Source organism: Hakea prostrata, unplaced genomic scaffold, assembly GCF_041222555.1.
Source record: "Hakea prostrata isolate BN-2017 unplaced genomic scaffold, UWA_Hpros_2 contig_38, whole genome shotgun sequence".
NCBI classification, from domain to species: Eukaryota; Viridiplantae; Streptophyta; class Magnoliopsida; order Proteales; family Proteaceae; genus Hakea; species Hakea prostrata.
In genome coordinates, this window is record NW_028291157.1 from 268571 (window position 1) to 339361 (window position 70791).

A 70791-nucleotide genomic window follows, 5' to 3' on the forward strand; every position below is an offset into this window, starting at 1 on the left:
TGTGTGTATTGATTTTAATCTGTGGCATGCTAGACTAGGACATATTGGCTTAGATAGGATGAACAGGTTGGCAAGAGAAGGTCTCTTTAGGCCAAGGTTCACTATCTGATTTGCCAACCTGTGAGTCATGTCTAGCAGGAAAAGCAACTAGAAAACCATTTAAAAAGGCTTTGAGAGCCTCTCTTCCTTTAGAACTTATCCATTCAGATGTGTGTGGACCCATGAATGTGCATACTAGAAAAGGACAGTCTTATTTCATCACATTCATAGATGACTATACAAGGTATGGTCACATTTATCTAATTTCTCATAAGTCGGAAGCTCTGGAATGTTTTAAGAAATTCATGAGCTTGGTTGAGAATCAGTTAGATAAAAGGATTAAAACTCTTAGAATGGATAGAGGAAGAGAGTATCTCTCCGATATGTTCAAAGGGTTATGTGATGAAAAGGGGATATCTAGACAACTTACTATTCCAGGGACTCCACAAACAAAATGGGGTTCTTTGAGAGGAGGAATAGAACCTTGCTAGACATGGTGAGATCCATGATGGCGCAGGCAAATCTACCCATCTCTTATTGGGGAGATGCTTTGCTGACTGCGGCCTATATCCTCAACAGAGTTCCAACCAAATCGGTTCCTTCCACACCATATGAGTTGTGGACCGGAAGGAAGCCAGATTTCAGTTACTTGCGCGCATGGGGATGTGCAGCGTATGTTCACTCTACTTCTCACCAATATGGAAAGCTTGGACCCAGAGGAAGAAAGTGTATCTTTGTGAGATATTCTGAACCCTCAAAGGGCCATGTCTTCATTGGACTAGATGAGAGTGAGAGGAGAACGGAACTTGAGTCTAGGGATGCAACATTCTTGGAGAATGATTTTCCATCTCTTTCAGGAGTTAACAAAGAATCATCGGAATTCTTTGAGATACAAGATAGTGGTCTTGTCACTCCAGGGATTCAGATTCTGGATAATGAACCTGGGGTTCATCCAAAAGATCCTAGTAGGAGTGGGAGTGCAGATGTGATAGCTACCTTAGACGGTGAGCAATCTGACATGCACTTGCACCGTAGTGGGCGCGGGCTAGTTCCTCGTCGACGTTTCGACATAGAGGATGAAGCCTACATGGTAACTCCTGAAGAGATCTACTGTGAGATGATTTCAATTGATGAGCATGAACCAAAGACCGTGCAGGAAGCTCTTGCGGGGTCAAGCTCAAAGGAATGGTTAAAACAATAAAGGAAGAGTTGGAGTCGATGAAAGTTAATCATGTCTGGGACTTGGTTGACTTGCCGCCAGGCCGAAAGGCAATTGGGAACAAGTGGGTTCTCAAGATCAAAAGAAAGGCGGATGGATCTATTGAGAGATTCAAGGCTCGTTTAGTGGCTAAGGGCTACACCCAACGAGAGGGCGTTGATTATGAGGAAACTTTTTCCCCTATGGTTAGGTTTGCCTTAATTCGCCTCATACTAGCCATTGTTGCTCAGTTGGACTTGGAGCTTTATCAGATGGATGTAAAAACTGCTTTTCTCAATGGAGAACTTGAGGAAGAGATCTATATGGATCAACCTCAAGGCTTTGAAGCACATGGACTTGAGCGTAAAGTGTGCAAGCTTAAGAAGTCCATATATGGCTTAAAGCAAGCATCTAGACAGTGGAATGTGCGCTTCCACCAAGCTATGATGGAAAATGGTTTTTCCATGCTTGAGGAAGACCACCGTGTTTACACCAAGAGATCGATAATAATTATGTCATTCGACACCGTACGTAGATGACATACTTATGGCTAGCAATAGCAAGGAGCTATTGGAAACCATTAAGAAATGGTTGTCCTCCGTATTTGATATGAAGGACATGGGTGAAGCAAGCTATGTGCTTGGTGTCAAGATTGTCAGAAATAGGCAAAAGAGATTACCGGGTTTATCTCAAGAGACCTATATTGACAATGTCTTGACGAGATACAGAGATGCACAACTGCAAACCAATTGATACTCCAGTGGAGAAGGGTTTGCATTTGAGCCTTGATATGGGTCCTAAGACTCCGGAGGAGAAAACCAAGATGGAAAGAGTTCCATATTCCGGTGCGGTGGGTAGCCTTATGTACGCTATGATGTGTACTAGGCCGGATATTTGTTATGCGGTGGGTTTGGTTAGTCGGTACCAATCAAACCCGGGCATAGAGCACTAGAAAGCGATCAAGAGGATATTGAGATATCTCGGAGGAACGAGTAACTACATGTTGTGTTACCAAGGATCGGATTTGCGGTTAGTTGGCTATAGTGATGCCGATCGGGCTGGAGACATCGATGAGAGCAAATCAACCTCTTGATATGCTTTCTTGCTGAATGGCGGGGCCATTTTGTGGTGTAGCAAGAAGCAGGCTTGTATATCCCTCTCGACCATGGAAGCAGAGTATGTGACATGCTCAGCTGCGGTTCAAGAGGCTGTTTGGTTGAGGAGATTCCTTTGACATACTGGGATTGTGATGACATCCAAAGAGGTTGCCCTTGTCTACTGTGATAGTACGGAAGCTCTTAGCTATGTCAAGGACCCCAAGTATCATGGGAAGACCAAACATATACAGTTGAGATATCACTTTGTTAGAGACATTACATCAAGGAAGAAAGTTGTACTTAAGCACATATCTACTAGTTTGATGGTAGCTGACCCTCTTACCAAACCTATAGCCAAGGATGTTTTTATTTCTCATGTAAAATCCTTGGGCTTGCGTAGATTGTGACTTATTTTTGTACTGAGACTTTCTTATTAATGAGTAATATGAGTTCATTCCAGCATTTTTTTTTATTCACTTTCTGTGTGATTGTGTTTTGCTAGCATAAAACAAGATATGTCAATAGGCAAGAGAATGGCTCACTCACACGAGCATTCGCCTCTGGCGCCTTGGAGGCGAGCAGAGATGAGACAGATTGTGAATGACTTTGTGTAGGTCAATTCATAATCATGATGTCGCCTTGATTTGGAATCAAGATGAGTTTCTCTATTGTAAAGAGAATCGACATGAATGTTCCCACTATTCATGTTGCCTATAGGAGCAGTGAACGAGTACTTTATGTGGCGCTAGGGTGGCGACAATAAAGAAACTCGGGTTAGGCGCAAGAGGTTGCGACTAGACTAAGACCTGTATGGTGTTGAGATGGACATACGTTCTATTGTATATAGAATGCTCCACCATAGCACATATATCATACTATGTGTGCTTAGAGATCATTGGAAATGAGAGGATGGATCCCTGCTCATCTCATTGTGTGAGTCCTAGACCTTATGGTCCATTAGTGTTCTTAGTGACTTTCGACGACATCATGAAACGAAGGGTTGATGTGGCTACTTTGGGGTGTTACCTATGGTCATGATAGATTCGACCTAAAGGGGCACTACCGGGAAAGGAGTCAATCCTAAGTGTAATGATGGTTTGGGGCGAAAGGAAAGGTTTGATTCAACTGCACCCTAAAAAGTGTTTGCTGGCGCCAACCGTATGTGTTACGGTAGTGAACATTTTAAGGACAAGAAGGTGATCTCTCGGAGGGATCGAGATACCTTTAGTCCGGTGAGTTTGAATAAACCTAGGACACCGTGTTATACTAATGCTTATTTGATTTGTTTCTATGAGTGATGTGCCATTTCGGCCTTCTGGGAAGGTTTCTAGTTTGGGGCTCACGCGTGCAGGTATATCACCGGTCGCACAACCCATTTTGCTAGTATGACTTGTGGATATTAGTGTCTGGGACACAGGTGGTCTATGTATCTGGGACACATAGTGAAGAGATCAATATATATGTATATCTGGGATATACATGTGTGTCTGGGACACAAGAGGTCTATGTATCTGGGATACATAACAAATAGATTGAATATGTATATCTAGGATATACATGTGTGTCTGGGATACAAGAGGTCTATGTATCTGGGATACATAGCAGAGAGATTGAATGTGTATATCTGGGATATACAAGTGTGTCTGGGACACATTGAAAGATTAACACTTGCCCTTGTGCAAGTGGGAGCTGTTGGAATTTATTAATATGATTAATAAATTAAATGCCCAAGGGCAATATTGGAAACTCACTATTAGGGCGGTTACAAAATAGGGTTATATATTTTGGTAACCACCGCATTAGTGAGTAAGTGTGTGATTCATTCGCACGAGATTTATCTCTGAGAAACGGCGGCTCCATCTCTCTCTCCCTCTCTCTTAGAATCGCAGGCTTGGAAATTTTTCCTTTCCTAGTTTTTTGATCTTCATTCCATTAATCCACGGCATTTGGGTTGTGGATATTATTCCCTTTCCCAGTGATTGTGGAATCTCCCCGGTAAAGCTTTGGTGGTGGAACGAGAACGTGGATCTAGACTTCCGCTGCGAATATTTCAAGTAAGGGAAAGCGAATCCAGGTAAGGAATCTTTCCCCCATCAATTAATTGAATTGAATTACTTTTGAAGTATTACCAACAGTAATTGTATGAGACCTTCCCCCACAATCATAAAGATAGGTAGAAAATTCAGGGAAAGTATCATCAAGATTTTGGTGGAGTCAAATTCAAGAATCATCGCCATATGGCTTCAAGAACATAGAGTGAATTGGGGGATTAACTCTAGGGCTAAAAGAATCAGAGAAGAGGTCATTACAGCAGTGTAATACGCTTCTCGTAATCAGAATATCAGAAGTAGAGAAGAAAGAATGAATTAAAGAAGAAGTGAATTGAATATTAACCTTTTAGAAGAGAAACCGATGAAGAAATCTGAACAGATGCTTGAGGGTCTTCCTTGGCTTCGAAGGAGAGGATCTAGGGCTCTTCCCACGTTCTCCAAAGGCTTAAAACAGATTGAGAGTGAAAAACATGGAGTTCCCCCTTTTTAAATAGCACACAGAGTCCAAGAATTGCTAGGATTTCACCAAACTGACCAAATTGACCCTGCTGATTGATTGGTTGCCAAAGAGGAAGATCTAAGGTCCTTTCCACGTTCCATAGAGAGTTAGAAACCTAGTGGGAATGTTTACCATGAAATTAAAAGAAATAAAGCTTTTAAAAACCTTAAAAACATAAAATTACCAAAATGCCACTGCCTAGACAGCTTGTTCAAAAATAGGGATTTAATTGGCCTAACTTCAATATTTTTGGATGGGCTTCTTTCAACGCATCATACTACTTACCTAGTATGGAGGGATGTCTTCAAACCAGGTCCAACTAAGCTTTAGGTCCATCAACCAAGTTCTTCTTCACTAGTGAGTAGTTCAATACCAAATCAATTAAGGTTTCCATAAGGAAACACCATCATCAATATCCATGGGTTTTGGGTCAAACATCATATCTTCTATTGAGATGGCCCACGAAGACATCATCCCTCATTTTGGGACATTGGATCAACCCTAAGAGAAAGGTCTGACATGGCTTCCTAAGATTTTCAAAGATATTAAAACTGAAATCACGGTCAAATTTCAAAGTCAACATTAAACAAAACTGAAATCACGGTCCAACTTTAAAGTCAACATTTAAACTAACCCTTCTTTACCCAAAACAGATAGGGTGCCCTGGCTAGGTTTGGGCTGGATTTCACACCTAAGCTCTTAAAGTCATAATAATCGCCCATACTCGATGCGGCAGTGCCCATATTCGATGTGGCAGTGCCCAAAATACACCTCGTAAAAGAACCAGACTGTGGTGTGACAAATCGGTGTCGATCGATCCTCAGCCCATGGCTGTAGCAGTGCTCTGCCCCTGCCTCTGCCTTCCCTAGCACCGATCTATCGTCCTCTAGGTGGCATAGTGTCTATATTTGTAGAGAAGATGAAAGAAGTTGAATGTGATAGTAATTACCCAAAAAAAAAATCAGCAAGAAGGGCATTTTCGTAATACCCGAGTTAGACACCCTATTTGTTTTGAATGAAAAAGAACTTGTTTGATGTTTGACCAAGAAGTTGGACCTTGAGTATGGTGTTGATATGTTTAGAAGCTCCTAGGAAGTCAAGTCGGACCTCTCCCTTAGTGTAGATCTAAAGGCCCGAAGTGAAGGAAGAAGGCTTCTGGGCCATCTCAGTTGAAGACATGGTGTTCGACTCCGAACCCATGGAGTTAGACAGTGATGCCCCATACTTGAAGACCTTAATTGATTTAGAAAAGAGACTATGCCTCAATGAAGAGAAGATTGGTTGATGACCTTAGAGCTTGGTTAGACATGGTTTGAAGGCATTTTCCCATGCTAGATAAGTTATAGTTTATGTGTTCAAAGTTTTGTTTGATTCCGATAAGAGAAAGGCCCTCATTTCCCTGACTTAGGCTTTGCTGACTGCTTGGGTCGACTGGGCCAGTCTACCCAGCCAATCAACCCAAGAGCAAACTGAATTCGAGCAGAATCTTCTAAATAGGGTTATATTGCTATATATACCATAGGACTTCATGTTTTTAGTATCCCTAGCCTCCAAAACACCTAGAGAACGAAGGGAACTCATCTCCAAGCCTCCATTGGTGTAGAAGAAGATCTACATTCAACTCTCAATCTTTCTCTCTCTTGTTCTTCAATCAAAGGTTAGTATTCAATCTATTATGTTATTGATTCATTCTTACTATGATCATCCTCTTCTCTGAACTGAGATTATGAGGGAGATATTGCATCTCTGCAATCATATCTTCTACAATCTCTTCTCATTCTATATGCTATGATTTCATATTCATTCTCAACATGATTTTCATGATTTCTTCTTAAACTATGATCATATTCTTATTTTGATTTCTTCTAGCATATTAGATGCATCTCTATGAACATTCTTACTCTTGATTTATTGTGTTCATATACTAAAATGAGATCTCATCATCTCTAGTTCATCTCTTTCATTCATAGCATGTTTTCAATGAAAACCATGTTGTTTTCCAAATTAGAAAGTCTTGTTTTCCAAAATAGAAATTATGATTCAAATTAGTAAGTAATGGTTTTAATCATTGTTTGATGCCTTAAATATGCTTTTTAGTCTTAGACTACTGTGTTAGATATTCTCTCCAAGTTTCGTAGCATTCCGGATTGTATAGAATAGGTTTCGGATCAAAATACTATTTTCGGATTCGGATTACTCTTGGGCAGATTGCCTGGGTCGACTAAACCAATCAACCCAACCAATCAACCCGCAGTGACAGCAACTCCGTTTTTGATCCGTTTTGACTCCAATCTTTTGGAATCGCTTCTTTATGACCTATACATATTTTGTCAAGCTTGTTTAGGTGATTTTGGATTTGTTCTCTGATCTCTTATTTGAAGACTATAAGCTCGGATTACAAGGTGAGTATTCCAACTCACAATATGCCTATTTACATGTCTTTATGTATTATGATATGAATGCATGATTTAACTATTGTTGTTTGGTTTTCTTTACATCATGGTACTTTTGCAACTACAGTAGCTTGTCCACATTGTTAATTTCATATTAGAATTGATTATTGATTATGAGAATGTGACATGGACTATGATATGGATATGGATGTGATGTGGATGCTTAGGTCGTAGTTGTGGAATGGGGAATGCCCTATTGGCGTTTCTATCTTTGGACATCAGTGGAAGTGGTATGGGACGCTTTCCTATGGTGCCCCTTGACTCTTTCCTGAACTACTGGTTGACATATCTAGGATTGGTCTAACAGTGTTTGGCTAGGAATACCCCTGTTACATCAGACCCGATTCGGAAGGGTATTGAGACTGAACGACCCGTGGTAGCAATGGGGATTCATGGGAGCTCAAGACTGGTAACCAACCCGTGAGGGGACATGAATCACATTGTGGGGGCCATTTATTGGTAGGGTTGCATATGGATAGACTTGGGCTCACGGGTGCTCAAGACCGGTAACCAACCCATGAGAGGACGTGAGAGCTTCCCGTTTACTATATGTGGATGACCAATAGGGTTGATGAGTCCGTAGTCTAGGACTATGCTGACTCTAGTGGAAAGGATACCGGAAAGGATCGCCTGGGGCGAGGAATGGACGTATTTGGACCTGAGTTGATATAACTAAGTAGATGACTTGCATTTGGCTAGGCTTTACCTTGACATGCGCCAATACTTAGACTAAACGGTTATGTGAGAGAGCGGTGACTTAAACCCCAGCCAAGGTTGTCCGTAAGGTGTACCGACCCATTACCAACCGATGATGTGTGATTGAGACCTTCCCAAAGAAGTATGGTGGTATGACTTAAAGCATGTCTGCCAATAGAGACCAGCATACATACATAAAGTTAGAAGCATACTTGCATATATTGTTTCATATCATTGCATATATGTTTGCCTGTGAATGCATGTGAAGATGCTTATTGTGTTTGGATTACTTGCTAAGTTCTTTTGATCTTACCCTTCGGGGGACTTGTTTTTAGATGACATTGCAGGACCGAAAGAGAACTCGTGTCCCAGTACAGAGGACCATTCCGTACATGGTACCGGATGTCCTTGGACAAGATAATGAACAGTGAGGCAGCCAACACTCGGATTTGGACTGCATTGATGGCTCCCATTGACGGCAGCTGCCATCGTCTTATTCGCCAATGGGATCGTGTGCTAGATGTTGATCTGAAGCTTCAAGAGCATGACCCTAAAGTGAAGAAGATGAAGATTGAAGAAGAAGAAGAGCCGACTGAAGATGTGGATTAGATTCTCTTGTTTCTTCTAGACTTTTATTTTACTTGTATTAGCTTAGAGCTTGCTTTAGATTTCGATCTACCTTCCGCATATGTTGTGGGGTATATTTCTGCTATACTCTATAGTTGTCTTTTGATTTAGTATCTTGTTATTCCGTACTCTGATATTCTTTAGTGATCCTTCTAAGATTCTTTCTTGACTTTTATTATTATTTTATTGGAATACAATGATTTGTTCTTGCTTTTGATTATGTTATTGTGTTAAATGGATATGATCGTTCCTAAACTTGATCTTTTGGGCTGTGGATCACTCCCCGGGTAATCCAGATAGGGTATAGGCTGGGTGGTTATCTAGCAGGATGTGACACTTGAAGTCATAGTAATCGCCCATACTCGATGCGGCAGTGCCCAAAATACACCTTGTATAAGAACTCCGTCTGTGGTGTGACAAATCGGTGTTGATCGATCCTTAGCCCATGGCTGTAGCAATGGTCTGCCCTTGCCTCTGCCTCCCCTAGCACCGATCTGTCATCCTCTAGGTGGCATAGTGTTTATATCTGTAGAGAAGATGAAAGAAGTTGAATGTCATAGTAATTACCCCAAAAAAAAAAAATTCAGCAAGAAGGGCATTTTCGTAATTTTTTGAAATTTTTTTATTTTGGCGGAATTTCAATTTGAACATACTAGCATGTGAAGAATACTTATAATAGCATGCTAATGAATTTTATTTGAAGGAAATCCATCGAAATCTCGGTCTAAAGTAAAAAATTTAGCAACTAGAAAAGAGGGATTTTTGCATTTAGGTCAAAAATTGGGTTTTTGGAAATGTTGGAATTGATTGAAACAGCAACTGATTTGGTATTAAAATTCCTAGCGGTTTGAGAGTAATCGAATTTTTACTAAATTGGGGTTTTTCGGTTGCGTTAGCGATAGCAAAAATTTGTTTGTGTTTGTACTTGATGTTTAAGGTTTGGTTTTGTAAGAAAACTATGGGAATGTGTTGCGAAGCATGCATAAACATATTTCTAACCTAGAACAACAAGTATATCATGGTTTTTCAAGAAATCTAAGTGAAGAACACAACTTGAGAAGAAGGTGAATAGTGTTTACCTTGATGTGATGATCAATGTGTGTTGTGTTGTTGTTGTTGTTGTTGAAGCCCTAGAAAACTTGGAATCACTTTAAAAACCCTTGCAAGATCGTTCTCCAGAGCCCTCTCTCAAAGGAAATGAGTTTGAAATGAGTTTTGAAGTTGGAAATGAAGTATAAAAGTTGATTTTTGCGTGCAGCATCAGCTTGGTCAAATGGTCAGCTCAAGGTGAAGGCTGAAGGTGAAGGCTTAAATGCTGGTTTTTGTTGGAAATTTTGGATTTTTGGCCAATGTATGATTGATTTCTTACTATATTGATGATTCTAAGCATGATTTAAGCATTCTAATCATATGGTCAAGTGGTTGTTGACGATCTTCAAATTTCGGTGTTGTTATCTTTCGGTTTTGCAGAATGATTGTCTTAAGGAATCGCCTTGTTGGTTCCGAAAGCACTGGGAATGAAGAGGTACCCGCTAGTGGTTCTGACCAGCAAACTCAAGAGAATAGTCATACCACTAATGACATTCCCGATGCCCCGAACATCAAAAGTTTCCGACATATTGCTAGCGTCATGAGCAATATGATGGAGCAGCAGGCTAACCAATTCAACCAGATGATGATGGGTTTCATGACTCTTCACAATGAGACTCGTACTAGAGTGAATGGGAACCCTAATGCCGCAGTCCCGAATGCGGATAGGTTGGTTAGAACTCCCCATACCCGACTGATGGAGAGTTTCTTGAAGTTGCGGTGCCTACCTTCACCTGGTGTCTCGAAGGATACTCTGTTTTCAAATAAGTGGCTGCGGGAATTAGAGAAGGCCTTCCGAAATTTGTAGTGTTCTAATGCCAAGAAGGTTTTGTTTTCCGAACAAAAGCTCCAGCACAAAGCTGATGCATGGTGGACCTCCACCCAGCCTATTCTTGAAGATCTGCATGCCAGTGTTGTCTCTTAGGAATTGTTCAAGGAAGCCTTTTGTAAGAACTATTTCCCTGAGGCGGTGAAAGATGCCAAGGAAGCCGAGTTCATGGCTCTTGTGCATAGTTCTATGTCTGTGTTGGATTATCAACAAAAGTTTGAAGAACTCTTTTTTCTTTGCCCCTAATTCCATCAAGCTCAATAATGCTAAGGCAAAGAAGTTCTTTAAAGGTTTGCGGCCTATGATCAAAGCATATCTCATTGTTCTCCCTCTTGAGAGCTATGCTCAGGTTGTTTAGAACTCGAAGAAGCTGGAAGAAACTAAGAAAGAGAGTGCCTGTGTTCAAAGGCCTTGGCAGCCAAGAATCCTGGTTTTGTTGACCGTACTGAGCGGCAATTTGTTAGACCTGCACCATATCTGTGAAACCCAGCCCTAACCTAACCCTGACCTTGACCCCGTAACCCGGTTGTTTTTAGGTCCGAAGACCCGGAGTAAAGAAAGAAGCCAACTATGGGCCATCTCAGTAGAAGACATGGTGTTTGACTCTGAACCCATGGATGCTGTTGATGGAGTTCTATACTTGGATGTCTGTGTAGATTTGGAAAGGAAGCTGCAGTTGTCTGAAGATGAGATTAGTTGAAGGACTTGGAGTATTATCTGACTTGGTTTGAAGGTATTTCTTCACACTTGACATGTTACTTGATGTGTATGCAAAAGCCCATAAGGTTTAAAGCCCATTTGATCCTCCAAATCCCTGATTATTCCTCATCAGCCCTTGGTCGAGTCGACCGGTCGAGTGGGCCACTCGACCAAGCACTCGACCAAAGGAAGGTGAAATCCGAGAAATTGTAATTTTAGGGTTTTTTACTCTTATTTAAACCCTACTTCGTATTTCTTTGTTACGGCTGCCTCCTAAACACTTTGTGAACGTGAGAACACCTCTCCGAAACTCTCTCAGGTGATTTTGAAGATTCCTCTGCAGATCTGAAGCCTCTCTTCTCTGTTCTTACAATTCAAGGTTAGTATCTCTTCTGAATTATTAATTTTCTTTTCTTGATCTTGTTCTTGATTGAGATCAAGAAGTTGATGCTGCATCCTCAACCCTAGCCGAAGATTTTCTTGAAACCCTAACCCTTGCTTGAGTTCTGGAAACTCTTGGTAACCTCCCATGCGAGGGAAACCTCATGGGTAATATATCTAGTAACCTAAACTATAATTTCTATGATTTTCTTATTGCTTTTGGCCAATTATTTATTTTTCTTTCATTCTGTGATCCCAACCTTTTTATGGGAACCATAAGGTTGAAACCCTAATTTCTTGGGTTAAATTAAGAACCCAAATTTTAACCATGACTTGATGTTTTTATCTTCCTATATGATTCTAATACATCCTAGGAAGTTCCCCTTCGAATTTCGGATCATTCCGACTTCTAACGAGGAAGTTATGGCCAAAGCAGTCAGTATAATTCCGTACTGACTTGCTTGGTCGACTGGGCCAGTCTACCAAGCACTCGACCAAAGGAGTCAGTAGCTTCGTTTTACGCCCGATTTGATTCGTTTGCTCTCTGATCTTTTAGGCATCTTCCCTAATGTTGTATCTATGATTGTTAGGAGTCTATTTGCTAAGTTTGGAGTTGCTCTCTTTGATCTTTGGATCATCTTCTTCGATAATCAAGGTAAGGACAGTTGATTCCTTAACTACATAGATTGCTTGTTCTTTGGTTTCTACTTTATGAAACTATGGTATTACCTACTGTTATTGTATTTTAATTCTGATCTCCTACTGTGAGAACAGTAGCACTTGTTTATGTTATCCTTTTCATTATTCATATTATATGAGTTACTTATTACTGCTTAATCTGATTTTGCTTTTACATTCTCTTGTATATGATGAACTGTTGGTTGTGTATGTCATGACTGATATGAGAATGTGTTTGCTTAAGTTTGGTTTGGGATTGGGGAGTGTCCTTTTGACGCTTCTGTCCTTGGACATTGGAGGAAATAGTATGGGATGTTCTCCGAAGATGCCCATTGACGCTTTCCTAAATCAATGGATGTCATACCTAGGATTGTCTAGCAGTGTTTGGCTAGGATTTACCCCTGTTATATCAGACCCGAATCGGAAGGGTATTGAGACCGAATGACCCGTGGTAGCGAATGTGATTCACGGGCGCTCAAGACCGGTAACCAACCCGTGAGAAGACGGGAATCATATTGTGGGGACCATTTATTGGAGGGTTGCGTATGGCTAGACTTGGGCTCATGGGCGCTCAAGACCGGTAACCAACCCGTGAGAAGACGTGAGAGGACATGAGAGCTTCACGTTTACCATATGTGGATAACCAATAGGGTTGATGAGTCCGTAGTCCGAGTTGGTCGGTGCCATAGGATACACTGACTCTAGTGTGAAGGATACGGAACCGAGTTGGTTGGTGCCATAGGGAAAGTATCCGGATCTGACATGATATAACTAACTAGATGACTTGCATTGGGCTAGGCTTTTCGCTGACATGCGCCGGTACTTATGCCAAATTCTTGTGAGAGAGTGTGTTGACTAAATCCCATACCATGGTTTGATGAGGACTTTACCCAATTACCCGGCAGACCCAAGATGCTAGGATGGCTGAGGGGGAGTGGCTGACCTACCCAAAGATGTATGGTGCTATGACTTAAAGCATGTCTACCATAGAGACCAGCATACATAGAGTTTAGATGCATTCATACTTTATCTGTTCCATATTGCATTGCATTATGTTATGTTTTGCCACATGTTATCTATGATGTTATGGATTAACTTGCCTTACTGAGTTTCTTCAAAACTCATTCCTTTTTGTACATTTTCTTGTTAGATTATCCTAGTCCGGAGAGTATTATGAGCGGGAGTACAATGACGCACAAGTCGATGAAGCGTATTACACGCAAGGTGCTGGCGACGATCAAGCTTACTCTAATGATCCCTCGGCGGATCAAGCTGGGTACTACCTTTGAAGGCAGCGTAGAGTTAGAAGCAAATCCGTTGGATTGATGAAGTCCACACTTATGAAGACGTCATCTATAAACTTGAAGACTCATATTCTTAGTTTATTTATTAGTACATTGGTTTCAGTTGTATTTCATTTTAAACTTTCATTCTACGTTCCGCTATGTTTGTGAAGTGAGTTTCCGCCTCACTTTACTTATCTTGATATCTTCAGATATCTGGTATCTTTTCTGCACTCTGATTATATCATTTATTCTTTCTTGAGTTAAATATTTTGTTTATAATGTTTAAACCTTGATTATTTCTTGTTTATGATTATGTTATTGTTTATGTGGGAGGATGAATTCCTCGATACTTGATCTTCGGGGCTGTGGATCACACTCCCGGGTATGCCAGTTAGGGTACCGGCTTGGGGGATGTGACAATATCCCACTCCTGCCTTTCAGCCAAGGAGTGTAGGTCAGAGTTTTGGTTTTGCTCATGCGGGTCAACATAGTCAGTTTGGTGGAGTTAGACTTGGAATGAATGTGCAATCTTCTCGACCTGGGATTGTGAATCCTAGACCCATGGTTCAGAAGCCTCCGGTTGTAGCAGCTCCAGTTGGACCAAGGGACCTTGTTTGCTTTTACTGTAAGTAGACTAGACACTTTTCTCGTGCTTGCCCTAAGAAGCCGGTTCAGCCGTTCGTCCTTGCAACGAAGAGTGTTCCTGCCCCTCCTTTTGGTAGAGTGTTCAGTATATCTGGTACTGAACAAGATGTGAACCATGATGTGGTAACAGGTACATTGTTAGTCGCTTCTATACCTGCATTTGTTCTGTTTGATACGAGTGCATCTCATTCATTCATTTCATCTGCATTTGTTAAGAAGACTAGCCTAACACCCAAGGACCTATCTAGTTGTTTGATGATTATTACTCCTGTTAGATCTGTTGTGAAACTAGATAGAGTGTTAGAAGATTGTCCTGTTTTGATTTGTGAAAAGAATTTGAAGGCGAATTTAGTACTTCTTGACATGAAGGACTTTGATGTGATTTTGGGAATTGATTGGTTGACAGTTCATAATGTTGTAATTTTTATGTTCTTCGAAGAGAATTCAATTTCAGATGCGCGGGAATTCAGTTTTTGAATTTCAAGGTGAGAAGGGAAGAATTAGTAGGAAGACTTTGACCACATTGATGCAAGTCTGTGCATTAGTGGAAGGTGCTTCACCTGGAAGCAAGGTCAAGGAAGAGAAGAAGCTTGAAGAAGTCAAGGTGTTAGTGACTTTGCAGATGTTTTCCCGGATGATCTGTTAGGACTAGCCCCTAATAGAGATGTTGAGTTCTCTATTGATTTGATTCCAGGAGTTGCTCTGGTATCTAAAGCTCTATATAGAATGGCACCTACCGAATTGGAAGAATTGCAAACACAGCTGAATGAGCTCTTAGTTAGAGGTTTTATACAGCCAAGTGTATCACCTTGGGGAGCTCCGGTTTTGTTTGTGAAGAAGAAGGACGGTAGCATGCGTCTATGCATTGATTACCGGGAGTTGAACAAGTTGACCATTAAGAATAGATATCCGCTGCCCAGGATTGATGATCTCTTCGATCAGTGGAAAAGTGTAGCCGTGTTCTCGAAGATTGATTTAAGTGAAGTCAAGTGATATTTTCAAGACAACTTTTAGAACAAGATATGGTCATTTTGAGTTTAGAGTTATGCCTTTTGGTTTAACTAATGCTCCTGCTATGTTCATGGATCTCATGAATCGAGTATTTCATGATGTGCTTGACAAGTTTGTGATCGTCTTCATTGATGACATCTTGATCTACTCGAAGAGTGAAGAAGAGCATGTGAGACATCTAAATTTCACTTTGCAAAGGTTGAGAGAAAAGAATCTTTATGATAAGTTTAGCAAGTGTGACTTTTGGCTCTCAAGGGTAGCATTTCTTGGCCATATGGTTTCAGCCGAAGGTATTCGTGTTGATTCTGAGAAGGTTCAAGCAGTTGCCGATTGGGAAAGACCGAAGACCGTGATGGAAATAAGAAGTCTTCTAGGATTGGTGGGATACTACAGAATATTCATTGAGAATTTTTCTAGGTTGGCTTCCCCTATGACTAAGCTAACTAGAAAAGAAGAGAAGTTTGTGTGGACCAACACATGTGAGAAGAATTTCCAAGAGTTGAAAGTTAGATTGACAAGTGCCCTGGTTTTGACTATACCTGATAGTTCCGGTGGTTTGACAGTCTATACTGGTGCTTCAAAGATTGGTTTGGGTTGCGTTCTATGTAACATGGCAAGGTGGTGGCCTATGCTTCTCGGCAATTAAAAGATTATGAGTGGAATTACCCCACTCATGATTTAGAACTTGCCGGTGTTGCTTTTGCTTTGAAGATTTGGAGACATTACCTGTATGTTGAGAAAATCACTATTTTCACAGATCATAAAAGTTTGAAATACTTCTTTACCCAAAAGGAGTTGAATATGAGACGAAGAAAATGGTTAGAATTGGTCTATGATTATGACTGTGACATTCAGTATCACCCTGGTAAGGCGAATGTGGTTGCCAATGCTCTTAGCAAGAAAAGTAAGAAGAAAGAGTTGGACTTGAATGCTTTGATCAACCATTGTTGTATTCGATTTCAGAACTTGGATTGGAAATTGTTCTTGAAGGTTCAGATTTTGTTCTTTCTGCCATGACGGCAAGATCCACCCTTAGAGATAGAATTGTTGCTCTGCAAAGTTCTGATCAGGAATTAAAGGAGAAGATTCAGAAGATTTCTTCGAATCCAGAGTTGGACCTTGATTTTGGTATGTCTATGGATGGTGCTTTATTGTTTAGAGGAAGACTTTGTGTGCCAGCTGTTGAAGAAATTAAGAAGGAAATATAGAAGGAAGCACACTAGTCTATTTTCACAGTACACCCAGGAAGTACCAAGATGTACAAGGATTTAAGGGAACATTTTTGGTGGATTGGTTTGAGGCCGATGTGGAAGATTTTGTGGCAAATTGTGAGACTTGTCAACGTGTGAAGGCCATTCAACAACCTGCATCTGGATTACTTCAGCCCCTTCCTATTCCTACTTGGAAGTGGGAAGACATTTCTATGGACTTCGTGACTAGCTTGCCCTGGACAAGTAAAGGCAATGATACGGTATGGGTAATCATTGATAGGTTGACCAAATCAGCCCATGGCATTCCTATGAAGATCACTCATACCGTGGATAAGCTAGCTAGGCTTTATGTGGACAATGTGGTGCGTCTGCACGGAGTGCCTGTGAGTATTGTTTCTGATTGTGATCCTAGGTTCACCTCAAGGTTTTGGAATAGTTTGCAAAAAGCCATAGGAACCCAGTTGAATTTGAGTATGGCTCATCATCCACAGTCTGATGGACAATCTGAGCGGACAATCCAGATTTTGGAAGACATGCTTAGGTCTTATGTTGTGGATATGGGTGGCAATTGGGATGAACACTTAGCTTTGGTTGAGTTTGTCTATAACAACAGTTATCAAGCGACAATAGTCATGGCTCCATTCAAGGCTTTGTATGGTAACACTTGTAGAACACCCTTGTATTGGACTGAGACTGGTGAAAGAAAAGTATTGGATCCGGAAATGATTGAAGCTACAAGTGCGATGGTTGATATGATAAGAGAAAGGATTAAGTCTGCTTAGTCAAGACAGAAATCCTATGCGAATAAGAGAAGGACCGATTTGGAATTTCAAATTGGGGAGAAAGTTTTCCTAAAAGTATCACCTATGAAGGGTGTGATGAGATTCGACGTGAAAGGAAAGCTTAGCCCTCGGTTCATCAGACCTTTTGAGATTCATGAAAAGGTTGGACCCGTCGCATATCGTTTGGCCTTACTCCCATCTCTTGCTAGAGTTCATAATGTGTTTCATGTGTCGATGCTTCAGAAGTGCATAGATAATCCGGAACACATACTACAGCAAGCAACTGAAGGACTTAGTGTTGATCTTTCCTATGATGAAGAGCCAGCCGAAATCCTAGACAAGAAGGACAAACAGTTGCGGAATCATACCATTCCTTTGGTAAAGATTCGGTGGAAGAATCACACCCCTAAAGAAGCTTTATGGGAGGAGGAAGAAGACATGCAAGAGAAGTTTCCTCATATTTTTGGAAGCCCAGGTACGCTTTCAATTTCGAGGACGAAATTTCTTTTAAGGGGAAGAATGTGAAATCCAACCCTAGCCTAACCCTAACCTTGACCCGGAAACCTTGATGTTTGTAGTTCCAAAGACCCGAAGTGGAGGAGGAAGAGATCTATGGGCCCTCTCAGTAGAAGACATGGTGTTTGACTCTGAACCCATGAAGATTGATGATGGTGCCCCATACTTGGAAGCTTTGTCAGTGTCTGATAAGAAACTGCACCTTGAAGAAGGGGAGTTTAGTTTATGGACTTCATGCACTCCAAGACTTGAATTCTCTGACCTAGACTAGTCATTTGAGATGTAGGAAGAAGCCCCTTTGATTTTGAGCTGATCTTGACTTCCATTTCCCTGTTTTGAGTTGCTGTCTTAGCCTGGTCGACTGGCCAGTCGACCAAGCCATTCAGCCAGCTGATTATTAAATCTGAGAATCTTTGGTCTTTAGGTCATTTTAGGCTCTAATTAAGTGGACTTCGTAGTTATAACCCTATTCTATTTCTATAACTCCTTGAGAACGTGGGAAGACTCCTCTTAGGCCTCTCCTTGGTATTGGTGAAGTGCTCTTGCAAGTTTCCTTGATTTTCTTCTCTAAGTTCATCTCCAAGGTATGTAATCCCACATTTCCTCTCTAATTCACTCTTATTTGATCTTGTTCTTGCTACTGAGGTTATGAAGAAGGTGTTGCAACCTTGCAACCACCTCTTCTACAATCTCTTTAATTTAGAATAAACCCCCTTTCATTCTATCAACGCTATGTTGCTTATACTTGATTTCTTAGCCTTTCTTATTATGATTTTCTTCATAACAACATGATTTCTTTTCCTAATCTAATTTTCTTTAACAAATAGGTCTGATTTTATGTTAGTACCTATGTCTAATCTATTGCTCATTATCCTATTGATTGAATCTCTGATTTCCCTTTGCATTTATGATCGTTTCCCTTGAAGAACATGGTTTTATCAAATTAGAAAGCTAGGGTTTCAAATTGGGAAGTCTTGATTTAATCCTTGTTTAATGTTAAATCTTCATTAGATAGTCTTAGTCTACTGTACCTAACATTCCTTTCAAATTTCGGAGTGATCCGAGTCCCGAAAGCTAGGTTTCAGATCAGATTTTCAGTTTCAGCCCCGTTACTATACATCTGTCGACTGGGTCAGTCGACCCAAGCAATCAGCCAGCTGAATACAGCAAGTGTGTTTTCATCCGATTCAATCCGTTTGACCTCCTATTTGTTTGACTTTTCTTTTGATATTGCATCTATGATTGTCTAGGGTTCAAGTACTAACTTTGGGACCATTCTATTTGATCTACGGACTATCTTCGATTCAAATTAAGGTAAGGATAGTTGTTACCATAATTACATAGAATGCGTGAATCTTGTTTCTATTTTGGGTACTCCTTAGATTCACTTTCATTATTGTATTTTTAATGTTGTATTACTGCTGTAAGTTCTTCAAGTACAGTAGTACCATGTTTAGGTATTCTTTGTTATTATGAATATTTATTCTCGTCATTACATATGTGACTGATTATGTTATTTGTATCTTTCTATATGATGAAATATTGGTTGTGTATGATATGATTGGATTGGGAGTGTGATTGATTAAGTATGATTTGGGATCGAGGAATGTCCTTTTGACATTTCTGTCCTTGGACATCAGTGGGAATATTATGGGATATTTCCAATGGTGCCCTTTGACGCTTTCCCAAATTATTAGATGTCATACACAGGGCTTGTCTAGCAGTGTTTTGCTAGGATGTCCTTGTTGTATTAGACCCGATTCGAAAGCGTATTGAGACCGAACGACCCGTGGTAGCAATGTGGATTTGTGGGCACTCAAGACCGTGTGTTATATCTGTGAGAGGTCATAGATCACATTGTGGTTACTCGTGAGAGGCCATTTATTGGTAGGGTTGCAAATAGTAGACTTGGGCTCGAGGGTGCTCGAGACCGGTGAGTTATATCCGTGAGAGAACATGAGAGCTTCTCGTCTATTATTTGTGGATGACCAATAGGGTTGATGAGTCCGTATTCCGAGTTGGTTGTAGCCATAGGATACGCTGACTCTAGTGTGAAGGATACCGGAAAGGATCCCGAGAGGGGAGGAATGGAAGTATCTAGATCAGAGTTGATATGACTAAGTAGATGACTTGCATTTGGCTAGGCTTGACCTTGACATGTGCCAATACTTAGACCAAACGGTGATGTGAGAGAGCAGTGACCTAAACCCCAGCCATGGATCTGTCCGTGAGGGATGCATGACCCATTACCAACTGATGATGAGTGATTTGAGACTTTTCCCAAGGAAGTATGGTGCTTTGACTTAAAGCATGTCTGCCAATAGAGACCAGCATACATAGAGTTAGATTCATATATGCATTGTCTGTTTCATATCATATTGCATCATGCTATGTTTTGTATCATGTTATTTATGTTATTGTGGAATAACTTGCCTTGCTGAGTTCTTTTAAACTCACTCCTTTTTGTGCAAATATCTTGTTAGATTATCCTGTAGGAACAGAAGAACATGATGGCCCATACTACAAGACACCCGTTGATGAAGCATATTACCATCAAGGTGCTTGCGATCACGAAAATTACACTGAAGATCCCTCAATTGATTATGCTACATACCAGGATTAGTCCCACCCTAGAGCGGAGGCAGTCATGTCTTGTTTCATTTTTTTATGTTTATGAGGATATACAATATAAGACCGAAGAGACATTAGCTTAGATGTTTATCCCTTTCTTTCCTTCTTTTGAGAACTGGATTGTAACCTTAAGTGCTATGGATCACACACCCGAGTATGCTAGGTAGGGTAGTGGTTGGGTGGATGTGACATCACTAGAGTCAGCATATCCTATGGCAACAACCAACTTGGACTATGGACTCATCAACCCTATTGGCCATCCACAAATAGTAAACGGGGAGCTCTCATGTCCTCTCACGGGTTGGTTATCGGTCTTGAGTGCCCATGAGCCCAAGTCTACAACTGCAACCCTACCAACGAATGGCCCCCACAATGTGATTCATGTCCTCTCATGAGTTAGTTACTAGTCTTGAGCGCCCACAAACCCCCATTGCTACCACGGGTTACTAGGTCTCAATACCCTTCCAAATCGAGTCTGATATAACAAGGACAGCCTAGCGAAACACTGCTAGACAAGCCCTAAGTATGTCAACCAATAATCCAGGAAAGAGTCAAGGGGCACCATAGGAAATGTCCCATACCACTTCCACTAATGTCCAAAGACAGAAATGTCGAAAGGACATTCCCCATTCCCAATTATACTTAAGCAATCACATACCCAAAATCAGTCATTCATATACACAACCAATAATTCAATACATAGAAAGATAATCAATCATACATGATCAAATTGATAAAAGAATCACATGAACAAGACCTATTGTAGTTGAAGAAGCTACAACAGTAATATACTTGTAAGAAAACTAAGACAACAACAGTATGAACATGCAAATCCGAATCATAAACCAAAGCTCATGCATTCTAGGTTATTAGAGAATCAACCATTCTTACCTTAAATAACCTCGAATAACTCCGGAGGATCAAAGAGGATAGGTCCAAGGTTAGCAAACAAACCCTAAACAAGCATAACTCAATCATTAAGAACAAACCCTATAAGATTAGAAGTCAAACGGATCGAAACAGACGAAGAAATCCATTAGTGTCAGCTTGGGCTGATTGGTTGGGTCGATTGGTCCAGCCGACCCAATGAACAGTACAAAGCAGAGTTTTGAATTTTGTTCCAAAACTCATCTTCTCGGATTCAAAACACTCCGAAAATTCAAAGGAACCTTTGGAATAGTAATCTAAGATTAACTAGCATAGATTAAACATCAACAATTATCAAAATAGTAGAATTCTAAGTTGATAAAAAAACAAGGTTTTCATGGAAAACAGTCCGTAGATTCAACAAAGAGGCTAGAGAGAATGAGGATTCACTCTAGAAGAATAACAGCAGTAGATCATAGATGAAAACTAACATGAGAACAGATTAAGATAGATTACTAACCTTACTGAGGAATAATCGGCGAAGAACTTGAGAATTCGCACCGAACCTTCCACACACCAAAGTGAGGGCTTGAGAGAGGTTCTCCACATTATCCAGAGGTTTTAGAAACAAGAGTGGCTGAAAACCACGTAGTCTCATTAAATAGAGCATCAAAACCCTAAACAAAAGATCTCAATCAAATCATGTCACTCTGGTCGATTGGCTAGGTCACTTGGCCCAGTCGACCCAGGCTGACAGCAAGCCCAAGTCAAGGAATTGAAGCACCAAACCTCAATATTTTCAAATGGGCTTCTCCCAACTCATCAAGCAACTCACCTAGCATGGAGGAATGCCTTCAAACCATGTCCAAATAGGCTTCAAGTCCATCAACCAAGCTCTTCTTCATCAAGGTGCAGGTTCTTCTCCAACTTTGACAAGGTTTCCAAGTATGGAACTCCATCATCAGCAATTTCCATGGGTTTTTGGTCAAACACCATGTCTTCCATTGAGATGGCCCATAGTTGCCTTCTACCTTCACATCAGGTCTTCGGACCTACAAACAACAAGGTTTCCGGGTTAGGGTTAGGGCTGGATTTCACATTCTCCCCCCTTAAAAGAAATTTCGTCCTCAAAATTGAAAGCCTACCTGCGTTTCCAAAAAGATGAGGAAACTTCTCCTTCATGTCTTCTTCCTTCTCCTAAGAAGCTTCTTCAGGGGTGTGATTCTTCCACCGAATCTTTACCAAGGGAATGGTACGATTCTGCAATTGTTTGTCCTTTTTGTCTAGGATTTCGGGTAGCTCTTCATTGTAAGAAAGATCAGCACTAAGTCCTTCATGTTCTCGTTGTAGTATGTGTTCTGGATTCTCTATGTATTTCGGAAGCATCGAAACATGAAACGCATTATGAACTCCTGCAAGAGACGGAGGTAAGGTTAAATGGTATGCAACAAGTCCAACCTTCTCGAGAATTTCATATGGTCCGATGAACCGAGGGCTAAGCTTTCCCTTAACATTGAATCTCATCACAACTTTCGTAGGTGAAACTTTCAGGAAAACGTTCTCCCCATAGGTCCTTCTCTTATCCGCATAAGGTTTATGCCTTGACTGAGCAGACTTGGTCCTTTCTCTTATCATGTCCACCATTGCATTTGTAGCTTCAATCATTTTCAGACCTAAAACTTTTCTCTCACCAGTCTCAATCCAATAGAAGGGTGTCCTACAAGTGTTTCCATACAAAGCCTTGAATGGAGCCATGCCTATTGTTGCTTGATAACTATTGTTATAGGCAAACTCAACCAAAGCTAAGTGTTCATCTCAATTGCCACCCATATCCACAATACAAGATCTAAGCATATCTTCCAAAATCTGAATTGTCCACTCTGATTGTCCATCAGACTGTGGATGATAAGTAGTACTCAAATTTAACTGGGTTCCCAAGGCTTTCTGCAAAGTATTCCAAAACCTTGAGGTGAACCTAGGATCTCTGTCAGAAACAATACTCACAGGCACTCCGTGCAAATGAACTACACGTCCACATAAAGCCTAGCTATCTTATCCATAGTATGAGTGATCTTCATAGGAATAAATGGGTTGATTTGGTAAACCTATCAATGATTACCCATACTGTATCATTACCTTTACTTGTCTGAGGCAAGCTAGTCACAAAGTCCATAGTAATGCCTTCCCACTTCCAACTAGGAACAAGAAGGGGCTGCAGAAGTCCAAATGGCGGTTGAGGAACGGCCTTCACACATTGACAAGTTTCACACTTAGACACAAAGTCTTCCACTTCGGTCTTCAAACCAATCCACCAAAAATGTTCTTTTAGATCTTTGTACATCTTAGTACTTCTGGGGTGCATTGTAAAAACTGACTGGTGTGCTTCCTTCAAGATTTCCTTCTTAATCTCATCAACAACAGGCACACAAAGTCTTCCTTTAAATAACAAAGCACCATCCATAGACATACCAAAATCAAGGTCCAACTTAGAATTCAAAGAAATCTTCTCAATCTTTTCTTTCAATTCCTGATCAGAAGCTTGCATAGCAACAATTTTATCTCTAAGGGTGGATCTTGCCAACATAGCAAAAAGAAACAAATCCGAACCTTCTGGAACAATTTCCAATCCAAGTTCTAAGATCGAAAACAGCAACGGTTTACTCAAAGCATTCGACAACTCTTTTCTTTTACTTTTCTGGCTAAGAGCATCAACAACCACAATCGCTTTACCAGGGTGATACTGAATATCACAATCATAATCAGAGACTAATTCCAACCATCTTCTTTGTCTCATATTCTTCTCCTTTTGGGTAAAGAAGTACTTTAGACTTTTATGATCTGTGAAAATAGCAATCTTCTCACCATACAGGTAATGTCTCCAAATCTTCAAAGTGAAGAAAACTGCAGCAAGATTTAAATCATGAGTGGGATAATTCCGCTCATATTCCTTGAATTTTCGAGAGGCATAAGCTACCACTTTCCCATGTTGCATCAAAATGCAACTGAAACCAATTTTTTACGCATCAGTGTAGACTGTCAGACCACTAGAGTCATCAAGTATAGTCAAAACTAGGGCACTCGACAATCTATCTTTCAACTCTGGAAAATTCTTCTCACAAGCGTCGATCCAAACGAACTTCTCTTCTTTTCTAGAAAGTTTAGTCATAGGAGCAGCCAACCTAGAAAAGTTCTCAATAAATCTCTTGTAGTAACCCGCCATTCCCAGAAAACTTCTTATTTTTGTCACGGTCTTCGGTCTATCCTAGTCGGCAACTGGTTTAACCTTCTTGGGATCAACACGAATACCTTTTGATGATACCACATGGCCGAGAAATACTACCATTGAGAGCCAAAAGTCACACTTGCTAAACTTAGCATAAAGCTTCTTTTCTCTCAATCTTTGCAAGGTGAAACTAAGATGTCTCACATGCTCTTCTTCATTCCTTGAGTAAATGAAGATGTCATCAATGAAGACGATCACAAACTTATCAAGCACATCATGAAAAACTTGATTTATAAGATCCATGAAAATAGCATAAGCATTAGTCAAACCAAAGGGCATAACTCTAAACTCATAGTGACCATATCTCGTTCTGAAGGCTGTCTTGAAAATGTCACTAGACTTCACCTTAAGTTGATGATATCTAGATCTCAAGTCAATCTTCAAGAACACGACTGCACGTTTCAACTAATCGAAGAGGTCATCAATCTTGGGCAATGGATATCTATTCTTTATGGTCAACTTGTTCAACTCCCAGTAATCAATGCAAAGACGCATGCTACCGTCTTTCTTCTTCACAAACAGGACCGGAGCTCCCCAAGGTGATACACTTGGCTATATAAAACCTCTATCTAAGAACTCATTTAACTGGTTCTGTAGTTCTTTCAGTTCAGTAGGTGCCATTCTATATGGGGCTTTAGATACCAGAGCAGCTCCTAGAATTAACTCAATCGAAAATTCCAAATCCCTATTAGGAGGCAATCCTGAAAAATCTTCCAGGAAAACATCCAATGAGCTTCTTCTCTTCCTTGACCTTGCTTCTAGGTGAAGCACTTTCCACTAATGAACAGACTTGCATCAATGCGGTCAAAGTCTTCTTACTAACTCTTCCTTTCTCACCTTGAAATCAAAAGCTGAATTTCCACCAATCTGAAATTGGATCTTCCTTGAAGAACAAAGAATCATAGCTTTATGGGCTGTCAACCAATCTATGCCCCGAATAATATCAAAGTCCTTCATATCAAGGAGTACTAAATTGGCTTTCAGATTCTTTCCACAAACCAAAATAGGACATTCTTCTAACACTTTATCTAGTCTCACAACAGATCTAGTAGGAGTACTAATCATCAAATAACTAGATAGGTTCTTGGGTGTCAAGTCAGTCTTTCTAACAAATGCAGATGAAATGAATGAATGAGATGCACCCGTATCAAATAATACAAAAGCAAGTATAGAAGTGACTAACAATGTACCTGTCACAACTTCATGGTTCGCATCATGTTCAATACTAAATATACTAAACACTCTTCCAAATGGAGGGGCAGGAGCACTCTTCGCTATAGAGGCAGACAACTAATTCGACTTCCGAGGGAAAGCACGAGCAAAGTGTTCGGTCTGCTTACAGAAAAAGCAAATGGGATCCCTTGGCACAATTGGAGGTACTTCCACTGGAGGCTTTTGATTCACCGGTCTAGAACTCACGTTCATTGGCCTAGTAACTGGAACATTCACTGCTTGTCTGTTCCCACTGAACTGGTTCTGCTGACCGGCTTGTGTAAATCCCAAACTTTGGCATTCACTCCTAGGCTGAAAAGCAAGAGTAGGATAGGGTGTAGGTCTAGTGAATCTCCTTTCCGATCTATCGACTAGATCGGGATTTCTTTGCTGCCACAACCTCTACACACCAGCGCTATCTTTCTCCACTTCTTCTAACTTCTTTGCATTTTGAACAATCTGGGCATAGCTCTCAATAGGGAGAACAGTGAGATAAGCCCTGATTGCATGTCGCAAACTCTTGAAGAATTTCTTTGCCTTGGCTCGATCAGGTCTCATAGAATCAGGGGCAAAGAAGTAAAGTTCTTCAAACTTTTGCTGGTATTCCAGCACAAAAAGAGGTCCTTGTACAAGAGCGATAAACTTGGCTTCCTTAGCATCTTTCACAGCTTTAGGGAAATAGTTCTTACAGAATGCATCCTTAAAAACTTCCCAAGTAACCACACCAGCATGTAAATCTTCAAGAATTAGACGGGTGGAGTTCCACCAGGCATCAGCTTCATGCTGGAGCTTCTGCTCAGCAAACGGAATCTTCTAAGCATCAGAACACTGCAAATTGCAAAAAGCCTTCTCTAGTTCCCACAACCACTTGTTCGGAAATAGGGTGTCCTTCTAAACACCAGTAAAAGTTGGCACTGCAACTTTAGAAAACTCTCCATCAGTCAGGTATGAGGAGTTCCAGCCAATGTTTCTGCATACGGAATAGCAGTTTGAGGATTTCCATTAGCAGCAGTATGGGTCACATTATGTAGAGTCATAAAATTCGTCATCATTTGATTTAACTAAGTAGCTTGCTGCTGCATAATATTGCCCATGATGTTGGCAATATCCTAGAAATTTCCCACTAGCGGAGCATTAGGGAGATCACTGGTAGTCTGGCCATTCAGAGGAGTTTGCTAACCAGGGGCACCATCAAGTATGGTCCCACTAGGTACTCTTCCAGGCTTGCCAAGGCTAGCACCAGTGTTACGATTTCTCAAATTAGCCATTCTGCAAAACCAGAGAAAATCAAAACACAAAAATTCAAAGATTCATTAATATACACTTGATCACATGCTTGGCATACTCAAATGAAACTTAGAATCGTCAATTTAGTTATCAAATAATCATTCATGGGTCCAAAAATCAAATTTCCAAAAATCCCCAAAATTGGAGCTTACTTGCTTCTTAGGGTTGATTGGTGGGTCGATTGGCCCAGTCGACCTAAGTAGTAGACCTCACATACTGTGCGTGAATTCTAACTTAAAATGACCCAAATTCAAATAAAAACACAATACAACATCCAAAACTTGTGAGCGAGCTTTGGGGAAAAGATTTTAAGGTCTCTCAAGGTCATTCAAGGTCACTTAGAGCTTCAACAACAACTCCATTGCATACATTGATCTTCAATCCAAGGTATACACTCTTTCCTTCTCTCAAAACTTTAAATCCTTACTTGCATTTGCAAAAATCATGAGATACTTGTTGCAATAGTTAGGAATCATGTCTAGGAACACTTAGAAACATGCTCCATGTAATTTTAACACAATGACATGCTTCTACAACAAGTTTTAACAAAATCATGCTCATTTTTCACTATTCACACCGCCGAAAATCCCCTTTTGAAAAACTTTAACCATTTTCAAACCACAGGGAATTTTGACACCAAACCACTTCCTACATGCTCGAAATGATATGGTAGATGTGTGCATGCAATTTGATTGTACCAATTTCACAAATTCCAAAAATCCAAATTTGACCTAAAATTGAAAATCCCTTTTTCTTTCTTGCTGAATTTTCACTTTTAGACCATGCATTTGATGGATTTTTCACAAAAAAAAAAAAAAACATGCTAAAATATTATTCCAAGTATTATGCACATGCTAGTATGTTTGAATCACATTTTCTTCGAAATTGGAAATTTTCAAAAATTACAAAAACGCCCTTCTTGCTGAATTTCTGCAAAAACAATACCATCAAACTTCCCTTGTCTTCTCAACAGATATCTACACTATGCCACCCAGAGGACGACAGGCAGGTGGTAGGAGAGGTAGAGGTAGGGGTTGAGTACCACTCCTTGAGCCACGTGAGGAGGTCATCCGCATGGATTGGTTTGTTACGCCTCAGGCAGAGTTCCTATATGAGGTGTACTTCGAGCACTACCGTATAGAATACGGTCGTATACTACAATTGCGACATCTCTAGACATTTTGGATCCGCTAGAGGTTCGATATCACGTAGTCGACGCATCTATTCACTGAGGATATGTCGGTCTATCATGAGTTAGTGAGGCTGTTCTTCAGCAACATGTCCCACTTTCGCAAGGGCATCATAGATTACCTACAGCTAGTCATTGAGAGTCAGGTCCGAGAGACACGAATCAGATTCTCCACCAGGACACAGGTAGAGATTTTTCAGGTATCATACTATCCACATGAGTGCATATGGATACCTATGGGTGCTGAGGTAGACTCCTTTCTACTTCCCTACGAGCTTCATGAGATCTACTCTAATCTTTGGGATTACACGAGGTGTTATAGTCCGTGGACCAGTGCTAGGATGACACCTTCTGCCAGAGTCATCGATCACATTGTGGGCCGAAACATTATCCCAAAAGTTGGACATCACCACTGGGTATCAGTGATGGAGGCTTTGGTGATATATCGGATCTACATGGGGTTCGAGCTTGATTTGTCCTTCATCGTCCAGAACACCATGATAGAGATAGTGGAGCATCCTTGAGTGTGGAACCTTTGCTTCGGTTGACTTCTGACACTCATCTTCAGACACTTTGGGGTGAGACTAGAGGACACAGAGGTGCATACTCAAGAGCTGGCGTATGACATCGGGACCAGGACCATTAGGCAAATGTAGCTTAGTCATGCCCTGAGGTCCGAGAGCGAGGATGATGATGAGGATACAAAGGATAAGGAGGATGCTGGTCCAGATAGTGTTGACCAAGTAGGAGAGGATGCAGAGATGCGTGAGGCTGATCCAAGTCATCATGAGATTCCCGCATCACACTTTGAGGCCGGATGTAATATCCAGCCCTATTCTAACCCTGACCCTAACCCGGATCCACTGTTGTGTTTAGGTCCGAAGACCCGAAGCGGTGGTAGAAGAGACTTATGGACCCTTTTGATTGATAATTATGAGTCAGAGATCGAGCCCATGGACATTGATGATGATACCCCTTGTTTGGATACATTGTCGGTGTTTAATGAAAGTCTGCGCATCGGAGATGAATGATTTAGTTGAAGTACCTAATGACCTCCCATGCACAATCCGAAGGTATTCCCCGAAACTAGACTTCTTGATTGAATTGTAGAAGAAAACCCCACTCAATTTGACCTTGTTTAGCCCTTCAAAACCCTGTGTGAAGTTGCTGATCTAAACCTGACTTTTCTGCTGATTTATATTTTGGTCGATCCTCTTTGGTCGATGCCATCGACCAAGGACCATCGACCAAAGTTTCCCAGTCAGCCAAGTTAATGATTCTTTGGAATATTCCTTATTCTATTTATACTAGCCTCGAGTTTGAGCCCTATTGCAATCATTTTCACTCCTGAGAATGTGGGGGGAGCTTCCCAAAGCAACCCCTAGGCATTTGTGAAGGATACTCCACCAAAACTCATTGTTAATCATTGTTTCTTGTCTCCATCAACAACTACAAGGTATGATTCATCATTCCACTCTCTATTCTATCTTTTTCTATTCTTTTGCTGTTGAGACCTTGGAGATGGTGCTGCAACCTTGCAACCATCACTCCAAGTGTCCTCTCTTGCTTAACCTATGATCCTCTTAGCTATCTATTGATGCTATGCCCCCATCTCAAGCCTAGCATATGTATTCTTTGATTTTCCTCTTAACATCATACCATTTTGTACAAAACTGAGTTGTATGGTATGCTATGTACATGTTTATCACTAGCATATGATTCCAATCGAATTTCTATAAGTTCCCCTAGCTAATGCATGCCTTTTCAATATCAATGCAATCAATTCCAATTCATGCTATGATGCTTGTCTCTTGAACTTGATAGCTCAATTTGGGGCTTTCTATTTAGACCATTGGATTATGTTTATTCCTTGATTTGTAGTGTCCTTATACTGTTCTTAAGCATTCCTCCAAGTTCTAGATTGATCCGAACCCCGGAAAACCAATTTCGGATCAAAACCCCCAAAATCCACTATTCTGTCCCGAAGAAGTTTTGGTCGATGCCATCGACCAAAGACCATCGACCAAAGTTGTTGCTGACAGCAACCTTAGCCAGTTTTGACCCGTTTAATATCCGATCTTCCCGACTTCTTCTCTAACTTATTATTGATGTTTGTTTAGGGTCTTAACATTTCTTTTGGACCATTCCTTGGTAATTCTCAATTCATCACTAATTCTCTCATCTTTATGATCACGCTCATATATTGACATTATCTGTTTTCTGCACTCTAATTTATTGAATCTTATCTTATTCATGATATCTATTACTAGTTGCTTTTACCTTGATTATTATTGTTCATGATTGTGTTATTGCATATGTGGGAGGCATGGTCCCTCGATTCTTGATCCTTGGACTGTGGATCAAATTCCTGGGTATGCCAGATAGGGTACTGGTTGGGTGGATGTGAAACCGGAGGTCCTTCACACACAGCTCCTGAGACACCAGACATGTATGCTCAGATGTTAGCTATGACTTCCATCCTGGAGAGGATAAAGGTCAGATAGGAAAGGATGGAGGCTCAGCTGACACAGGTCGTAAAGGATGTTAGAGTACTTAAAGAGCAGAGACAGTCTCCTAAATAGATTGTACTAGGATTTCCTTTTAGGCTTTATCAAATGTAACTCTTTTGTAAAAATTCCTAGAAATTAATGAAATTAGCTTTGTTTCACTTTCGTATTGTGTATTATGCATTTTCCTTTTATTGCATTAAATGATGTTTGTTAAATCATAATTATTGTGCATTATTCAACAAACATATTATGCTTCATTATTTACGTTTCTAGTCCAAGTTCTCTATTATTCACTTCTAAGAATACTTGAGTCATTTCTGGATCTATGACTTAGGAATGTTCCATTTTTGTTTCCTGTGGTTATGATTATCCTTGAACTATGGGCTCTGATACCACTCTGTCACATCCACCCAGCCGGTACCCTATCTGGCATACCCAAGTGTGTGATCCACAGCCCGAAGATCAGTATCGAAGTAATCAACCTCCCACATTCACAATAATATAATCAAGAACAAAACTAAATCGATGTTATACTATATTAACTGAAAGATGAAGATACATGTATAATCAGAGTAAGGAAAATGATACCAATATACAAACTGTCACATCCTCCCAGCCGGTACCCTAACTGGCATACCCGAGAGTGTGATCCATAGCCCCGAAGATCAAGTATCGAGGAAATCATCCTCCCACATATACAATAACATAATCATGAACAATAAATAATCAAGGTTTAAATATTATACACAAGGGTTCAAATCAAGAAATGAATAAACAATATAATCAGAGTGCGGAAAAATGATACTAGATATCTGAAGATATCAAAGAAGTAAAGTGAGGCGGAAACTCACTCCACAAATACAGCGAAACGTAGTATGTAAGTCTGAAAGGAATTACAACTAAAACAAAGGAAATAAGAAAGATAAACTAAACATAAGAGTCTTCTATCCTATAGATGACATCTTCAAAATAGTGGACTTCATCAATCCAATGGAGATGTTCCAACTCCACGTTGCCTTTAATTGTAGTACGCAACTTGATCAACTGAGGGATCATCAGAGTAATCTTGATTGTCGCCAAAACCTTGCGTGTAGTACGCTTCATCGGCTTGCGCTTCAACGTATTGTCCTTCATAGTAATCAGTACCTGCAGAATAGTCTAACAAGAGATTGTACAAAAAGGAATGAGTTTCGAAGAAACTCAGTAAGGTAGTTAATCCATAACAACATAAATAACATGTGGCAAAACATGACAAGATGCAATGCAATATAAAACAGATAATGTATGTATGCATCTAAACTCTATGTATGCTGGTCTCTATTGGCAGACATGCTTTAAGTCATAGCACAGTACTTCTTTAGGTAGGTCTCGCGTACGGCTCCTGTTGGTAGTGGGTCCGGCATCCCTCGAGACAACCATGGCTGGGGGTTAAGTCAACACTCTCTCACATAACCATTTGGTATAAGTTCCGGCACATGTCAGGGTAAAGCCTAGCCCAATGCAAGTCATCTACTCAGTTACATCAACTCAGGTCCAGATACCTCCATTCTTCACCCCGGGTGATCCTTTCCGGCATCCTTTCCACTAGAGTCCTAATAGTCCCGGACTACGGACTCATCAACCCTATTGGTTATCCACATATGGTAAATGGGAAGCTCTCATGTCCTCTCATGGGTTGGTTACCGGTCTTAAGCACCCATGAGCCCAAGTCTAGCAATATGCAACCCTCCAATACATGACCCCCACAATGTGATTCCCAGCCTCTCACGGGTTGGTTACCGGTCTTGAGCGCCCGTGAATCCCCATTGCTGATACCCTTCTGAATCGGGTCTAATATAACGGGGACATCCTAGCCAAACACTGCTAGACAGTCCTAGGTATGACAACCAATGATTCGGGAAAGCGTCGATGGGCATCTTCGGAGAACATCCCATACTATTCCCTCCGATGTCCAAGGACAGAAGCGTCAAAAGGACACTTCCCAATCCCAAACCATACTTAAGCAAACACATTCTCAGATCAGTCATGACATACACAACCAACAAGTCATCATATATAAAAGAGAATGTAAACATAATCTAATCAAGTAGAAATAAACAATTCATATACTTGAATAATGAAAAAGAATACATAAATAAGTACTGCTATACTTACAGTAGTATATCAGAATATAAAGTACAACAACAGTAAACAAACTCATAGTTTTAAAAAGTAGAAACCAGAGAGCATGCAATCTATGTAGTTAATGAGATAACTGTCCTTACCTTCTAACTCGTAAAGGAACTTAGTGAATCAAGTAAGACCTTGACTAAACCTGAGAAGAAAGTCCTAAACAAGTGTATACAACATATTAGGAAAGATACATAGAAGGAAAGATATCAAAACAATCAAAACAAACCAAGAATGAGGTTGCTGTACTCATTGGTCGATTGGATTGGTCTACTGCCCCAGTCGACCAATGAGTTGACCAACCGAGACAGTAGCCTTCAAGAATCAGAATTTTTAGAATATGAAACCGAATTTGGTGGTTCAAAAGGGTACAAAATCAGGGGGAAACTACAATGGCAGCATCCTAGTATGTAGAGAACATCAAACCACTAAACAAATCAAGTTTCCAGGTTACAACTTAGGAACCAAAAAGTTAACCTAATTAGGTTAAACATGGATCATGAAGAAATCATGGTATGATCAAGGATAAAGATCTAGAGGATGATAGGTTACAAATCTAGTAAAGAAAACTCATTGATTGGCTATTAACAGGATCAATAAAATAGATCCGTGAAACTAGGGTTTCAACCTTTTTGGCTCACAAGAAAAGGTTGAAAACATGGAATGAAAGGGAAGTAAATTGTTGGCCAGTTACAACAAGAAGAATTATAGAAGATCAAATTTAGATTAACATAAATATTACCCATGAGGTTTCCCTCACATGGGAGGTTACCAGAGGTTTCCAGAAAGGTCATACAAGGGTTAGGGTTTCAAGAGTTTAACTGGCTAGGGTTAAGATCATAACGATGATCATGGATCTCAAAGAATAGAATGAGATCATGGAATAGATGGTTGCAAGAGTGCAGCATCTCCTTCCTGATCTCAATCAAGAACAAGGTTGAAGAAAAGAAAATTAGAGATTGAAAAGAAAAGAGATCATAAACATACCTTTGATGCAAGAGGATGAAGATTCCTTCAGTTTTTGCGAGATATCAACCAAGGATGCAAGGGAATTGATTAGAATGGAGTTCTAACTCGTTCTAGAGGCTTAGGAGGCAGATGAGGCGGAGTAATCCCGAGATTACACTTAAATAGAGTAGCCACGACCTAATTAGTAAAAACAGACTCAATTGGTCGATTGAATTGGTCGACTGGTCCAGTCGACCAATCAGAACAGCAGCTTCAAAATGTGGATTTGAAGGCTCAGATCAAGTCCAAACATCAAGGGGTTTTGCACACACTTAAAGTAACTTACCTAGGAGGTAGAAATGCCTTCGAACCAATACAGAGAGCACTCCAAGTCCATCAACTAATCCAATCTTCATCAGGGTGCAGTTTCCATAAATGGAACACTGACATCAACACTCGTGGAATTCAATCCAGCCACCAAGTCTTCTACTGAAATGGCCCAAAGCTAACTTCTTGCCTTACTTTGGGTTGCTAGACCTACAAACAACAGTGTTTCCGGGTCAAGGTTAGGGCTGGGTTTCACACAAACAAATATAGAGTGTAGTGGAAAAATCACTCTACAATACAGCGGAATTGTAGATCAAAAGTAAAAAGAAATATTACAACGGATTCCAAAAATAAAAGGAATAGAAAAATATAATCAAACTAAACTAGTGTCTCTTCAAGCCTATAGAGAACACTTCTAAAAGCATAAGTCTTAGTATCTAGATAACGCTGAACTAGCACATGGGTGTGACTAATCCTAGTACGATACATCGTCACCGTGGAATTCTTCATCATTGTAGTTACCATAGCCAGCACCTTGGGCGTAGTATGCGTCATCCGGTTGGGCCTCATATTATTGGCCTTCATAGTCATCAGTACCTGCAGATAAGTTTAACAAAGATGTTTGCAAAAAGGAGTGAGTTCAAAAGAATTCAGCAAGGCAATTTATTCCATAATAACATAGTAAAGCATGATAGCAAATCATAAAGAATGCAAGATGATATAAAATAGACAATGCATGTATGAATCTAACTCTATATATGCTAGTCTCTATGGCAGACATGCTTTAAGTCATAGCACCATACTTTCTTGGGTAAGTCCAGTCACTCGGTTCCAGTAGGTAATGGGTCCTGCATCCCTTGGGACAATCCATGGCTGGGGTTTAAGTCACCGCTCTCTCACATCACCATTTGGTATAAGTATTGGCGCATGTCACAGTAAAGCCTAGCCCAATGCAAGTCATCTACTCAGTCGTATCAAGTCAGATCTAGATACTTCCCCTATTGCTACAACCAACTCGGACTACAGACTCATCAACCGTATTGGTCATCCACAAATAATAGATGGGAAGCTCTCACGTCCTCTCACGGATCATTTCACCGTTCTCAAGCGCCCGTGAGCCCAAATATAGCTATTTGGAACCCTACCAATAAATGGCCTCTCACGAGTATCCGCAACGTGATCTATGTCCTCTCACAGATATGACTCACCGGTCTTGAGCGCCACAAATCCACATTACTACCACGGGTCGTTCGGTCTCAATACCCTTCCCATTTGGGTCTGATACAACAAGGACATCCTAGCCAACACCACTAGACAAGTCCTATGTATAAATCCAATAATCCGAGAAAGTGTCAATGGGCACCATCGAAAACATCCCATACTATTCCCTTTGATGTCCAAGGACAGAAATGTCGAAAGAACATTCCCCAATCCCAAATTATACATATTCAATCCCATTCCCAATTCCATCATATCATACACAAATGATATTTCATCATATATAGAAAGTATAACATAATCAATCGCATATGTAAATAACAAAATGAATGTTCATGATCATAAGAGAATGTATAAACATGGCACTACTGTACTTGAAGTACTTACAGCAGTCATATAGTGTAAGAAATACGATAAAGAAAGTGAATCTACTAAGTTTCCAACATCGAAATAAGATTCATATATCCAATGTAATTATGGTAACAATCGTCCTTACCTTAACTCGAATAAAAGATGGTCTGGATATCAAGGAGAATGGTCCCAAGGTGAGTACTTGAACCCTCCCTAGACAATCATATGTGCAAAATCAGAAGAAGAATCAAGCAAATCGGAGGTCAAACGGATCAAATCGGACAAATGCCTCAAAGCTGTATTCAGCTAGTTAACTGGCTTGGTTGACTGACTCAGTCGACCAGGTGAATAGTAATGGGGCATATTTATGAATTTTGATCCGAAACCTAGCTTTCGGGACTCGGATCACTCCGAAATTTGAAAGGGATGTTAGGAATAGTAAATGAAGACTATCTAATGAAGATTTAACATAAAACAAGGATCAAATTAAGAATCCCCAATTTGAAACCCTAACTTCTAACTTGCAAAAATCATGCTCTTCAATGAAATCGATTGCAATTGCAAGGGAAATCAGGGAATCAATTAAGGGAATGATTAACAATATATTAGAATCAATTACTAACATGAAATCAGACTTAGCATACTATAGAAATCAGTTTAGGAGATGAAATCATGTTGCTATAAAGAAAATCATGAGAATGCAAGGTTAAGAATCAATATAGGGAGCATAGCATTGATAGAATGAGAGGGGTTTATACAAATGCAATGAGAGAACAAAAGAAGAGGTGGTTGCAAGGTTGCAGCACCATTTTCATAGTCTCAATAGCAAGAATGAGAAGAGGTGGTTGCAAGGTTGCAGCACCATTTTCATAGTCTCAATAGCAAGAATGAGAAGAGGTAGGAGTAGATTAGCGAGAGAATGAGAGATTACATACCTTGTAGAAGAAATTTGAGAAGAAAAACTATGATTCTTGAAGAAGACCTTCACCAATGCCAAAGAGGGGCCTAAGAGGAGTCTCTCCATGTTCTCAGAGAGTTCTAGCAATAGAATAGGGTTAAAGCCACGAAGTCCACTTAAGTAGAACCCAAAATGACCAAAAACCCCAAAATTCTAGGGCTTAAAATGCAGCTGGCAAACGCTTGGTCGACTGCTTGGTTGACTGGCCAATCAACCAGCCAGTCGACCAAGCAAGAACAGTAACTTAGATTAGGGAAATGAATGGCCAAATCAACTCAAATTCACTTGGGCTTTCTCCTACAACTAATCAACTAATCTAGGTCAAAGAATTACCTTCGAATCAAGTCCGGAAGTGCATTAGGTCCATCAACTAAACTCCCCTTCTTCAAGGTGCAATTTCTTATCAAACATGACAAGGCTTCCAAGTATGGAGCACCATCATCAAACTCCATGGTTTTGGGGTCAAACACCATGTCTTCTACAGAGAGGGCCCACAAATACCTCTTCCTTCACTTCGGGACATTGGATCTACCCTAAGGGAAAGGTATGACATGACTTCCTAAGACTTTCAAAGATAGCAACACTGTTATCAAAGTCCAACTTCAAGGTCAAACATTAATCAAACCTTTCTTCACCCAAAACATATAGGGTGTCCTGGCTAGGTTTGGGCTGGATTTCACATTCTCCCCCCTTAAAATAATTTTGTCCTTGAATTTGGGAGAGTACTAGGCTTCCAAGGAGATGGAGATACATCGCTTTTATCTTGACTTTCTTCTCCCAAAATCTATGGAAAACAAACAATAAGTCTTTTGTAATAAAAATAGAGTAAATCTAACATGCTTTGAAATCAGAAACAATTAGAAGGGGTTAACAAATCATGAAGCTCACACTTGATTTCTCTTCAAAATCATCATGTGGAGAAATTACAAGGTTATAGAGTGTATGGAGATCCACTCTAGAACAACAGAGATAGAAGGATCAGTCATGGGAATGACTTAAGATCATCCTCCTATCAAAGGGAATAAAAGGCATAAGAAGAAATATAAGAGAGAATAGGTCAGCTTTGGGGTAAACTTCTACCAAACGAAACTAGGCAATTCGTACGGTAGAGAATAAATCAACCAACGCATATGATATGTACGCATTTGGCATAGCAGCAAGGATAGGGTTAGGTGGGATTTCACAGTCAGAATTACAATTAGCCTAGTGCAAGTCAACTACTTAGTCACATCAACCTAGGTTCAGATACTTTCTCTCATGCATCTCACAATCTTGGATTAGTACCCTTCCCTAATAGAGTCATCATATCCTATGGCACTAACCATCTTAGACTACACTGACTCTTAACCCTATTGGTCATCTACATATAATGGACGGAAAGCTCTCATGTCCTCTCACAGGTTGGCTACCGGTCTTGAGCGCCTATGAGCCCAAGTCTATTATATGCAACTCTACCAATGAATGGCCCCCACAATGTGGTTGTGTCCTCTCATGGGTTGGCTACTAGTCTTGAGCGGCCACCACCCCACACTGCTACCATGGGTCACTCGGCATCAATACCCACGCCAGTAGGGTGTGATATGACAGGGTTTCTAACCAAACACAACTAGACTTTATAGTAATGACATCCAATGATCATGAAAAGCTCCAAGGGGCATCATAGGATTGTGTCCCATACCACCTCCACTGATGTCCCAAGGTAGAAACACTCAAATGGCATTCCCAATTCACAATCACAACCTACATTCGCATTAAAAGATGTTTTTAATCACATTCTCAATTTACAAGTCATTCCAAGTCCAAACAGTCACATGATCATCATAAATCAATAACTTCATTAATCATCTATATTCTGAAATTTTAGAGTCATAGTAATCATTTCTAAACCCTAAAACAGCAATATGTAATCATATATTCATGTTCCATAATAAACAAGAATGTAAGTATGGTTATATGCAACTAAACATCCTCACCTTGCAATCGATTTGCAACCTTTGTAACTTAGGTCAAAGAGTGAGTTCACGCTTCTCAAAAAGTCCTAATAAAATGTTGGTTCAATGTTAGAAACAACCCTTGAGGTATGGTGTTGAAAAGATAACAAACAACCAACTTGGTAGTGGGTAGGTTGCCTGGGGCAACGAAAGCAATCAACCCACCCATGAAACTGCTAGACTATGGGTGGGTCGCCTGGGGCAACCAAGGCTCTGTGTGCAAAGAGGATGTGATTAGATTGACAATAAACTTCTCGTTTTGGTTCTAAACTATTCAGAAATTAATTAGAAAATTCTGAAATCATAGTAGGACATTACCTAACATAGTTTAAAGATCAATCATACCAAAAATAGTGAAAACCTAACGAATCCTATATTAGGGTTTCTTTGAAATCTTACTGTGAGATTCACGAAAGAGCTAGAGTGAATGGAGATTAAATCTAGAGCAAGAAGGATAGAAGAGATAGGTCATTACAACAAGTATAAACCTTCCTCTAGGTCTTGACAGTAGGTAGAATCAATCAAAAGAGGAGAACTAGGATGAAGAAGATAAATACTAACCTTTTAGAAAGAAAAACGATGATTGGAAACCTTGATAGACACTTTCCACACTTTTCTTCACCTTGGAGAGGGTTCTCTTGAGAAGCTCTGACATTTTTTGACGGCTTTAGAATATAATGACATGTTTTAGGATGAAAAATCATTAAAAAGGGCTTCAAAAACATCAAATATCCAAAATGCCCTTTTGCCCCGAAGCTAGGTGGGTTGCCTAGGGTGACCAGGACAGGCAACCCACCCCTCATACTTTTGCTCCAGGAGTGGTATTGATGCTCCAAAAGCCCTAGCTCAGTCTTGGGTCCTTTTCTAACTTAATGAAGGGTCTTACTGATTTTTTTGGTACCTTCTACTTGTATCATCATTGTACTCTTAATCCATCTACCAAGCCCTTCAATGTCCAAGTTAGACCTTCTTCCATAATCTGACAAAACTCCCAACTTAGCATCATCTCCATAACTTCCATTGGTTCAGAGTCTAATCCAATGGTTTCAACTTATATGGCCCACAGTTGCCTTCTTCCCGATCCAGGATTTCAGACCTACAATATAGATTTTTGGATTAGGGTTTTGTGGGATTTCACATTCCTCCCCCCCCCCCCCCCCCCCCCAAAAAAAAAAAAAAAAGAAAGAAATTTCTTCCTCAAAATTGGAAGAGTACCTGGGTTTTTGAAGAGATAGGGATACTTTGATCTCATCTCATCTCCTTTCTCCTAAGAAGCTTCTTCGGGGGTATGGTTCTTCCACTAGATCTTCACCAAAGGTATGGTCTTGTTCCAAAACTGTTTGTGTGAAATCTAGCTCAAACCCTGACTCGAAAATCTATATTCTAAGTCTGAAGACCCGAAGTGAAGGTAGAAGACAGTTGTGGGCCATCTCAGTTGAACCCATTGAGTCTGATCCTAAGCCAATAGAGATTGATGATGAAGTTCCTTCTATGGAAACCCTGTCTGATTTTGAGAGGAAGATGCAGCTTGTTGGTGTTGAGCATGTATGATAGATTTGAGTCCTAGATAGACACTTTTTGAAACGTCCTACAATGCTAGGTAAGACACTTTGTTGTGTTGAAAAAGGACCCAATGGAACTTGTGCTTTCGGGGACCAAAATCTGAATTTTGACCTTACTGCCTACTTTGGTCGATTAGCCTTGGTTGCTTTAAGAGATCAACCACCAAGCGACCAAAGGTGACAAGGGCAGCTTGGTCACTCCTTGGAATTTTGGGACTTCGAAGCCCTATATAGTCTATTTTCGTTCTAATTCGTCTAATAATATTCTAAGGATGTCAGAGAACATGGGAAGCACCTCTTAGCACCCTCATCGAAGCTTTGGAAGATCCTAGGGCATTCACTAAAGTTCTTCTGTTGAATCTTCCTCTTCAAGGTTAGAAATCGCTCTCAGTCTCTCTAAGCCTACTCTATCATCTATTTCTACCCATCTTTGTGATTATGAGGAATGTCTCATGCCACTTCTATGACCTTTCTTTAAATCCTCATAGTCTTAGAGTGAATCCCCATTCACAATATTACTCCCGTGAACTACACAGGATGTTTCGAAAGGAAGTTTTGTGTAGCCTTCACGAATGTATATTCATTCAGAATTTTGATTTCTACATCATGTTTGATCTATTCCTAGGATAGTTTTCGACCATGATCTATTGTTCCCTCTTTCCGAGAGTGAATTCCCATTCTCTCTAATCTCTCCGTAAAATCCACAGACTAATATCGGTAAGAGCCTATTTTATGATTCAATTGGATTTCTTTTCCATTGACCATATGAGATGTTTAAACCATGCTAGATAGTCTTATTTTACTGTTAGTAATCTTCCCTTTTAATTTCGGTGTGTTTTGAATCTCGGAAGATGAGTTTCCGATCAAAATTTAGGATTTTTGTCCGTACAGCAGACCTTTGGTCGCTTAAGCCTTAAGCGACCAACCAGAAGCGACCAAGGTGGACAGTGATGGCAACTTCCACTCTTTTGGTCAGTTTTCATCTCCAATCCTAGGCGGTTTGTTCCTAATACTTAAAACTATGTTTGTTTAGGGTTTCTTTGGTAACTTTGGACCTACCCTTTGATCTTTTCTCTTTAGTTTTCGAATCAAGTTAAGGTAAGGACGTTCGTTTGCTAATAACCTAGTTTACTTTCTTACTTACATTGAAATTGATATGCATGATCTTACTACTATTTTCTTAGAACTTGTTTATAATTGAATCACTTCTATAACTATGTAACTAAAGTAGGATATCACTTATGTGAATCACTTATCGATTACGAATATGAATGATTGGATATTACTTATGAGAATTGTTTACCAGTTATGAATATGAATGATTGGGTTGTGATGTGATTGCCTAAGTTGTGACTGGGGAATGAGGAATGCCATTTTGGCATTTGTTTTTGGACACCAGTGGAGGTGGTATGAGACACTTTCCTATGGTGCCCGTTGGCGCTTTCCTGATTACTAGTTGACATACTTAGGGCATGTCTAGCATTATTTGGCTAGGAAAACACTGTTATATCAGACCCTATCGGAGGGGAATTGAGACCGAGTGACCCGTGGCAGCAATGGGGATTTGTGGGCGCTCAAGACCGGTAACCAACCCGTGAGAGGACACATGTCACACTGTGAGGGGCCATTAATTGGTAGGGTTGCATTTAATAGACGGGCTGGGCTCATGGGCACTCAAGACCGATAACCAACCCGTGAAAGGTTATGAGAGCATCCCGTTTATTATTTGTGGATGACCAATAGGGTTAAGAGTCCGTAGTTTGAGTTGGTCGGAGCCATAGGATACGATGACTTTAGGGGGAAAGGTACTGGAATGGACTGCCTAGGCATGAAAGGGAAGTTATGATACTGGAACGGACTGTCTAGTGCATGGAAGGGAAGCATCCGACCCTAAGTTGATATAACTCAGTAGATGACTTGCATTAGACTAAATTTAACCTTGACATGTGCCAATACTCATACCAATGATGGTGAGCGATAATGTTGCCCTAAACCCCAGCCATGGAATGTCCAAGAGGGGTGCAGGACCCAATTTCCACCGGAGACCCAAGATACTAAGATGGTTGAGGGAGAGTGATTTGAGACCTACCCAGAGGAGTATGGTGTTCTATCTTAAAGCCTGTCTGCCACTAGAGACTAGCATATATAGAGTTAGTAGCATACTTACATCATGTTTCATATCATATCACATATTGATTGTTCTGAATCTTTGCAAGTGTTATTTGTGAATGAACTACTTGTTGAGTTCTTTTGAACTCACCCCCTTTGGGGACAACGTTTGTTAGATCTTACTATAGGTACTGATGACTTTGAGAACCAAGACTACGAGAACGTGAAGGATGACTCATATGGATTGCAAGATACTAGTTGTTATGACTATAACGGTGAAGACTTCCAGTGTGACGGTGAAGTGTACCAGGATTTAGTCATGATCTGGAACTAGTGCACCAGCATTAGGATACTGAAGTCTTCGAGCGTATTTAATTTGAATTGAAATAGACCTACGATTAGACTAAATCTTATTCTTATTCTTATTTGTTTTGGTTGTAATAGTTTATACTTTAGATCTACCTTAGAGGTTTGATCTACTCTTCTGCATTTTGAATTATAGAGTAATTTTATGCTATACTCTATACTTCGATTATTCCTTTGGTATCATATTTTTCGCACTCTGATTTGATATTGTAATCTTTCTAAGAACCATTCGTTGATTATTTCCTTAATAATATTTATATATTGATTTATTCATTTTCTTGATTATATTATTGTGAATGTGGGAGGATGATTGTCATAAATTGATCTTCGGGGCTGTGGAACACACACTCGAATATTGCAGTTAGGGTACCAGCTGGGTGGATGTGACAGTTTGTCTTTCTTATCAAAGATCTTGGCTGGTTCTTTAATATAGGTAAGTTTGTACCTAGACCTTCTGGTTCTTGCTGGGGGAGATGCTCAGGATTTTCCACACATTGACGTAGCATCGATATGTGGAGCACATCATACACACCAGCTAATGATGAGCGTAAGTCTAATTGGCATGCAACCGATCCAACTTTTTCAATGATCTCATATGGTCCGATGTACCGAGGGCTAAGCTCCTATAATGCTGAAACTCATTACACCTTTCATGGGTAACACTTTCAGAAAAAACTCTTTCTCTTACATGGAATTCTAGATCAGTCCTTTTTTTTGCATACGACTTCTGTCTTGACTGTGCTTTCTTGATTCTTTCTCTGATCATATCAATCATTACACTTGTAGCTTTTATCATTTCTGGACCTAGAATTCTTCTTTCATTAGTTTTGCTCCAATACAACGGGGTTCTACAAGTGTGTCCATACAATGCTTTGGAAGGAGCCATGCATATCTTTGATTGATAATTGTTATAGGCGAATTCCACCAAAGCTAGATGTGCATCCCGATTAGCTCTCATATTTACCACACAAGATCTGAGCATATCTTCTAAGATCTGAATTGTCTGCTCAGACTGTTTGTTGATTTTTGGATGATGAGCTATACATAGATTCAATTGAGTTCCTAAGGCTTTCTGCAGACTATTCCAGAATCTAGAGATAAATCTTGGATCTTTGTTTGATACCATACTTACTCGAATTCTGTGTAGATGAACTACATTGTACACATAAAATCTTGCTAGATGGTGTATGTGATATTCATAGGAATAAAATGTGCTAATGTATTCAATCTATCTATAATCACCCACACAATTTCTTTTCCTTTGCTGGTACAAGGTAAGCTAGTAAAGAAGTCCATGGTAATGTCTGGATATTGTCTTTCCTAAACTTATTCCTATCAATTGTGATCATAGTAATATTATCTTTATAAAGCTAAAGATGGAAGACAGAATATGCAACGAATGAGGAAGACAAGCATACATACCTGGCTAGAGAAATCATATATAAATCATGAAGATACGAAAAGAATGTGAATGGGTTGGGGCGCTTTGGAGAAACGAAACAGCAGAGATGGTCGGTGGAACCAACGAAGTCTTCGTGGATGACGATGACACGTTGTTGACTCTGGTGGAAAAAGCAGACTCGGACGTTCTCTTGTGCAAGCGTAAAATGATGGACGGACGGCCATCAGACTTGATCTCCGAGAAAAGAGTAAAAGTGGACTATGTTGAAGCTCCTAAGGGTAGCAAGAACCACCAATGGCAAAAGCAACTTCCCAACAATTCCATACCTCTTCAAAGCATACAAAAAGAGGCTGCGAAGTCATCAATAACTGAAAACGAGGTCCTCAGAGGTGGCGAAGCTGGTGGCAGCGGCAGTGGACCCTGTTTCAAATGCGGCAAATTGGGTCACTGGGCTCGCGATTGTGATGCCCTAGCCGGAGGTGGTGGTGGTGGTGGAGGTAGCAGGGAAGGAGCAGAGCGCGAGAATAATGATCCTTCTGTGGTGGAGAAGCCGTGTCCATGTGGGTTGGGTACTTGTTTGGTTCTCACTGCCTACACTGAGAAAAATCGTGGTCGCAAATTCTACAGATGTCCTGTTCGAGAGGTAAGTAAGTTATTTCTCGTTTCCCTCTCTCTTTTCAATCATAGGAAGGCGTTCACCGAAGTTGAAAAGGGTGTTCTATAAATTTGATCAGCTTGTCTTGTTAGGTCTTTTTTTTGGGTATTCTGTGGTTTGGCATTTTTAATTTGATGCACTGAATAGTTGCCCTGCTATCCCACAAAGGAATATACTTCAGTGGGTTTGGAATGTTTACTGGATTTAATGAGTTAATAGATTCTCACTATGTTTCTTATATTGGTTGGTCTTTTGTGGTAGCTAAATTGTTTATTATTAATTTTGGGTTATGTTCGATATGCATTTCACTGTTTTGAGTATAAAAATTGAAATTGATATGTGGACCCCAATTTTTGTACCCGACTTCAAAGATACACCTGCTCCAATATATTTTGGTAAACAACCTGAATGATCCAATTCATGAGATTTGTGATGGAAGTAGGGGCTTGGACTTCCTATCACTGATCTCGTTCTTTGGTGGGGGTGCGGGGTGTAACCCTGCACTATGGTACGACATCAGGTCGACCCATTTACCTGATTAAAGTCTATAAATATATACCCTATGTTCTCTTATGGAGCTAGTTTGTGATTTTGAATTTTCATTCTTAGAGTTTTGGGTGAAAATTTTGTAATACTATTCTAGTGATTGGGTGAGAGGTCTCCATTGTAATCTTCTTAGTACATAGTGAAAGTGTTTTTTCTTTGGCCATGGACATAACACACCATGTTGATGTATGAACCATGTTAAATCTCCATGTTCCTTCAATTTGTTCTTGTGTCTCTTCATGATTTCTTGGTGTTTGTTTTAACAAAAATCAAAGAATCTATTGGTTGATGATATTTCCTTTTTTTGGTACAAATATTTGGATGGTCTTTTTTTTTATTCTTTATGTTACTAAAAATGTGACAAGTACAAATAGGTGATGAGAGGCAATTGATCTGGTATGCTGCGTTAAAGCTCTTTCATCCTTTCATTTTCTTTCTTTTAATAGATAATTCAATTCGGTACTTCGCCATGTTCGGAAAAAGCTTAAGTTAGAAGTATTATTTTTAATAGGTTCATTGTTTCCGGTCGATTGAGTGTTTGCTATTTCATACATAGTCGTCAAGAAGACAAGGCGAGGTGAGGTGATGGAGGACAATGAAAACCAAAGCAGCACCAATCAAGGCTCCAAGGTGTTGCCTAAGCACAAATTGACACCAGGTCGCCTTGATCCAAGAAAGGGCAAGGATGCCTTGACAACCATGATTTCATATCTCATCAAAAGACATAATTCATTAGTCACTATAGGTCAAATGAGTAGTTCTGTTTGTAAACTGCACTGTACTTTGCTTTTGCAAATTGGCAATTTTTTTCTTTTTCTGGGTGGGAGATGGTTTGATGCAGGACAAAATTGAAGACCAACGTCCTAAACACTGTTCATGTGAACGCTGACAGTTCCTTACTTTCCCTTGATGAAGCTACTAGACAATCCTTTCAGGTCTAAAGCCGGATCTTGTGAAGAAGACTTTAAAAGGGTCAATGTTGTCTACGCATGGGTATATAGAAGCTCAGTTTAGTTTCTATTTTACTAGTTATTAGTTTCTACTTTAGCCATTATTGCTTGTGGCTGAAACCATAAAGGCTACTAGTTCCTATAAGAAGTTTCTAATTGTAGTTAATTTCTATTGCCATTAAGTGGTAGCTTCATTAGTCACTATTTTAATTTTGTTTCTGTTTTTTCAAGAAGCTACTATTTCTTAAGTTTCTAATTTTGTAAGCTGACCTATTCCATTAAATAGACAGCCCCTTCTGGATGGAGACAATTAAAACTAAGGAATGAATGTTGAGGCATTATTGCATTCAAATATGGGAGTACATCCTTGTTTTAACAGCTGGGATAGCTGTGGGTGAGAGTCCTAGGCTGAGAAAGCCATTCTCCTGACCCCCCCTCCCTCTTCTCTATCTTCTAGTTCCCTTATTTTAGACTGAACGCCAAATAAATAACGATAAGAAATGAAAACAGATGAAAGACAAGGCAAATATTTAGCATGTTCGAGGTATCCAGCCCCCAGGCAGCCTAAAAGAGCCTAGAAGGGCCCCAACCCCATTCGAAATAATGCCCAAACAAAGGGGGGCCGAATCTGACCAAGGGGCAAAATGGTCATTTTATCCCCTAGAATTGAGTCTATTTAGTAAGGTTAGTTCAGAATTAATTCTGATTTTTAATTTTGTTATTATTTTTTTTTCTCCCTAAATTGGAGTCTTAGTGATTAAGTGTTGTTTTCTTTTATTAAGAGTCTTTGACTTGTAAATTAGGAAAGAGTTATTTCCTAATAGGGAGTCCTAATTTTTAGGTGTTAGTCTAGTAAGTTTGGGTTGTTTAACAACCAAGTTTTCTTATTTGAGTCCAAGTCCTTTGTTTCAGGCTATAAATAGCCTTTTTAGTCTAAGTTATTTTCAGATGGGATGAATTGAATAAATTTAGTTTTGAGAAAATAGACTGGTATAGTTGTGGGATCCCTGGGAGGTGACCTGCAGCTGGATTTGTGCACTGTTCTTCGACCTCAAGATCTTCAATCACCAAGTCAATCATTCTACAAAGAGTTTTCTGCAGTTCTTCAACTTCAAGTAAGTGAGATCTCCCACCCAAACCCTAACCCTAACCCTCTCTCTACCTCTGTCCGCCACCCTAACAGTCCCTTCCCTCTCTTGTTTGGCTTAGTTCTACACCCCCAACCCATCGCAAACTCCCTTAGGCTAATGCCCTTTAGTTTCCAGCTATTCCAGCTGCTTCCCCTAGACCAAAAGGCCTTCCACTTTCAACCGTAGGCCATCCCTGCCCCTCCCTGTTTTTGTGCCAGCAGCTGCACCTCCCCTTGTGTAAACCCCACTTTCCCTGCTCCTCTTGAAGCCTTTTTCCTTCCTTAGAATTGCAACCAACCCTAGGACATAACCCTTAAGCCAATTAGCCTATCCAACCTATTTATCCTAATCCAAAATTTTCTGCAAGTCTTCTTCAACCTTGGAATTCCTGCAGAATTTTAGAAGCTTCATTAAACCCTAAGTCAAACCTTCCAAACCCCATTAACCTTCCCAAAACCCTTAGTCCTAAATCTGAAACATAAAACCAGCAAAGTCAGAGCCCAAAAGTCCTCTGGCCAAAACTTCTGAAGCCTTAACCCAATCATAGTTGCATTAGGATTCCAATTTCAAACCTAAACCTCAAAAATCACTTTGTTTCAGATTTGTAACTCAGCCATAGCTTTGAACAGCAATCCTAGGCGCGTCGTAAACCCTAACTGAAACCCTAACCTTGAGTCCCAGTTGGCCAAGGACTAGAATTTCCAAATCTGAGTTGAATTCGTATTAAATTTTAGACCTGAAATCACAATCCCAGCAGCCTTATAACCCCTAAAACCCTTAGCCAAAGCCTCCAGAAACCCTGGTGAGTGCTGGTTCCATTGTAGAATATCCTGGAAGATTAACCCTAAAACCTGGGTTTACATCAATGTTTCACACACCAATGCGAAATGTTATGTCCATGGGCAAAGCTGAAGAAATTTTCACTATGTAACTGAAGAAGATTACAGTTTAGATCTCCCAAAACACTCAAAAACAGTTGTACAATCTTTCACCCAGAACCTAACTCGAAAACCCCAAAATCTGGCTTGAACTTTACAAGAGAATGGCAAGTCATATAAGTAATACTCCAAATGGGTAAACAGTTTGATCCACTGGGTCAGTTTGTAGTGGGTCACTCCAGAAATATGTTGGAAATCTTCGTACCAGGTATAGGAATTCAAGTCACACATAACGCCTAAAAATCAGACCCTGTATTCTGCTGCTTCACTGGGATCAGTACTAGTGTTTAGTAGACTCAATTGAAAGCTGCAAACAACTCCATTCTTCAAAGCTGTTGCTGTTCCTGCCTTCTTCATTCGGGTGAAGACTGTTGCTGCTCCTGTGATTTGGTCCCTGCTGCAACAAGCTGCGCATCTCCACAGTCCCTCCATCATAACATGCAAGGTTTTGGAGCATAGGACCACACTGTCAACCAACCCACCTGACCCCAAATTTGGCCATTTCATTGGCTGAATTGCTTTATGTTTACAAATCTTCTGATGTAAATCAGGATCTAGGGCTAAATCAGGTTTCCCTAGACTTTAGGTTTGCCAAGGAATTCTAGCAGAGGGAGGGTCAATTTAGGGTGTTCTAAAACTCTGAGAAACCCTGCTGTAATATGATTTCAGATTTGAAATTTGAACAGAAACAGAAAGCTAGGGCTATGGCTAGGGTAAGAGAAGAACTAGGTCTTGCTGTCTTGTGTTTCCGACCTTAATCTAATAGTGTTCCAGAGGGTCTGAATGGTAGCAGAATTAGGTTTCTGATTCTAGAAGTCTTCTTGTAAGCGCAAGAATTCTGAATTTTCTTCTGGTTTTCTATTTTTTTATCAAACAAAGAACCAAATGGGGAGGGGAGGCTCTAGGGGGAATTGGACAGGTTGGGGAAAGGCAGTACTAGGATAACAGGAAGGGGAGGGGATGCCTAGGGGTCTGAAACAACAAAGGAGAAGGGTTCTTGGGCCTGTGGGGGTGAGGGAGTGAGGGTTCTGTTATGTGCAAAACAGAGAAAGGGGCAGGGGTATCTTGCCAGTGTTGGAGGGGGTAAGGGAAAGACTGGGGGTGGTTTCTTGGTCTGTGCAAGAGGGGAATGGGGCAGGGAGGGGGTGCGAATGGAGAGGGAATAGGGGAGGGGTGGGGGAAGTCTTCAACTTACTTGGGCTGCTGTGATTTCCGTGTGCTTTAATGCTTGAAGGTTGCACTTGAAGATTGAATGTAGAAGATCAGAATGCTCTCACTTGACAACCGCAGGGTTTCCTTGACCCTCAAGGAAACCCTGCCACACCTTGGCAATAAACACTCAATTTTTTATTCAATCAAAACTGAAAATGACAATAAACTTTGGGCTAACCAAACTCCTAAAAAATAAGAACCCCTGTGGATAAAGAGTCTTATCTTGGATAAAGAGTCTTATCTTATCCACAACTTTGACCAAGTCAAATACATCTCAAAAAATTAAAATGGACTATAACTCTCAAATGACTAACCCAAATGAAAAATAAAAATATATCCATAACTCTTGGATTGAGGAGATTCTAGCTAGACCCATATTGGCCCCTAAAGGGGCAAGAAAAATGACCAAAATACCCCTGTGGTGGGTTTGGCCAGGATGCTTAGGTGGTGGGGGTCCACTTTATTTTGGCTGGGGGGGGGGGTTCAATCCATGTTCACATCAACTTATATTTTCATTCTGCTGCCATATCTTCCAACTTCACCACTGGAACCAAGTGAAACATTTTGCATTGCTTCTCCTCCATATAAGCACTACTTGACCTAATTTTGAAGCTATTCTACAGGCTGATTTGGTTTGGTACCCTAACCTTTTGCGCCTCTTTCTTCATCGGTTATTTGGGACTAATAATCTAGATTTACTTTAGGGTTCTTCCCAAGTGCTGCTCCCCCCCCCCTCTCTTTGAGGGAGAGAGAATGAGAAGGGGGCATCTGAACACCAAGACAATATGATTGGAGGATGGTATTATCCATAAGGTCTCTGATCAGCAGGGGAGACAGTGTCAGTGTAAAGTGCGTGTATGGTATATGGTCATTATAGTGCATGAGGCTCCCTTCACTGTGGTGTCTAGGGAGAGTCATAATGTAAGCAGCCTGGCCCCTGTTCAGTTGTGGGGTTGTTCTCTTAGTCAAACCCATGACCGCTAGGTCGCAATTTAACAGCCTTACCTTTGCATCCATATCATTGTGTGAGGGCTATATGAGTGTGTGCCTGCTGGAATCTGTACTCCGGCATCATGCACATATTTATTTGTATAACAGAAGATGGGAAAAGAAGCTATGTAGCATATGTGTCCCTACTGCTGTCTATCATTATCCTGCCTCCTGTGAAATGACATACCTGCCTCTTGTTGTGGTCAGAGAGTCATAAGCTGGACACTGAACTCAATCCCAATAAAAGATTAGGAAAAAGATCCCTGCTCAGTCATGGGGAGAAATTTACTTGCCTCACATATAATGACCGATAGACTCATGGACATGCTCTCAATCAATACATGGATCCTGTACTATTGAGTCTTCTCACTAGTCCCATTGGAGCAGTTTTTGCTGTAAATGATAATGTTTTTTCCCCCATTTCCTCCTATTTTACATTAAAACAGTGGAGCATTAATGATTAAATAATGGTGCAGGAAAATAGAGGATGTAGGTTTTTTGAGTGGTGTGATCACTCCTTGAAAACTCCAGTTTCCAGCGGCTCTCAAATTAAACCCACAAGTTCTCCATTCCCAGATCTTCAATGTCCATGTGGTGCAGGACGTTGCTTCATTTTAACAGCGAAGACAGAAAAACATACAGGGCAGCAGTTCTACCGTTGTCCTTCCAACCAGGTATGTTGTGTGTATATGTGTTTTTGCATGTTTTCCTGTTATAACCAGGTCATTTCCATTTTCTTGGCCCCTCAGAGACAAGGAGGCACTGGGTTGCATGTTACATGTGATGGTATATTATTGTTTTTTTCTCTGATTATACATTATGCAAGATTCACTTCTTTTTATTCCCCAAAAAATAAAAATGCTAGATTCGCTTCTTTTAAGATCTAGTCCTAAAGCATTTCTCCATTATTTACCTAAAAACACATCGCATTAATCATCGGCAAACATCGCATAGAAAGGAAGGTATTATGTATGTTTAGCGGACTCATCTCTAACTAACGCAAAAGGGTGTACTGTAAATGCTGAAGTATGTTTCTGCACCATAACTGGACATCTTACAAGGATTCTGCCACTGTTGGGTTTTCCTGTGCTGACCATACTGAGGACCTAGTTGGCCCCTCCTGTTTTGGTTCTTTGTGTTTATGACTAACATACATTTATTGACATTGTTTTATAGGTTTACTTCTTTTTTGTTACATGTCAGTTCTTCGTGTTAGCTTCACATTTTGGTCTGTATGCTAGGGTTGAAACCTTGCTTTAGGTTACTTGGCAACATGTCAAACAATTAAATTCTGTTAGTGTATTAGTGATTGAAATATATGACTATAGATTGAGTGGGATGGTATGACATGATTCATGCTGCTGATGTCTATAAAGGATGGTGGTATCGTTCAAATAGAAACAGAGAAAGAGTGTAGAGTAGTATGTATTGAGAGGGGTTAAAGTTGGAAACAAGAGAAAAAAATTGGACTGAAGGAGATGCACTAAAAGTGAGGGCAGTCTAGTTAATACAGAAGTTATTAGTAAAGGTAAGGCCAGAAAAAAAAGATCATGGGGAGTGGGGACAGAATCAGAAGAAAATAAAATGAGGAGAAAGGGTGTTCTTTGTGAACCGAACAAAAGGGAAAGGGGTGTTACTATTGACAGAACCTGAGGGAAAAAGGAGGGTAGTAAATGGCAGAATGAGGAAGACGATAAAGCTGGGAGTTGACTTTACAGTCAAAATAGGTTGCTTTGGCACTTCTAGTGGTACAAGCTTTGGAAGAAAGATCACTAGGCTACAAACCATGGGATAAACAAAACTGAAGTCCTGGTAGGACCAGAAGTGGGTTCTGAACTGTTTGCACACAACTTCCTTGACTCCTGGCTCGGTTGTGCTCAAAGTTTAAAGACGGTCTAGATTTCCTTTGGTATTGATGATTTATTCTTCCTGTCATACCCTCCCCTTGTTTGGTTACGACTCCATAATCCAAAGCAACTCTTTTCACTCATTCATTACCTTTTCTTTATTTGTTCGAGCCGTTGCACTTCTACTTGTTATGACTCTGCCATGTCTCCTTTATAACTAAACAGCCTATTTACAGAATTGCCACTACTAATAAATATTTGACTACTATACATTTGGTTGGGCCCAGAATCAACCCAAGGGTTATTCCAATCGAGTTTTGCATCAATGATTGTGTCTCAGACGGTAAAGAGACTTACGATGGGGGAAAACATTTAGCTGAGGGATAATTACTTCCACCCCCTAACTTTGACGAGATTACTTATTTCTCAACTGCACTTTTCTTAAATTACTAATGGGATCCCTCTATTTTACAGAGGTTTAGTGTTACCCCTGTAACATCAACCTCAGTCTGTTAAGTGGTAATATGGCTAATTTTTTCTCCCTTGAACCCCAAACTAGACCTACTTTTATGCAACATAACTACCTTTTTCTTCCTTTTCCTGCAACCCTATCCCTATCCCTATCGCTCCCCACCCGTGCCACTTCCCTATCCCTATCGCTATCGCTCTCGAAACCACCCCCCCATGTCCCCACCTACTCAACGGCCCCTCTGCAGCTCCCCACCCCTGCCACTTCCCCATCCATATTGCTCTCTCAACCTTGCTGCTGGCGCAACCTGTCACTTTTACCTGATCCTCCCTCACTATCAACTTTGCTCCCAGTGCAATGCTTAGAGAAGAAACCATTGTTGAAGACATGGAAATACTGTTGGTACTGCTATCTGGGCTCATCTCCATGGCTCGTGTTCCTCAATGACGCTGAGGTGTCTTACAAGCTTTATGATGTGAACCACATAGGAAAGGGGACTGCCACTGAGGAGGGGCAACCTGGACGGACAAGGGCAAGGCAGAACATTCTAGAAGACCTCAGCGCATGAGCAAGGATCCAGCATATTTGAAGGATTATTGCATTTAGAGGGCAGGCATTACAAATGTCATGATAGGGTTAGAATCAGTGATTTTGGCAACACTCAAGTGCCAAACGGCAATGCTATGAATTATGTATAAATAAGCCTTTTGAGAACCCTAGGTAGTGAAGATTATTAACTCTTTCCTCCTACCTAACGTCTCTGAAATTTTCTGAAAATTCTCTCTTTTCTTCAAACAATTTCTGCTAATCCCCAACCCCCCTGCTTAAAATCATGACACTTTACATGGAAATGGGTTCTCAGTGGGACCGGTACAATGATCATCTTCTCCTGCAATCAGCCTTGTTTGCAACTGTTGAACTGCTTATGTGGCATTGACACCTTCACCTCCTCCTCTTTGTGCATCACCTCAGTCTCTGCAAATCAAAAGCTCAATCTAATCAAACCAAGCCATAGATTTCCTTCTGTGATTTACTTCAACTGAATCAGCTTTGCCTGATGTGATCTTTTTATGTTTTCAGATTTACTTCTTCAAAGCTTCTTGTATCCGTTAAGAATTCATTGAAATCCAGAGCAGAATGAAATAAGGGACCAAACCAGTAAACAAAGAAAATCAAATCTGACGAGCTTAATATTTGATTTAGAGGTAAACAGTCACCTGGATTCAATGTGTAGAAAAGATGAATGAGATATAATAATAAATGCCATCTGATTTTGCTGCTGAATATGTAGCAGGAAAACATGCTATTGAATACTACAGCAACAGCAGCTCTGAATCCTCAGAAGTTAAACATCTCCCTGTAAACATAAGACATAAGACTGAACCCACAATCCAATGTCCCTGTCGCTTCACCTAAGCTCATCAATCTTCCTCATTTCTTCTTACCTCGTCACGTACTATTTTGCATCCTAAACTAGTAGCGTTTAATGTTATTAGGGTTAGTTTTTGGAGTTCTAGTTGATTTCTTCCTTTCCTTTTCCTACTCAACATATGTTTTTACTATTGGATTATTAGAAAATTCATCTCCAGTGACAGAAAACTTACTGATTCTTCTGTTGGGTTGCTTCATCTCCATTATTTTGTCTCATTCCTCATCTTCAGATCCTGGTTGGTTTGAGGTTTTGTTACAATTTTATAGTGGTTGCTATTACAAAATGATTGATTCGATGAAACAAAATATCTATGCGATACTGTATGATGTGGTATGATGATGGGAGTTTACATTCCTTGAAAAGAGAATGTATGACGTTATCTAAAAATGATGATAAGATGTTGTAAATGACAATACCATGGGACTACCACCCACTTTTATGACTAGGACATGTACATTCGAGTTCTGGTGAGTGGAGGATGATGTAGACACACGACTTAATGAAACAATGAGTGATTCTTCATTCTAGAGCCATTCCTCCTTGTGTTTCTGGTGAGTAGTAGATCACAGAGTAAACGTGGTCTATGCAGGCCAGTGCCAACCCTACATGTGGTAGATTGTCTACCTGCATGATAAAGTTACATCGCTCCTCTCCAGGCTGCAGTGGTTGGGGTACATGATAAGAATGAGTGACGAAGGCTGGCTAACCTACCCATTTAGAGCACATTCAATAGTTCACTAAAATGACTAGACTTGACCAAAGTTAGAAAGCAAGTCTATTTTATTTTCTTCATACACATGTACACTTGAATTTGAATTAGCTTATTCACCTTACTCGCTTTCAACTTACCCTATATTTGTTGATATTTTCAGACGATGAGATTGGGGAGGATGCTTGTCTGGCCCTGGATTTCATACCCTAGGAGAAAGGGCTTGAAAACCATAGATACCTTCTCAATAGTCTCTTTTCTGTTTAATGAAAAAATCATTTTGGATATGTAGAATGTTTAGTTTGGATATAAATGTCATGCTAATGCTTTGTTTATGTGAAATTTGGAGAATATTCACTGTGATGAATATGTTCGTGATCTTCTGGAGGTGCTTGCAGAAGTGGTAGCCTTTCTTGTCCTGGTTCAGGTCACATTATATTTTGAAAATGATATTGATAAATAACTGCTGATATTCCTATTGTGCCTCTCCATGCAACCACTTAGATCCTTGCCTTTGATTTTTCAAGTCAGAGCATTGCAAAAACCTTAAGAGTACTTCCTCATCTGATAGGACCTAGCTTCTGGAGTTTCTTGCTATGTATTTGCATGAAGCTGAAGTTTTATATCTTCCGGTCCACTCTGTAGGGTTGCGGCTTCTTTAAATGGTGTAGCGAAAATGCCCCCACAGCTGGTCTGCCAATGAGTTCGTCACAGGTTAATACTAGTTTGAATGACGCAAGCAGCAAAAGCCATCATGTAAGGAGTTCGTCCTGTTTCAAATGTGGACAGGAAGGCCATTGGGCTAGGGACTGCCCCAAGCCTCCAGTTGATTCTTCTACTGAAGTGGGAAAAAGGTTTGGTTCATCAGGCACTTGTTTTAAGTGTGGCAAGCCTGGCCACTGGGCCAGAGATTGTCCTGGCTAAGATCTGAAAGTCCATGCGCAATGGAACTTCTGATTGTATAAAAGTTGTGGTTGTGAATAACTAGTGGCCAGAGACTGTCCTGGCTAAGATCTGAAAGTCCATGCCCAATGGAACTTCTGATTGTATAAAAGTTGTGGTTGTGAATAACTAGTTTAAAGTGCTCATCTTTTTTTTTTTTTTTTTTTGACGATAAGTGCTGTTCTTTTTATTGTACAAAAAGAAGTGTTTGTAAATAGGAATGCTTTACACTTTGTGTTTTGGTACTGAAGAGATGTTATCTTGGAATCTTAACTTCTCACTTTCCTATTATTATTGCTAATCGCTCGGGGACACAGATGCACAATCACAAAGAAGAATGCAAGCAACAAACATTTGTAATCGTAAGAAATTTACCATGTTTGGCAAAATTGCCTACATTCACCCAAGTAAAAAAATATATTTTACTATTTTTTGTAAGCATCATTACTATTATACCTGACAAAGTTATTTATTTGCTTATCCTGTCATTAAGTTATTGCACAAAGACAATAATATTTATAAGAAAATCTAAAACCCTAATTTTTGAATTATTTACAATTCTATCATTGTACAAGTAATTGACCCAAAACTCATTTCAACTATAAATACAACAGAACTCTAATCTTATGGACCGATAGAATAGAAGACAGGCCCAAACCTTAAATCTCCACCTCAATTTGAATTTTACAAACCAACATTGAAAATTTTTTGTTGTTGATGTACTTTTTCTCAATGTGTCTGTTACGCCTTAGAGGATAGCCCATATTTCCTATAGAAATGCCTTTGTTAGTTTCCATCACCTAAAACAGCATGGTATTTGCCCCGTTCCCCCACCGGGGGTGTCCTGTACAGCTCAATCATCGTTGCATGATATGATGTGGTTGTACCTTTCTTATTGTCACAACCCACTTTGAGAGGCCATTGCTAGTCACCAAATCTAAAGTAAAAGTCACCTGCTTCTTTCAAAAATTTGTCTTGTTTAATTCCTAAACAACCTATGATTTCTGTTCACCTGTACCCCTTACTCAAGTTCCAATTGGAGCTTTACCTTGTTCAACACTGCCTATGAGCCTATTTAATTTTTCAATCATGTGTCTCAATATCATAACCAACCCCTTTTTTCCGGGGGGGGGGGGGGGGATACAAAAATAATTACAAGGATTAGATAATAGGAGACACAAGAGTGTTTCCCATACTGTCATCTCTTTTTTTTTTTTTGTAAGCCCATGTTGGAATATGCTCTTTGAGCATGAGTGAATGTGAAGGAAAATCATTCATATGGAGAGTTTGTGGAAAAAAATGTATGGAATACTTATGGACTTTTGGGTGTTTCATCTCCCAAGGTGAGTTCGTGAATGGAGGTTATGAGACTTTTTATTTCCTAACAACAAACTTCTCATTTTCCTAGGATAATTATGGAGGGTTTTGAGGACTCTCGATTTCTCAAGAAACTTCTCGTTTCTAGCTTGGTTATTAATGTCTAAAGCTTTTCATTTCAATAACTTAATTCATTAAGTTTGGAATAAGTGACTATGGCTTTTCATCTATCAAGCTAGTTAAAAGAGACATAGACTTCCTCTATAAATAGGGATCCCCCCCTTGGTGAAGATGGTGGTTGTGGTGTGTTTTCTTTTATGATTTAAGAAGAGTGCTAAGTGTGCTTTAAGGGTCTTCTTAAAACGATTTGTGAGTTTTGTCAATGGTTTGAGTTTGGTTTCGAGTTTGTTATCGTGTTTTGAATCGTGCGGTGATAGAAGGAAGGCACATGTCAAGTTCGTCGTTGCGATATACTTTGTGCTAAGTACATCGTTGTTCGTCGTTGTATCCTGGGAGACAGAAGTCCGTTGAATCCTCAAGCACACTGTGGAGGGGACGAATCTGTTTTAAGGAAAGCGTCTAACGTGCCTCAACGATTCTAATTCCTTACTCTTCTTGCTTCCGGTTCAGGTTCCGTTTGAGTGTATTTCAATTTTCGTGTTAATTAGTTTTGATATATTCTTTGATTGTTGTCTTCTAGTTTCTCCTGATAATATATGTTTCTCCTGATCTATTTATCAAATTTGGCCAACAATCTTAAAACAGATTTTGTTCAGGTTGAAATATGGGAGATAACACGAGTGTGAAGGCTCCTGTGGCCACGACTCAATCGGTCTCGATTCCAGTAAATCACCATGAGAAGCCTGAAAAGTTTGGAGGACTAAACTTCAAAACTTGGCAACAAAAGATGTTTTATTTAACAACTTTGAATCTTGCAAGATTCTTAAAAGAGGATCCTCCCACTGATGGGAAGGATGGTTCAAATGCTCAAACGATTGAATCATGGAAACAATCTGATTTCCATTGCCGGAACTATGTTCTGAACGGCTTGACTGATGCACTGTATAGTGTGTATAGTCCTAAGGGTTCTGCCAAGGAACTTTGGGAGTCCTTAAACCATAAGTATAGATCTGAGGATGCTGGTGCTAAAAAGTTTCTTGTGGGCCAATTCTTGAATTTCAAGATGATAGACTCAAAGACTGTGATGAGTCAAGTCCAAGAACTCCAAATGATCATTCATGAAATTCATGCTGAGGGAATGTGTCACATCCTCCCAGCCGGTACCCTAACTGGTATACCCGAGAGTGTGATCCACAGCCCCGAAGATCAAGTAATGAGGAAATCATCCTCCCACATATACAATAACATAATCATAAACAGGAAATAATCAGGGTTTAAAATATTATAAACAAAAGATTAAAGTCAAGAAATGAATAATCAAAATAATCAGAGTGCAAAAATGATACCAGATGTAATCACATCAAAAGAAGTAGAGTGAGGCGGAATATCACTCCACAAAATACAGCGGAACGCAGAATGTAAGTCTAAAAGAAATAATATCTAAAACAATGGAACTAAGAGAAATATCTAACATCAGGGTTTTCTATTCTATATATAACGTCTTCAAAATAGTGGACTTCATCAATCCATTTGAGACGCTCCACGTATACGTTGTCTTTAATCGTAGTACGCAGCTTGATCAACTGAGGGATCATCAGAGTAATCTTGATGGTTGCCAACACCTTCCGTGTAGTACGCTTCATCGGCTTGTGCTTCATCGTACTGTTCGCCATAGTAATCAGTAACTGTAGAATAGTCTAACAAAAACGATGTACAAAAGGAATGAGTTTCGAAGAAACTCAGTAAGGTAGTTAATCCATAACGACATAAATAACATGGAAGCAAACCATAACAAGATGCAATGCAATATGAAACCAGTAAGGTATGTATGCATCTAAACTCTATGTATGCTGGTCTCTATGGCAGACATGCTTTAAGTCATAGCACCGACTTCTTTGGGTAGGTCACGCATACGGCTCCTATTGGTAGTGGGTCCGGCATCCCTCAGGACAAACCATGGCAGGGGGTTAAGTCAACACACTCTCTCACAACCATTTGGCATAAGTATCGGCGCATGTCAGGGAAAAGCCTAGCCCAATGCAAGTCATCTACTCAGTTACATCAAGTCAGGTCCAGATACTTCCATTCCTCCCCTCTCGGGATCCTTTCCGGTATCCGTTCCACTAGAGTTAGCGTATCCGACTCTCTCAAATACGGACTCATCAACCCTATTGGTTATCCACATATGGTAAACGGGAAACTCTCATGTCCTCTCACGGATATAACTCACCGGTCTCGAGCGCCCATGAGCCCAAGTCTAACCATATGCAACCCTCCAATAAATGGCCCCCACAATGTGATTCCCGTCCTCTCACAAATATAACTCACCGGTCTTGAGCGCCCGTGAATCCCCATTGCTGCCACGGGTCGTTCGGTCTCAATACCCTTCCGAATCGGGTCTGATATAACAGGGGTATAACCTAGCCAAACACTGCTAGACAGCCCTAGGTATGACAACCAATGATTCGGGAAAGTGTCGATGGGCAACCCCGGAAACATCCCATACTATTTCCGGTAATGTCCAAGGACAGAAGTGTCAAAAGGACACCTCCCAATCCCAAACCAAACTTAATCAAACACATTCTCAGATCAGTCATGACATACACAACCAACAACTCATTATATAAAAGAGAATGTAAAGTCATGATCAAATCATTAAACAATATAGTAATAAGCAATCTCACATAAGTCTAAGTAATAAAAGAAACATGATAAAGAGCTACTGTTCTCACAGTAGTACATCAGAATATAAAGTGTACAAACAGTAAACAACTCATAGTTTCGTGAAGTAGAAACCAGAGAGTATGCAATCTATGTAGTTAAGGAGATAATTGTCCTTACCTTCTAATTCGTAAAGGAACTTAGAGAATCAAGTAAGACCTTGACTAAACCTGAGAAAAGAGTCTTAAACAAGTGTATACTACGAGTTAGGAAAGATACATAGAAGGAAAGATTACAATTCAATCAAAACAGACCAAGAATGGGGTTGCTTTGTACCCATTGGTCGATCGATTGGTCTATCGCCCCTGATCGACCAATGAGTCGACCAACAGAGATAGTAGCCTTCAAAAATCAGAATTTTTAGAATATGAATCCGAATTTGGTGGTTCAAAAGGGTACAAAATAAGGGGGAAACTTTAATGGAAACATCTAAGTCTATAGAGGACAACAAACCGTTAATCAAATCAAGTTTCCAGGTCACAACTCAGGAACCAGAAAGTTAACCTAATTAGGTTAAACATAGATTATGAAGGAAAAATATAATATGATCAAGGGTAAGGAAATAAAATTAATAGGTTACAATTCTAGTAAAGAAAATAAAGTGAGAGTCTTCTAACATGATCAAAATAGGGGTTCTTGATCTTACCTCAAGAAATTAGGGTTTCACCCTTTTTGGTTCCCATGAAAAGGTTGAGAGTTCCGGATGAAAGGAGGTAAATTGTTAGGTCAATTACAACAAGAAGAATTAAAGAACATTGAATTTAGATCAACCTCCACATTACCCATGAGGTTTCCCTCACATGGGGGGTTTACCAAAAGGTTCTCCTGATGACCACACAAGGTTAGGGTTTCAAGGGTTAGGGTTTCCAGGATTCAATTGGCAAGGGTTGAGATCATGATGATGATCATGGATCTCAAGGAACATGATGAGATCATGGAATAGATGGTTGCAAGAATGCAACATCATCTTCCTGATCTCAATCTAAAACAGATTTAAGAAAAGAAAATCAGAGATAGAGAGGAAAGAGATCATACACATACCTTTGATACAGGAGGATGAAGATTTCTTGAGTTCTTGCGAGATATCAACTAAGGATGCAAGGGAAGCGATTAGAATAGGGTTCTAACTCGTTCCAGAGGCTTAGGAGGCAGAGGAGGCAGAGTATTCCCAAGATTAGACTTAAATAGAGTAGCCACGATTCAAATTTCAAAAACAGAATCAATTGGTTGATTGATTGGTCGACTGGTCCAGTCGACCAATCAGAACAACTTCAAAACAGGGAATTGAAGGCTCAGATCAAGTCCAAACATCAAGGGGTTTTGCACACACCTAAAGTGACATACCTAGTACGTAGAAATGCCTTCGAACCAATACAGAGAGCACTCCAAGTCCATCAACTAATCCAATCTTCATCAGTGTGCAGTTTCCATAGAAGGGGCACTGACAACCATACTCAAGGATTCCAGTCCAACCATCAAGTCTTCAACTGAAATGGCCCAAAGTTGACTTCTTGCCTTACTTCGGGTTGCTGGACCTACAAACAACAGGGTTTCTGGGTCAGGGTTAGGGCTGGGTTTCACAGAATGACCATGAGTGAGTCTTTCCAAGTAGTTGCAATCATTGAAAAGCTACCCCCAACATGGAAAGACTTCAAGAACTATTTGAGGCACAAAAGGAAAGAGATGAATGTTGAAGATCTAATTGTTAGACTTCGCATAGAAGAAGACAATAAAGGCTCGGAGAGGAAGTTCTCCAACCTTGTTGTTGCCAAGGCAAATGTGGTGGAGCGTGATGAAAGATCCAAGAATAAGAAAGGTAAACACAAATCGGGTTTCAATATGGGACCTAAAGGTGGAATCTCTAAGAAACCGATGTTCCAAGGAGGAATCTCTAAGAAACCAATGTTCCAAGGAAAATGTTTTAATTGTGACAAGATGGGTCACAAATCGGCAAATTGTAGATTGCCAAAAAGGAACAAGAAGAAAGAGACAAACTTGGTTGACAATGCCACATATGAATTGTCTGATATGAGTCTCTCCGCGGTGGTATCTGAAGTCAACATGATAGACTCAAATCCAAAGGAATGGTGGCTGGACACTGGAGCGACACACCATGTTTGTTGCAATAGATCTACTTTCTCTGATTTCACATATGTGAATAATGGTGAAAAGTTATTTATGGGAAACTCTGCAACTTCTGAAATCAAGGGTCAAGGAACTGTGTTCCTAAGGATGACATCAGGCAAGGAAGTGATGCTGCGAAATGTCCTTTATGTGCCTGACATCCAAAAGAATCTGATTTCTGGAACACTTATGAGTCAACGTGGATTCAAAATGGTGTTTGAATCTGAAAAGTTAGTTTTGACCAAACAAGGTGTTTATGTTGGGAAAGGATATGTAAAAGATGAGATGCTGAAAATGAATGTAATGGCTATTAAGTCAAAACCCATCAATGATAATGGAAAGTCTTCCTCTTATATGCTTGAGTTTTCTAACTTGTGGCATGGTAGACTAGGTCATGTTAATTTTGATACTCTACGTAGATTAATTAACATGGACCACATATCCTCATTTAACATTGATCCCAAGCATAAATGTGAAATTCGTACAGAGGCCAAACTAACTAGATCATCGTTCTAAACGATTAAAAGGAATATTGAACCACTTGATTTAATTCATAGTGATATTTGTGATCTAAAATTTGTTCAAAACCCGAGGGGGTAACAAATATTTTATCACTTTCATCGATGATAGCACGAAATATTGCTATGTATATTTGCTTAAGAGCAAGGATGAGGCTATACAAAAATGTGTTTTGTATAAGCAAGAAGTTGAAAACCAACTTAATAAAAAGATTAAGATGGTGAGAAGTGACCGTGGTGGTGAATATGTAGAACTATTTACTGATTTTTGTGCACTACATGGTATTATTCATAAAGTCACACCTCCTTATACTCCTCAATCTAATGGAGTGGTTGAACGCAAAAATCGTACATTGAAAGAAATGATGAACTCAATGTTGATAAGTTCTGGATTGCCACTGAACTTGTGGGGGGAAGCCATTTTAACAGCTAACTACCTTCTGAATAAGGTTCCTCGGAAGAAAGAGGATAAAACACCTTATGAATTGTGGAAAGGAAGAAAGCCTTCCTACAACTACTTGAAAGTGTGGGGGTGTCTTGCCAAGGTGTTGGCTCCAACACCTAAGATGATGAAAATAGGTCCTAAAACGGTTGATTGTATTTTCATTGGCTATGCTCAAAATAATAGTGCTTATCGATTTCTTGTGTATGAATCTAAAAACCTCGAGATTCATAAGAATACGATAATGGAATCAAGGAATGCTTTGTCTTCGAACATGTATTTCCTTGTAACTCCAAAGAAGATGGTTCAGGCTTGTCTAAACAAACAACTGAGGCTAATGAAAGTAATGATCCAGTTCTAGATCTTTACTATGAATCAGAGGAGATAATGGTAGAGCCTAGAAGAAGCAAAAGAGCAAGAATAGAAAAATCTTCTGGGCCAGATTTTTTGACTTACTTGTTAGAAGCTGAACCTCAAACATATAAAAAAGCTATGAGCTCAACTGAGGGTCCTTTATGGAAAGAGGCCATAAAGAGCGAAATTGATTCCATTATGCAAAATCATACTTGGGATTTAGTGGACCTTCCTCCAGGAAGTCAACATTAGGCTCTATGTGGATCTTCAAAAGGAAAATGAAGACTGATGGTACAATTGATAAGTATAAGGCTAGACTTGTAATAAAGGGTTACAAGTAACGCGAAGGTCATGACTACTTTGATACTTATTCTCCTGTGACAAGGATAACATCTATAAGGATGATATTAGCAATTGCTGCCTTGCGAGGTCTAAAAATCCATCAAATGGATGTGAAGATGACCTTTCTCAATGGAGATCTTGAGGAAGAAATATACATGGAACAACTTGAGGGTTGTATTTCTCCCAAACAAGAAAAGAAAGTGTGTAAGTTGGTGAAGTCCTTGTATGGACTCAAACAAGCACCAAAACAGTAGCACACAAAATTTGACAATGTTATGATGTCAAATGGCTTTAAGATCAATGAGTGTGACAAGTGTGTCTATGTTAAGACCATGGATAATGGATATGTCATTCTTTGTCTATATGTAGATGACATATTAATTGTTGGTAGCAATGCACAAATGATCAATTCTACCAAAAACATGTTAAATTCAAGATTTGACATGAAAGATATGGGATTGTCTGATGTAATTTTGGGAATAAAGATTCATTGAACAGTTGATGGTCTCCTATTGAGTCAATCACACTATGTGGACAAGATGCTTGAAAAGTTTAACAAGGGCGATTCTGGTGTGTCTAGAACTCCAATTGATTTGAATCAATATTTGTTTGAGAATCGAGGAGATGTTGTATCTCAAGTTGAGTACGCTAGAATAATAGGTAGCCTAATGTACCTAATGAGTTGTACACGGCTTGATATTGCCTATGTTTTGAGTAGCTTAAGTAGATTCACAAGTAACCCTAGAGCTAATCATTGGAAAGCTATTGTTAGGGTACTTAGATACTTAAGGCATACTCGTAATTATGGATTGCACTATATTAGAGAGCTTGCAGTATTAGAAGGATACTCAGATGCAAGTTGGATATCTAATATACAAGAATCTAAAGCTACTAGCGGGTATGTATTCACTTTAGGAGGTGCAGTTGTCTCATGAAAATCCTCTAAACAAACAATAATAACTAGATCCACAATGGAATATGAGTTTGTAGCCTTAGATAAATGTGGAGAAGAGGCCGAATGGCTACGGAACTTCTTAGAGGATATTCCAGAATGGCCAAAGCCTGTGCCTGCTATATGTATACATTGTGATAGCCAAGCAGCTATTGGAAGAGCACTAAATGTGATGTATAATGGTAAGTCAAGACACATACGTCGTCGACATAATACCATTAGACACTTGATCTCAACTGGAGTCATAACAATTGATTATGTAAGGTCAAAAGGAAATCTTGGGGATCCACTAACCAAAGGGTTGAATAGAGATCAAGTTGAACAATCATTGAAGGGAATGGGACTTAAGCCCATGAATGCATAGGTTCATTACAGTGGAAACCTAACCTAGTTGACTGGAGATCCCAAGATCTAGGTTCAATAGGACAACTAAATTGTAACGACCGAGTGAAAACAGTGACACCCGTAAAGAATAGGTTAAGCTTATGCTTTTAATGATTCTTATGCGTTGGACAAATGATGGTTCCAAGCAGAGTAATGCGGGTTACTTTTAAGTAAGAAATCACCTATGTGAGAGAGAAGAGGGGCCGCTTCAAAGGAGAATTGTGAAGGCTTAATTCTCTAGAAACTCTTGCAGAACCAGGACGATGTCCACGGCCAAAATGGACATAACCATGAGAACTGTAATTGTGTCAGGAAAATGTCTGTGTGGAGTATATCATCATTTACACAAATGGCAGAACAGTTCAAGGACATTGCGTCTACTGATCAGCCAGTAAAATAAATATACTTTCACAAGGGAAGGTTCAAAGGCAAAACCTACCTATCCTATGCAGGCTTTCACCGTAGAATTCTATCACCTTGTCGGTTGTTCTTTATTTTGTTTTTCGTCGTCATTTTCATTCATGTGGGGGATTGTTGGAATATGCTCTTTGAGCATGAGTGAATGTGAATGAAAATCATTCATATGGAGAGTTTGTGGAAAAAAATGTATGGAATACTTATGGACTTTTGGGTGTTTCATCTCCCAAGGTGAGTTCATGAATGGAGGTTATGAGACCTTTTATTTCCTAACAACAAACTTCTCATTTCCCAAGGATAATTATGGAGGGTTTTGGGGACTCTTGATTTCCCAAGAAACTTCTCGTTTCTAGGTTGGTTATTAGTGTGTAAAGCTTTTCATTTCCATAACTTAATTCATTAAGTTTGAGAATAAGTGACTATGACTTTTCATCTATCAAGCTAGTTAAAAGAGACATAGACTTCCTCTATAAATAGGGATCCCCCCTTGGTGAAGATGGTGGTTGTGGTGTGTTTTATTTTATGATTTAAGAAGAGTGCTAAGTGTGCTTTAAGGGTCTTCTTAAAACGATTTGTGAGTTTTGTCAATGGTTTAAGTTTGGTTTCGAGTTTGTTATCGTGTTTTGAATCGTGCGGTGATAGAAGGAAGGCACATGTTAAGTTCGTCGTTGCAATATACTTTGTGCTAAGTACATTGTTGTTTGTCATTGTATCCTGGGAGACAGACGTCTGTTGGATCCTCAAGCACATTGTGGAGGGGACAAATCTGTTTTAAGGAAAGCATATAACGTGCCTCGACGATTCTAATTCCTTACTCTTCTTGCTTCCGGTTCAGGTTCCGTTTGAGTGTATTTCAATTTTCGTGTTAATTAGTTTTGATATATTCTTTGATTGTTGTCTTCTAGTTTCTCCTGATAATATCTGTTTCTCCTGATCTATTTATCAATTTTGGCCAATAGCCCATACTGTCATCTAAAGTTGGTAACAACTGGCGGATTACATAGTTAACCCAAGCCGGGTGCTTATTAATAATAGTAGGTCCTAGATGAGTACGGATACACAAACAACTAGAAAGAAAAAGAAGTGGCCATAGGATGTTGAGGTTCCGATTACCAATAGTTACAATCAAAATCAAAGGCAAACTTTTGAACAGTAATCCTCAGCTCCATCGCCACGTTGATTCCTTCTTCCATAGCTTGTATTTTTAGAGCTATATGATTAGAATAGTTTGCACCCGATAGGCTAAACAGTTTTTATTACGTACATAACAAAATAACCATCTGGCCTTGTTCAATCCACCTTGGGGATATTTGCAACAATCAAAACAAAAGCATCATCAACAATAGTGAGATTTGCATCGGCATCCATAGAGGTAGACACATTAGGTAAATGGAACTGAGAAGATGGTGGGAGTTGTAGGACAATCTGCGAGACATGATTAGTCCAGAAACCAATGGTGCGCACAAGACTTACCAGATTTGGTTTTGAATTGTTAAACAAAATTTGGTTCCTCATATGCCAGATATAACAGTAGCTTATCATGAAAACATTAAAAATCCATTCAAGAATAACATATTTTTTTTGGTGTTTGAGGTTCATCCAGGCCAGCTTTTGTGCACATCTATTACATCTTCAAAGGGAGCTTTGTCGTTCGCAAGGGTCGAACCCATGACCTCTCCACTGAGAAGTATGAATTTTACCACTCTACCAACCCTACATTAACAAGAATAACATTGTTCCAATGGAAAGAGGAGCATATTTGAATACAGAGTCGTAATAAGGTAGAGGCTTGGAAGAAATCAGAGCGACACCCTAGAGGTCCTACTACCCAAATGTGCTTTATCCAGTCGCATGATAAAAACAAGTGCCATAAGGTTTCAGCTTCTTTCCCACAAAAAATACAGCGTGGATCCAAGTGGGCCCACTTACAGTTAATTACCTTAACTGCTAGACCACGGTGAAGTAGTCACTATAAGAACTACATAATAGAGTATTCAATTTACTTAATATTGAACTCAGGAACCAAATTAATCATGTTCTTCGTTCAATCATACGGAAGACAAAAATAAGGTACTTACCTCTAGCCATGGAGACTTGTTTCTGGAAGTCGTTTGCAAGTTCCTCTCCAAGAAGATTGTCCTCTTCAACATCGAAGAAATCTAGTTCTTCCAATTTTTGCTTAGCAACTGAATGATGGACAAATATGAAATTTTTTTTACTAACAAAACTGGGACCAGAGTTCAGAGAAAACTACTATAGTATTTTATTCTCAATACAAGTTCATAAGCCTTATAGAAACGGTGTTCCCATCAAACACCTCCAAGTAACCACCAAAGTTAACAAAGTGGTTTACCTTAAACTAAGTTGTAATTACTAATAATGTTTGGGCCACATCATAATTATGAGAAGTTAAAATCTTTAATTTTATTTATTTGATAAATGAAATCTAACATTTTCCCACTTGGCCCAAACAATATTACATTTTAATTCTTAATGTTTAAACAAAAAAATAGAATTGTACGAATCATAGCGGTAGACGCCTTTGACTCATGTGGTACCTTCCATGTATCACAATACAATCTTTCTTTTCCTGAATAAACCTCAAATGTTTATTCCTGGTCCAATAACATGTTTGTTATCTCAACCTACATGTATACAACGGAAATGAGAAACAAACTACATAATAGTCATTACATCAGAATGTGTAATAATTACCTTTTAGAAAGATAAATCTTCCCGAAGTCCCAAACGAACAACATGATCCTCAAAAGCTCTAGGTGGCATGCCCTTTGTCAACGGATCAATAATCATCTGCTCAATCCTTATGTGTTCTATGAGCACTTCCTTAGCTTTAATGTGCTCTCTTATTGCTAAGTACTTAATGTCGATATGTTTACTTCGACTTCCACTCTTGTTATTCTTAGCGAAGAATACTGCAACGGTATTATCACAGTATAACTTCATTGGCCTAGAGATAGACCCATACAACTCTAAGCCCAGAAATAAAGTTTCTCAACCATATCCCCTGCATAGTAGCCTCAAAACATGATACAAACTTAGCTTCCATGGTAGAAGTAGCAACCAGGGTTTGCTTAGCACTTCTCCAACAGATGGCCCCACCAGCTAGCATAAAGACATAGCTAGATGTTGATTTACGAAAATCAACACAACCCACAAAATCTGAGTCTGAATATCCGATAACTTATAAAGTATCGGAATACCTATATGTAAGCATCAACTCTTTTGTTCCTTGAAGGTACCTCATGACCTTCTTTGCAGCTCTCTAATGATCCAAGCCGGGATTACTTTGATATCTCCCTAACATTCCAACGGTGAAAGAAATGTCAAGATTAGTACATACCTGTGCATACATCAAGCTTCCTACTGCGGAAGCATATGGAATGTTTGCCATTTGATCTTTTTCAATTTCCAACTTTGGACATTGGTTCAAATGGAACCTGTCACCCTTAACAATGGGTGCAACACTTGGTGAATAGTCTTTCATCCTAAACCTCTTAAGAACTTTGTGTATATAGGCTTCTTCAGATAGTCCCAAAACACGTCAGGACCTATCCCTATGGATCTGAATCCCAATGATATAAGATGCCTCACCCAAATCCTTCATATCAAAGTTTTGAGATAGAAACCTTTTCACCTCATGTAGCGACCCTATGTCATTGGTTGTTAACAAGATATCATCTACATATAACACAAGAAAGATGATTTTGCTCCCATTGATCTTGTGGTATATATACTGATCCATAACAGTCTCTTCGAAACCAAATGAAGAGATCACATCATGAAATCTCAAATACCATTGTCAGTATGCCTGCTTAAGTCCATAAATGGATCTCTTAAGTTTACAAACCAATTGTTCACCACTACTCAAAAAAAATCCATCATGTTGTTTCACGTATACCTCCTCATGCAAATCTCCATTGAGAAATAATGTTTTCACATCCATCTAATGCAAATGTAGGTCAAAATGGGCAGCTAACGTCTTGATAATGCGAAAGGAATCCTTCTTTGACATGAGAGAGAATGTCTCTCGTAGTTAATGCCTTCCCTTTGTGTGAATCCTTTGTCAACTAGTCGAGCCTTGTATCGCTCAATGTTACCTAATGAATCTTTCTTAATTTTAAAGACCCATTTTCAGCCTATTGGTTTCTTTCCTTCAAGCAACTCAACAAGGTCCCAAACATCATTATGTGCCATAGAGTCCATCTCATCCTTCATAACTTCATACCACAAACCAGATTTATCACTATTCATTGCTTGTGAAAACCTTTCAGGATCTATTTTAGTAGTGATATCATAGTCAGACTCTTATAGATACATAACAAAATCAATAGGTGTTGCTAATTTTCTGACCCTAGTAGATCTACTTGGTGTTGTTTCAACATCCACTTGTTGGGGTTGCTAAACAATCGGTTGTTCCTGATGTGGAGGATCTTCACCACGATCTTCTAAGGCAACTTTAATTGCCATATCACCAACCTCTTGTGGAGGTTGTTGCAGAAACTGTTGATTCTCCATAGCCATCTCAGTAGGACGTGGGTCTTGAGTCACTGGTCTCTCAATGTCCATACAACTAGGGCGAACAACTAGCATTCCATTCGATGAAGGAGCATCAACCACATTATCTATTTTATTAGAGCCCAAGTCTTTGAGGCGATTACTCCCACTAATCACGTCATTCTCAAGAAATTTTGCATTTCTTGACTCAACAAATCTACGTGAACGATTCATACAGTAAAACCTATCACCCTTGGACTTTTCAGCATATCCAACAAAAATTGCACTTATGGTTCTTAGATATAACTTCTTCTCATGTGGATTATATACTCTTACTTCAACTGAATAGCCCCAAACGCTTAAATGTCTTAAACTCGGTTTCCAATCCTTTAATAACTCAAATGGCATTTTCGGAACCGCCTTGGTTGAAACTCCACTTAAAATATACGTGGTTGTTTTAAGAGCTTCTGTCTATAGAGAAAGAGCCAGTTTGGAGTTACTCATCATACTCCTCAACATATCTAATAATGTCCCATTTCTTCTTTCTGCAACACCGTTCTGTGATGGTGTGCCAAACAAATTGTATTGTGTGCCTAGT

At 39.8% G+C, this 70791-nt stretch overlaps 1 protein-coding gene and 1 long non-coding RNA gene across 2 annotated transcripts; one reads left to right on the forward strand and one right to left on the reverse strand.

The window, feature by feature from the left end:
• Positions 1-31431: 31431 nt before the first annotated feature.
• On the reverse strand, positions 31432-44269 carry LOC148999124 (uncharacterized). The gene is made up of 4 exons (XR_016171016.1): positions 44188-44269; positions 34230-34807; positions 33031-33094; positions 31432-31924 (listed from the first exon to the last, which is right to left on the reverse strand). It is a non-coding gene; the product is annotated as an uncharacterized LOC148999124 (long non-coding RNA).
• LOC148999125 (uncharacterized) lies at positions 44059-56401 on the forward strand. The gene is made up of 3 exons (XM_089141454.1): positions 44059-44810; positions 51065-51262; positions 55691-56401. Exons 1-3 carry the CDS (start codon positions 44214-44216, stop codon positions 55967-55969), a joined length of 1074 nt encoding a protein of 357 aa, XP_088997580.1. The 5' UTR covers positions 44059-44213; the 3' UTR covers positions 55970-56401.
• The last annotated feature ends 14390 nt before the right edge of the window (positions 56402-70791 follow it).

Excerpts from the sequence above, each read along its gene's own strand:
- LOC148999125 (XM_089141454.1), top strand. The coding sequence starts at position 44,214 with ATGAAGATACGAAAAGAATGTGAATGGGTTGGGGCGCTTTGGAGAAAC. Across the intron at positions 44,811-51,064 it reads ACAGATGTCCTGTTCGAGAG|GAAAATAGAGGATGTAGGTT; the intron begins GTAAGTAAGTTA and ends ATAATGGTGCAG. Across the intron at positions 51,263-55,690 it reads ACCGTTGTCCTTCCAACCAG|GGTTGCGGCTTCTTTAAATG; the intron begins GTATGTTGTGTG and ends TCCACTCTGTAG.